The following is a 72089-nucleotide window of genomic DNA, read 5'->3' as shown; positions in this document are numbered from 1 at the left end:
AGGGTTCAATAGGAATGTCTACAATGCATTAATCATGGTCAACCAAATTGAAAGGGTGGTGGGTGGTAATAGGGGGAATAGAGATATAAAATCAGACAGAAGAAATGGAGTCTATCGAAGCTAAGGCATACCTTAGAAAAAGTGAATTGACCAATGCATAGCTCTTGGTTTAAGTAGGCATTTTGTCTAAAAGGTAGGGTCTGGGGAGGGGACTACGAAAACTGCTAAGGGAATTATGACTGGTAAACAAAGCATAAAACAGTGAAGGCGCGAAACAGTATTTTATCTGCATATCTATGCAGAAGAAGCAAGGATTTAGCCATATCAAAGTGAAGTGCATATCAGGCATGATGAAGTCTTATGGCATAGATGCCTTTGATGCAACAGTACCTATTATCTTGGGAGAGGTATTGGACAGTAAAAAATACTTTGAGCATGTCTGGAAAAAAAGAAGAGGTAGACTTTTTATTTATAAAATAAATCCTCATTAAATGTTATTTACATACACCAATAAGATTATATACACACACATACCCATGCAGGTGTGTGTGTTTGTGAATGTGTGTGTGTTTGTGAATGTGTGTGTGTGTGTGTGTGTGTGTATTTGCATGTGCCAAAATAAGAATCTCTGGCTTTCTTTAAATAATGATCTTAAAGCAGATTCAGAAAATACCACCATATAATCAATATATTTATTGATGCATTTCTAAGATGGTTGTTCAAACGCAGACTGAAATTAAGCCCAGAGTAGAATGAAAAAATGGCCATCATTGCTACCAAGAAAATTATAATACTGAAAAAAATCAAGTGATTATTAAATATCTGCTCTAACATTCCCTCTCTCTCTCTCTCAATCTTTTTTTTTTTTTTTCATAAAAAAGAACTAACAAAAATAAACTATTCAGCTCAGACCAAATCTGATTCATTTGATTCCTGGTGAGTTCAGACCTGGTGGCTGCTATTTCAAGCCTCATTTCTTTTTGACCTCAAATAATAAAGTTGAAATCAGCCCGTTTCCATTCAGCCTTGTTGCATTGTCTGCCAGTTTATAAGGCTTTATGTTTGCATCAAAAATGTTATAGGAGGAAAATTACAAAGAAACCACAAATATGGGCAATTTTCTCTGTTTTAAACAGATTTCAAATTGTTGCAAAAGTTGCCAACCACTGGACTTACTTGATAGCAGAAAAAAACCCAAACACTGAAATTCAATCTGTCATTATTGTGATAACTCCTTATAACAAGAAACTGCTGTCCTGGGCAACTGGTCCCTTCCTCTCTCCCTCCCTCTCCAGCACCTCTTCTAGTTCCTCTTCAGGACTAGGCTCCCGTAAGCTTTTCACAGTCTAACAGGAAAAGAGACAACTAAAGAAACACTAGAATAGAACATAGCCGAGCCTGGGTTTATCCACAGTGTGGCACTAGGCTTACTGGAACTGGCTCCTTACTCAGACAAAATGTGTCCCTCCTAAGCAGCATGGTCACAGGGTGGTACAGAGTCCTGCCTGGCTGTACCTTCCCCAAACTGCCTGTTGTGGAAGCACCTTGCTGTCTGAGGAGGCACAGTACTTCCACCGTCACAGACATTGCCATTTGGACATCAGGGCTCAGTGCAGGGATTACATCACGACGAGGCTGTCTTTGAGTTGCTCTCCCGCCCCATTACCATTCTGGTTTCCTTTGACTTTGTTTCTTCCCCTAGCACCTGTGCTTCCCTCTAACTCGGCACTGTCCTCCACAGAGCTGTGATTGTCTGGAAGGACAGATACCTCCCCGTTAGATGATGAGAGCCTTCAAGGCAGGGGCTTGGCTTTTCATTTGAGTTTCCAACACCTAGAAGAGTACTTGGCACACAGTGAGTGCTCAAGAAATACTTGTTGAAGGAACTCATTAGAAAAGAGACGCCCCAGTTGAGAATCACTGACCTGAAGGATTCAAGCAGTATTTCTTGAGCATGTACTGTGTTCTACGCACTAGACACAAGGATAGAGCAGAAATAAAGATCCATGTCCTCATAGAATTATACTCTAAGAGAGGAAAGAAATAAATCACAACCAAATTGTGATAACAGCAATTTAAGAATAGAGAGAATAAGCTAATAAAGGCTGACTGCTTTAGATTAAGAGGGCATCTCTGAGGAGGTGACATTTGAGGCGAGACCTGAAGGATGAGATGGAGCTGGTCAAATAAGCAGAAAGGAGAAAATGATCTGGCAGAAAAGACCATTAGTATAAAGATGAGTTCAATTTTGGCATAGAAAGGAGGCTACTTTGTCTGGAGCACTGCTAATAAAGGAAGGATACTGAGAGATGAAGTTTGCAGTGTAGGCTGAGCCAGATTATGCAGGGTTTTAACACCAAAGTTAGGAGTTGGGATTTTATTCTATAAGCAATGAGAAAGTTTTATAGGGTTCTAAGCAGGACAGTGACACAAGTCATGTATTTTGATGTTAAATGGTGCAATTATTTATAAGTGCTAACATGTTCAGGTATCTAGTTAACATGAACAAATCTTGGGTTTCTGAGTATAAGTCTATACATGCATCTCCTTTCTAAAAGATACATGGATGGATCTTGAGATTATAATGCCCTGTTTCCCCGAAACTAAGACCTAGCCGGACCATCAGCTCTAATGCATCTTTTGGAGCAAAAATTAATATAAGACCCAGTCTTATAGTAAAATAAGACTGGGTCTTTAACATAACATGACATGACATGACATGACATGACATGACATGACATAACATAACATAACATAACATAACAATACTGGGTCTTATATTAATTTTTGGTCCAAAAGATGTATTAGACCTGATGGTCTGGCAGGTCTTATTTTCGGGGAAACATGGTATTACAAGCAGTGAGATCGATATTTACCAAATGATTTGAATAACTCAGTATAATGAGATGAAAAAGAGTTCAGGCTTCATGTAAACAAAGACTAATTAAACTATCACAGCAGCTACGTGCCTGTGGGTCACACTGCACATATCAGAACAGAGAAGTTTGCAAGGTTCACACCTTAAGAAGAGCAGTATTTTTCACTGTGGTGCGAACATAACTTAAAAATTGTGAATCATAATTTTTTTTAAACGTTAAACGCACTATCATTTCTCTAATTACAAGTGGTATTAAGAAAGTCAAACTAGGTAAATATTTAGAAAGTAGACCATAAAATAGTCTACGTGGGAAATTTCTACATTTATTTAATGTTTCAACGCATGTCCATATCAACCACATTTAGTGATGCTATTATTGCTTTCACAAATAGTCCTAACACAGTTTTATTTAACCATGACTTAAATATTCCATTCTTACAATGTAATTAATTGATTTACCTTGTTCTTTTCTTATTTCCATATTTAATTTCATATTTTTTCTCTTATTTATATATTTAATTCCTTAGTTATCATCTCCTACCCTCACTCCTCCAACAGAACCATCGTAAGTCCCGGTGCTTTTAGTGCCTGAGAGCTGGTATGTCTTTCAATCACTGATAGGATTTTACGATTTTATACGTCACTATGGGTAACCTTCCATCCCCCAAAAAGGTAGCTGTAACACCCTAACAAAGCTAGGAGCTACCATAAACCTAACAAATGCTCTATCTCAAGATCAATTTGTTTGGATTAGATCTTAGCCATAACATTTTCCCTTCTACTATGCAATGTTAACCAAGATCTGTCTGACTACATTTTACATTCACAGCAAGGCTTTGTTTATTTGTCTACTCAGCAAACGTTTATTATAGATTTATTTATACTCACAGCACTATAGCACAGTAGTTCGGAGTTTGGACTCCCTAATTTGGAATATCAGTTTTGCCCCTTGCTAGTTGTTTAAACTCTGGACAAGTTACATCATTTTTCTTCAGTTCATCCATTTGTAAAATTGGTATGATAGCATTTGAGGACTAGTATGATTTAAGATACATTAAGCACTTAAAAGAATGTGTGGCACATAGTAGGATCTTAATGTTATACATTACTGTCATTTTAATTATTATTATTAAGATGTGCTTGTGTATTTTATATTAAGTACTTAGGAATCCATTGCTAAAAAAGACAATCCTGCACTGAAGGTATTTTTAGGTTGGCTGGAAACATGCATGAATGACACAGATAATTTCAAAATAGTGTGTGCTTTGACAGGAGTAAGTCCAAATCTTGGAATATTTACTTTAAATATTATATTACTGTAAATAGAAAACTGGTTTAATGCTGACAGGAAATGATTACTATATAAAAAAAATGAACATTTACTTCTAATTTGTTTATAACAAAAAGTCAAACTTTTCAACAAAAATTAGTTTCTCCAGATAATTTTCACTGAAATTCCAAGAAATATGTGAATAGAATTATTTCAATACTTTAAGAGTTCCATCTTTCTGTTTCAATGTGTTGCTAATTTAATGGTTTGCAATTTCAGCAAAACAGGGGTCATATATTCTTTGGGGGGACAAAGTGTTCTAGTCATTTCCATAAAAATCAATATCTAAGAACTGAAGTACGAATACTGCATACAACAAAATCCTTATGAATTCTCATTCATCTATTTATTGTTCTCTTATTCAGACTTTCCTAAAGTGAGGGAAACTTTTAAAGATTGGATCTCTATTTATGTATATACTATTAGTTGCTTCCACATGTCTTTACTACTGACCACACTGCATTGTGATTGAGTATTTTATATTGAAAACAAGAGAAAGTCAATATTAGGTTGAGTGGGTTTTTGGGTTGCTGAGATATTTAAGTTTACTCATTTTACTGAGTTGTCCTAAAAATAGTGCCAGTTTTATGATGATAAGAGTTATACTCTATGCATCAGGGGTAGGCTTCAAAATTAATCACATATACATCAAATTTCATTGAAAAGTAATTTCTTTCTAATGGACCTTATGATAAATACTTCATTCTATCATCATTTATGTTCGCAAATTTGAATTTCATCACTTGGATTTTTTTTTTAATGAAAGATAAACTGTTTATTTAAAAATAAATCCAGTGGTTTTCTAGTATGGAAGAGAAATCAGAAGAAGAGTAGAAAGAGAGAAGGGAAATGGAAAGTTTGAGGTAAGACATAAAATAAGCTGAAGGGATAAAAACGGATACCTAGGGAAAACACTACATGTACCAGTCTTTTTAATGCCTTCTTCTTTTCTTTTGCATTTCCTGTGTTAATTCCCCTTGGACGCCATATAAATCATATTTCAATTAATCTTTTTTTCTTTCAGATTTCAGTTTTTGTGAAAGAATAAAATGATCTTTTGAAGACAGTATGTTCAGAAACCAAAGATAACCTATAACTAGAAACAATGGTGATTTTATGGCCCACACAAATGTGGACCAATGAATCAGCAAACAGATATGTCAGAAATAATATTTATAAACGAATGAGTTTAAGCAGTAAAATCACATGGAACAGATTGTAGGAGTGGGTCATTACCATCATGAAAATTCCCCATCATGCTATTTATATAACATAATTCTATTTGTAATAGACTCTATGGGGGGAATTGCCCTTTTATTAACAGTTATTAGAATTTGCTTAACTACAAATAATCATGTAGTCTATTTGAAATTGATTGAAGTATCAGTATATGCCTAAAACGTTTCTTTGTAAAAAAAATTCTTTCTAATGTAAATATCACACATGAATAGGCAATTCATATATTAACTGGGGCAGATGACTAATTTAACTATGAGAGTTAGGTATACTTGGGGATGTATGTATATAGTGGTTCATGTAGTAAAATGCATTTCTTATTATGAAATCAACAATTTTAAAAACACAGCTAAGTTACAAGTGAGATAAAGGTTTTGTGAGTTTTGCTTTCATTAATTTGCAGGCCAGCTGCACAGTTTCTCTCATTTGAGCAGGACTTGTTTAGTCTACTGAGGTTAAGTAAGAGCCATTCATTTTGAAGTTGGTGAATTTTTTCAAATCCTTCATGATTTGGGTTAAGTCCATTTGTACCATCTGCAAGTGTGCAAATTGCTACATAAAATACCAGTAACAATAATAATTTGTATAACATTTCAGGCTTTAAAAGTCTTTGTTCTGAAATATTGAACGGGATAAGATATGGGACAAATTCAAGCTTACAAACAATGCAGCTGGATAGAAGTATCTTTATTTCACAGAAATTATGATACCTTCTTTGGAGACATAGTATTCTTATTAATAAAAACAAACAACATCTAAGACAAAGTCAGTCTCTTTTCCACTTTAATTAAAGAGATGTTTGGTTTCAATGCTTCACTGAATTTACTTTGCCACTAACCAAATACGCAATCATAATTAAATTGACTGTAGGCGATGTTGCAGATTCCAAATCCTCTCCTCCCATGCATGCTTCAGGGAAAGAATGTAGTACTGAACATTCATATTTGTGTGCAAACATATAGAGCTAAATAGTCATTTTGTTTTTTTTAACCAAGAAGATGATTAAAAAATACCATTCCCCAAAATGAGAATTCATTGATAGTGAAAATAAATTGCATATAAATATAAATTGAGTTATACTGATTTCTCATATCTAATAAAGTCTGTAATATGAAACAAGACATTTGATTTTTAAAGCTAATCTAAGAGCAGTAATTTCAACAGAAGGTATTTTACTAATTATTTTTACTCATGATCTATTTTATATCATGCCATCAGGGTTATATTTAGGGGTATTTAAAGGGGTTCTTTGTCTAGTGGTTCCTATATTTGGCTGATCAGAACAAGTGGGAGAGTGTAAGTGAAGTACAGACTCCAGAGTCCATCCTAGAACCACTGACAGACAATTTCACGGAAGTATAGCTGGGCACGGTTACCGCAAGAAAAAACAAAGGGAGTTTTGCAAAAGATTTCATAAGTGAAAAAGAAAATGTGTGTGTGTAAGCTTTTTTAAGTCAAGAGAACTATAAGAAACTAATTTGAAGACATAGATACGTAGGAATTTAGATGTAAGTACTGTTTTGGATCACTACTGGGCACACTAGGTATTTCAGAGAATCATTGTTGTGTTACTCGACAGTGGCCATCATATGTGGTCAGTGAGTCTGTAATATGTAGCACACAGTGTTTCCAGGTGTTTACTAGTAGTAGAAATACAGTGCAGGGCGTTAAGCCACAGGTGTGAGCTGCCCATGCACCTTAGGAGAGGTCCCACTCTCTCGTGAGAACATTGCAACAGTTCTATTCCATCTAAGTCAACATTTCTGGAAAGGGAACTGGATAAGGCTCTGTATAGCTGGGCCCAGAAGGAGATTTTCACATTCCAATAGGACTCTCAAACAATGAGTGCAAGGCCCTGCTTCTGATCTCCATGCCCAAATACTGCCACTGCTACAGTCTCAATGGCAACTGCAACATTCAAGAGTCCACATAGAATCATTTTTGACTCCTCCCTCTATTCATTCCATTGATTTAATTTATTGGTAATTCTATTGCCTTTACCTTCAAAATATTTCCACTACCTCTCACACCTCTACTGTTACAACCTTGGTTCATGCTATCCATTATTGCTCATCTGGAATATTGCACAGCCTCCAAACAGGTCTGTGATGATGACCTAGCCAAAAGGACAGTTTTAAAACTGTACTATGCATCCTTTGCATACAAACCCAGTGATTTCCTAATTATTGGGTGTAAAAGCTTAGGTATTTGAAATGGCTCATAAGACCCTACAGAGACACCACCTCTCCTTTCCCCATAGTGTCCCCGGTCTCCCTCTGGATACTTTGTTTTTATTCATAGTATTTTTTGTCATTTGACTTGCTATATGTGTTTTACTTACTTATTTGTTTAATTCCTCTCAGCAGACTACATGCTCCATGAAATAGGGATATTTGTATACAAAGATGTGTGTGTGTGTGTGTGTGTGTGTGTGTGTGTTTATCCCTGGCCCCCAGAACATTGCCTAGTGCCTTGCAGGTGTTTACTAAATAATTTTAATACTAAATTATGCATATACACCACAGATTGTTATCTAAAAAATTGAGGTAAGGAAGGAACACATTCACATTATAGCCAACTATGAGGCCCCTCCTAGGCAATGACATAGTTATGCATTGTCTTCAATTCATTAATTTGAGATCACATGTCTTTGTTAATCAGATTGTAAATTCCTTGAGGATAGGAACAGTTGTATCTAGAAATTAAATCTTAACTAAGCTTAAAGAAATGCAGTGTTTTGCCCACATTCTCAGCAAAGCTGAGCTAGGGGATTCATGTCTGTCCACTCTGCTTTTATACTTTGAACTTGACAGATTTTATACTTCACATCATTCCTCCAGCACCTAGTACAAGCCTTTGCACATAGTAGAAAAAATACATTAAAAACGTCCTGATTTATTGCTTCCTATGTAATCCTTTAGGTTCAGAGAAACATATGACTTCCTTAGTTCTGGATTGGATTGTTTGAGTAAAACAGCCAAAATCAATGTGCGTATATACAGTGTCTAAAGACATTCAAGATGATGGAGTCATTTTTCCTGCTATGGCTGCCACCATGAGATCTTACCGTGGCTGTCCACTAATTGTTACTGCAAGAGACAGTGCTAGAGAGAAAGAAAAAGGCTTCCAATGCTTTATTTCTCTGCTACAAACACCAAAGGATACTCAGCATAAAAAGACACTAAAGAGGGAAATAATTATGTTTGAATCTAATTACCAAGGAATGCTGACATTAATCCAACACTGAACACATTTTATGTAGAATTATTTGGGTCAAAACATTGTAAAAATATGACATACATTAGAAATTTGGCTATTAGTGACAAATTATATTATAACAAATTATTTTATTAAGTACTTTTTAGCAGTTTAAAGATAGAATATTAGCTGTACTTGGTCATAATTAGAAATATTCATATTGAAAATAATATTTTTCTGCCTTCCCTCTTATTCTCTACTGGTTGAGTCGGCATTTTGGATTAAGTTCATTAGCTTATCACAGACTTTTAGTTATAATGGAGAAAATTACAAAATTCAATTTTTAATATGAAATGGCTTATATACAGCCTTTGTGTATGTGCACCCATGTACCTACAGACACCCAAAGATAGCAATTTGAGAGAACAAGTTATTTATTTTGTTAATGAAACATCTCTATCAACTTTGTAAGGTAGTTTTGATATCTGAAGGTGAATTTTCAGTTTTCACTACCTTATCAAATGTTGAAAAGAGAGTAAACTCACAGTGACAAGCAGTTTATGTTCATATTAAGGAGAAAAAATGGCAAGTGCTAGTTAGTATCTCAAGTATTTTAGTTTCACTTTAAATTTTTAAGTCTCTAACATCTATTTTTAGTCATGGTAGTTTTTAGATTAAAGTGTAATATAAGGTGGTGCATTCTATATGACATGTTCCTCTTGATTATTTACTTATACAATTAATTAAGTAAAATTATAAGTTCTTATAGAAGGAAGTACAAACAATTTTAAATCGTCATCCGAAATCTTTTGAGTACATAATGGATATCGGCAATGAAAATTCAATTAATGGAACACCCCAAATATAACTAATTGGATTCTAGGAAGGAAAGATGGAAGGAGAAAAACTAACAAGTCTAATAATAATGAATATATGAAATCAAAAGTGATTAACTTTTTATAAAATAATTCTTTGGTAAAGCAAATATTCTAAGTGTTAAGATTTTGCAATTTTAGTAAACCATTTACATTGCCTCCATTTACCTGTTTAAGGTTTCCAAAGATGAGTCAGTAGGTTAACTATGCATTTGCCCCTACAGATAACTTCCTTGAAAAAAACGACCCCAAATCAATCCTTGTGGCCCTTGCCTATATGATGAGTTTAATATAAGTGTAAAAAAAGAATGGAACTGTGGAGTGATTTTGGAAGTAAAATAAACAACAGATCAGCATTGGAATTGTACATTTCCAATTTCTGAAATGCCCATCCAGAGTTGCTTTTGTTTGTCATTTGGTAAAGGATTTATTCTTGCTAAGACTCACTTAGGGATAAACTAGATCTCCAACGGCAGTGCAGGGAGAAGACGGTGATATTTTCTTATTTATTGTTTGAGCCTTAAATATAAAACATCAGCTTTTTAAAGAAACAATCTCAAATGCCCAATTACATGATTTCACTTGCTCAAAATGTAATTTATTGCTAATGGAATCACAGAAAAATGTTTCCACAGTTTATGAAAGTAAGTAAGGCAAATTGCTATTGAAGAGGAATTATTGATTCTCTTGTTACAATAAGTACATTTCAGTTTTGATGTATGGAATTGTATTTCTATTGTAGCAATAATTTATATTTAACTCTCAAGTTTAATGTGTCACCTTCCTTGGCCTCTTGTTTTAAACCAGATGGGACAACTGTGCCTAAACTTCCTATTCTCTGGCTCTCTTTTGAAAACCTTAATTGACTAGATGTTACCTAATCTGGTCTTGAGAAGTTATAGAGCTACCAATAACTGCTTGACAAATTCTTACAAAAACCTTTATGTATAGAGTCCTCATATTTATTATCTAAACAATAGGAGACAGAACAAATAGATACATAATTCTCTCTTAGCTCTAAGGTCTCTGAGAGTATGGAATTATTAATTTATAACTCTCTATAGAATAACCATAGGTGCCTGTTGAAATCCATAGATGATTTTCTTCATAATATTATGACCATGGACTGGAATTATTTTTCAACTAGTTAATTTACCATAACAAAAATATTAAACAAAAATATTAAGCACGCCAGAATTAATCTTTCTTTTACTGTGCTCTCATAATGCACTATGCTTTTGTTCAAAGTATTTCTTTCTTAGTTGTGTATTAATTATAGCTGAATCCTTGGGGCATGAGTCTATCTCACATGATTGGAAAATTTATGATAAGCAAGGAAATAAGGAGTTCTTTATCTCGATTCTATCTGGCTTCAACTTGGGTTTAAATAACACCATATTCCATTCCTTGAGTATTACTCTTTGTATATAATATCTTGACTCCCCCTAAAAAGAATTCATAAAATAGATCTTCTTATGCATTTGAGAGAGGCTCAGAGATATTTGTTCACTTGCCAAAAATGACACAGCTCGTAAGGGGTGGAGCTGGGCTATTACTTAGATCTGTCTGATGCTACAGATCACGACCCTTCTACTATGATGGACTTTGAAATTTCAAGACAGATGAATAACACCTGTTGAATCAAATGCATTTTTTTTCCTCCTGAAAACACTGTGCATCTAAAAACTTCCCTAAATGTGACTGAATTCCCTAAATTTGATCTGAGCACTATAAAATAAATAGGCAAGAGCAATTAAATTACCTACTTGAAGCCTCAGCTTTATGTCTCCCAAATGGGGCTCTCACATTGAGACGCGGTAAGATTTAATTCAGTGCAATTGTGTGACGTAAAATCACTTAGTGCCTGGCACAGAGACGTGCTCAGTGACTGTTAGATCATCATCATCACCATTATTCTTGTCCTGTTTGTAAGTAATAGTTAAACATACCTAGAAGCAGGTATGAGCATACCTTATTTTTTAAAAATGAGTATCATGAGTAACAAATGAGTTTATGATATTTTAATATATTATTTTAATATATTTTAATATATTTTAATACAGATATTTTAATATAGAACTAGAATTTTAACTTAGAACTATATTTTAACGAGCATTTGTAAATATTTGTTGGAAAAAAATGAACACATTAGGCCCTTTCATGTTTAATCTAATGCTACCATTCTGGGCTGCAGTTACTTATAGTTCTTATATATTCAATGTTATATTTGATTATTCTTATTTTTCAGTTCTTATTTTTAAAACGGCTCTATCAGAAATTCATAAATATCAAAAGAATATTTCTGTGTAGTTGTTTTAAAAGTGACTTGTGACAGTTTTCCATATTTTTTACTTTTAAATAAATGCCTTATTTTTTAAAAACTATAGTGCATTCGTTGTGCTAAAGGAAGATAGCATCTTTGTGTGGAGGGAAAGGCTAAGATCCCAAGTTTTAAAAGTATATACCTTAGCTTGCTTTTTACCAGCTAAGTATCATGAGTAACAAATGAGTGTATGCTAGATATTTTAATATAGAACTAGAATTTTAACTTAGAACTATATTTTAATGAGTTCTATATTTTAATGAGCATTTGTAAATATTTGTTGAAAAAAATGAACACATTAGGCACTTTCATGTTTAATCTAATGCTACCATTCTGGGCTGAAGTTACTTATAGTTCTTATATATTCAATGTTATATTTGGTTATTATAACTAGAGGAGGAATTAAGTAGTAGCATAAAAACAGTAATGATACTTAGCTTTATTAAGTTATTTTTCTTAGTTATTTGTTCAACATATAGCTAGTAAATATGAGAGCCAGATAGGCACCCACGGATCTGAAATCCAAATTTTGGTGCTCCTCCATTTTACAATATTATGTAGCAGAGTATGAGGTTTTGATGAATTATCCTAAACCTAGGGAGATGCATATTTGATAATTCAGATGAATTTATGTAAAAAAGATGTAAAAGAATGTAAAAGGATGAAAATGATAAATTTGTTGCATCCTAATACCCTTGCTGTTTTATGATTTTTACTGTTAAAGAAACTGTAGAGGGGTATCTGGTATAACTGTATGCATATCTCCTGCTGTTCTTGATGAACAGGGTAGTTTCTTTTTTTTTTTTTTTTTTTTTGGAAAAAGATTATAGTTGTAAAACCAAAGTCAATGAGCAGTTTGTAATACTGAAGAACATTTTTAGAATGCATTTACTACTAGAAGGTAAAACAAACAAACAAACAAACAAACAAAAACAAACAAACAAAAACCAGTCCTTTAATTGGAGTTGAGTCACTGTGTAATAATTTATCTGAAAAAAAGGTCTCTTTTTTGCTGTTTCCCAACATGCAACTAAACGCAGTGTTTGATTGTGACAGATAATGCCTCGCCTTACACTCTCCTTTCTTGCTAAACGCTCAGTATATGTGTACACAGCCCACATGTATACTCCCATTAAGAACCCGTAGAGCATGTCATCCCAGTTGTCATCCAAATTTTGCTGTTCTTTGGACTATTGAGCTCGTGAATCTAGAAGAACCTCAGGTATTTGTCAAAGGTTGTGTCTGTCAATCTTTAGTACATTCTGGACTCTGTTTCATAGAACATATGCTTCTCAAATAAAGTTCTGAAAGCCACTGTGACAGAGACAGTGCTAAATATTCAACAACCCCCTTTCCTTTCCTTTCTAGGCATGTAGCTGGACTACATTTTTCAACTTTCCTTGTTAGATGGGGTCTTATGACCTAGTGTCAATGAAATGTAAACAAAAATTATACATAGTTCAGACCTGGTGCTTAAATTTTCTGAGTACTGCATTTATTCTCTCCTTTTCCCTCTCTTTCTCCCACTCCTTCCCGCCTTCTCTCTTGCTTTCTTTTCTCCTCCCTTCAGGTATAGTCTATGAGGCTCTAGGCAGGGTAGAACCTAGATTCCTGAATGACTTCATGGAGCACCTTTGAAACTTGCCCTAGACTGTAACATGTATAAGTGAAAAACAAACAAACAAAAAAAAGGAAAAAATGTTTGTTGTGTTAATGCAGTAAATTTGGGGAGTCATTTGTTATAGCTGTTTGCTTACTATGACTTATTTTAGAATAATGGTTTTTCTTTTATATTATAAATAACCTCACCAGCATTGGAAATAATGAGCCACTGAGTTAGTTTATTATTTTTCTACTATATTAAAGTATGGTTCCAAATTTAGGATAAAATTCAGTAGGTTCTACGATTTCCCTCAGCCACCTATGTTTGATTTTTACATAATTTTGGGACCAAATCCACGTTGACCAATGTGGAGCAGTGCACACAATCAAGAATGACTAAGCATTTTCTGATATGTGTGTGCATTATGTAATATATCAATATACATAAATTGAGTTTCATTAATGCAGTTTCTGGGAAAGTACAAATTCTTTAGCCTGAGATACCTGCTTGGGGTTGAAGCAGGGCCATGAGGGTTTATCATTCATAACCATTCTTCTCAGGTCTCCTTTCTCCCAGGGAGCAGTAAGAATTTCTCTTGGTCATACCTGTAAAGCATGTTGTTTGATTGCCACACATACATATCCATCCTTACGGTGATCATCTCAGTGGGAGCTCTATTAGGAAATTAAAATGCGTGCTGATGAGACGGAGTGACTCAATGCTCCAGCCTTTTCCTTGTGATTGTGGGCACCACCTGCGGTTTCACAAAACAAGCGTGTGCTTTTGGGCAGGTGCTATTTGAATGTAAGCTTATTACAATTTAAGCTTCACAGAGGCAAAACTCAAGAAGTCCTGGAAGAGCAGCACAGCAGATGTTCTGGTGCCAAGTCCAGACAACTCTGAGACCCAGTCCTTAGGGACGCAGCCTCAGGACCAGTAAAATGACTGGTATGAGGGATGTGGTTGGTGGGTAGGTGGGTAATGGGTTATAGTTTCTTTAGTTGAGGTGTTATAATGAATGTGAATTACTGTCTTAAAAACAGATTTTTTTGTAACTCCTGAACTCCATAATCTTAATGAAGCAAAGATGGGTATGTTGTCATCAGCAACTTCAAAATGCATTTACCCCTTTTGCTATGAAACCAGTGCTCAAAATTTTGCCTACGTTCGCAGGGAGTTTTCTACACCTGGTCGTCTCTAGACTGACCATTGTATTTCAATATTCTAACAATTTTCATTGTACATTTGAAGCTTCACCAAAAATGCTTTAACTTCTATAGACCACTTGGTTTCAAATGGAACTGTAACATTCCTCTGAGGTTTCACAGCAGCAGAGGAAACGAGAGAATTCAGAATTTTGGACTTCTGTTATTGAATTTTATTTCTCTGGTGATTTATATTTTCAAACTATTTTTGCATAGCTTATTTGTCCCAAGTACTTTCCGTTTGCTCCTTTAACTTTACTCCTCTCCTTCTGTATCCTGGGAGGTTGACTTACAGGGGCCAAATTGTTGGGCTTCCTGGCCTCTGGCTTCCTATTAAGTTCAGCCACTGGAGAGCATGGGAAGAAGCCCAGGGAGGGAGTGCTGGCTGCGATTGGCTGCATCCCTCCAAGGAAGGGGTGAGCTCCTGAGAGTTTGCTCTCTCCATTCAGCTCTTTCTTTCTCTGGGTCCCAGGAGCCACTCCCTCCCCTCATACCTTCAGGTGGTCACACTTCACTATCGCTTGGTCTATATTACTGTCATCTTTGCAAATAGCCTCTTTATTAAATTCCCATAAAATATGACTTGGATCATATCATCTTGTGTGACTCTGAGAGGCTACCAGATGAACCATCTTATTTGATGTTTATGTCAATTTTATACAATATTTGCCCCATTTTATAGTAGAAGGGTTTGATACATAGAATAAGAAAATGGTTTGCCCAAGGTCACAAAGCTAGTCAGTGGTTGGAATTCAGTGTTTTGACTCTTATTACAATGCATCTTCCACATCTCTGCACTGCTTTCACTTACTATAATTATTTAATCATATTAACCACATTATACTGAATAAACGTTGAACTAGTTATCACCTTCTATTACATTTTCCAAGTAAAGATCAGGCATTGAAAAAGAGCCCTTTTAAATGAAAATCATTGATGCAAATATTTTATGGTAATGTGGATGTTAATCACAGTAATTTTTAAAATAGTGAATGTTTTATAATGGCATAATTAACAATCGCAGATCATCACAACATGGATCTTTTCAAATGTCTTTAATATTAGAAATTCAGTATACCAGGCATTCTCAAACATTGTGTGTGATGAAAAAATAATTTGCCCATTAATTTGGTAGCAGATTTTGAATGAACAATTGACCCACCTTTAGAAGACGGAAGGTTTGATACTGCCAATTCTTGTGTGAAAAATCATTAGGGTTTGAACAGTAGCATGTTCAAATATTTAAAAAAAAAAAAAAAAATTCTTGGCTAGTTGTACCAAACAATCTGAAATACACTGAAAAAAGTAATTTCTTCCATGTAACATCAGCTTTTGTGAGGTTTCATCATGTGATCATTCATCAAGAGGTGTTAAGAGTTTTTTGTTGTTTCTTCTAGGAGCAGATGTTCTGTGTATAGAACTAGATAGCGCACTTTTACTAAGGTCAACTCTTCCATTATGATAGCGATACCTTGGCAACACAGCCAAATGTCTAATAAATAAATGTAGGGAGTATTTCCCTTCCTTTATTACAGATTCCTCTAATGTGTCAACATTAAAATACATGTTAAATAAAGTGAAGTATTAAGAAAGGGAACATCCCACCCTGACAGCTTGTTATTTGCTATTCTGCTCTATGACAGCACTGAGTTGATATGCAATCTTGTGTGATTTACAAAGCCCTGCATTCTACCTTGTAATGGCTTCAGTGGTGTTGAGCTGCCTTGAGATGATTTAGTGTAATTTGTCACTTTTTGGAACTGTTCCAAAATAGTCTGCTGACATGTACTAAAGAGCTTTCAATAAAATCTGAAACGGTTCATTTGTTATGTCAACTGGAAACATTAAGTGATATCTGAAAATCACGTTAAGATTTATTGAAGTGATTTAAAATATCCTTTAACGGCAATTTGGTATATCAAAAAAGCAATATCGTCATGAAAAGCATAAGAAATTCTTTTTATCACATTTTAAAAGTATTCATATCATGTTATGATTATAACTGCATCACTTCAGCACTTGAGAAATCTATCACTTTAAAGATATTATGAAAGTCTAACAGTCAATGTTTTAACAAATATTTGTAAGCGGGAGGAAATTATTGTCATTTGCATGATTTAATATCATTTAAAGTCATAGACCTGATAGCTTAAATTCTAGATACATTACTAACATAGTTTAAAGATAGAGTTCATATTCTGTTTTTCCTTCAGAACCTAAGCATGTGTTGCTATGCAACATATTTATGTTGTCCACTGTGAATCACTTTCCAATTTAGTGAACACACAACTTAAGTAAACCAGCTTATTTATGGGTCCTGTCAAATATGGGTAGAGAGCTCTTAAAGTTCTCTTTGGGACCACTGTCTCTAGAAAAAATAAATATAGTGTAGTGACAAGCTGTGCACAGAGAATTTCCTGATTACTGCTTATGATAATTTTCCTTGGGAAAAAAACAAACAAAGATATACTGAATGTATTTAGGTCTAGATATCGTGTGCATTTTTATTTGGAATATATAATAAGGCTACCTTTGAATCAATGAACAATACCTGGTCATCAAAATGCTTCAATTTCTTATCTAAATATAAGTATAATAAAATATGAATTAATTTCTAACCACTTCACCCAAATTTGAAAAAAATATGCCGGGCCAATAACAGGATTCCAACTTTTTAGAGTAGATCTTAGGAGGAAATAAAGTAAAGAGAGATACATCTTCATGCCTAAGCCAGGCTATGGAGAGTTAGCTGCTTTGGCTTGCGGTAGAAGCCAGGAATGAGTGCATATAACAGAACTGAGTCCTAGTCAACGACCATGTACTTCTTCCTTGTTCAAGGATGCTCTGGTACCTGTGATTTCTGTCACGGAACAGATAGTGGACAATATAGTCCAGCAAAAATCAAATCATATCTAAAGAATGGTAATGAACATAGTCATACATCGCCAACCAGTGCAACCCAAGGAGGATCCCCCTTTCTGAGCATATCCTGCTCTGGGGTCAGCAGGGAGACTAGGGTGACAAGGGTTTGATGACACTTCCATGTAACTTCTTAGCTCACTACACCCTTTAACAGACTCTCTTTAAAAACAAAAACAAACAAAAAACAAAACACTCTTGTGAGTCCTCAATTACGTCGGACCATAAATGTTGCTTAAAGATGGGATTTAATAAGTAATTTCCACCAATCAGAATTCCTCACATGCTAAACAAAAGTGATCCAGAACACCACACCTGTTGAATTCTATGACTGAAATTGTTTATTCTGTGGTAGCTGCATTAGGTCACTGCTGTGCATGGCCACAAGCAAATTTATCAATTTTACTTTTATTTAATTTAAGCTCAATTATATGTTTTCTTATAGTAAGTCAGTATGTCTCAGAATGTGTGATTTATGGGCCAGCTAGGTGAGAGTTACCTTGGGTTTTGTTTTAAATGCAATATTTATGACCCTAGACCTCTTGAATTAGAATCTCTAGGTGTGGCTCAGGAGCCTGCATTTTTAATAAGAACCCCCAGGTGATTCTCACGGACGCTGAAATTTGAGCACCACTATAATAAGACATTTTGCTTTGATTAGGGCTTATAGTCACCACAAATAGATCCTCACAACTAATTTATTTTAGAGCTCAAAGGGACCTTGGAGAGTACTTCATTCAGCAGCCAAATGATTAAATGAAGATGTGTTTGAAATTCCAAAAATATTTGATTATTTCGATGAGAAGCCAGTCTTAGAAACTATTTCTGACATAGTAAAAGTAATAACTATCATTTATAAGAAACAGGACATCTGCTTGGTGAATAATATGACATTTTTACTAATAACATTTAGAAAGCATAATTTTAAACTGGTGGACCATTCTATTACTGTGTTCACTAACTCCAAGCAGTTTTTAGAATAATAACAACTAAACATGCATGTGAAGTGGCTATCAAATAATATCGTCATTCAAAAACATTTTGAATTAGAGGGTTTAAAATTGTTTGTCATTGATTCTTAAAAATTGACACACTTTGAAACTCTTGAACCCAATATGTGTGTGTAGATGTATATTTAACTACCATCAAACTGAAATAGTAAGTTAGTGCATGATGAGTAGGAGATTCGATTTTCTTAAGTGCTTTTTATATTTAGCTTGATGCTTTTTAAAACTTCTAGTTGACATACAATATTATTTAGTTTCAGGTGTACAATATAGTAATTCAACATTTATGCACCTTACAAAGTGAACGCCACACTAACCCTAGTAATTGTCACCGTACATAGGGATCACAGTAGCATTGGCTATATTCCATATGCTGTATACTACATCCCTGTGACTTCTTTTCTTTTCTTTATTATTAGTTTCACGTGTACAAAACAACATAGTGGTTAGGCATGTATATACTTCACAAGGTGATTACGCCAATAAAGTCTAGTACCCATCTGACACTGTACATAGTTATTCCACTATTATTGATTATACTCCTTATGCTGTACTTTATATCCCGTGACAATTTTTTTTAAAATTATAGTTGACATTCAATATTATTTTATATTAGGTTCAGGTATACAGTGTAGTGGTTAGACATTCATATAATTTGTGAAGGGATCCCCCAGATGCGTCTAGTACCCATCTGATGCTATACATAGTGTTTACAATATTATTGACTATATTCCCTATACTGTACTTTACATCCCTGAGACTATTTTGTAACTACCAATTCGTACTGCTTAATCCCTTCATCTTTCTCATCCAGGTCCCTAATACCCCTCCCTTCTAGTAACCATCAATTTGTTCTCTGTTTCTATGAGTCTATTTCTGTTTTGTTTTTTCATTTATTTTGTTCTTTAGATGCCACATATAAGTTACATCATATGGTATTTGTCTTTCTCAGTCTGACTTATTTCGTGTAGCATAATGTTCTCTAGGTCCATCCATGTTGTTGTAAATGGTAAGATTTCATTCTTTTTTATGGCAGAGTAATACTCCATTGTATATATGTACTACAATGTGTATATCCTATTGTCTGTTGATGGGCATTTCAGCTGTTTCCATATCTTGACTATTGTAAATATTGCTACAGTAAACTTAAGGGTGCATATATCTTTTTGAATTAGTGTCTTGGATTTCTTTGAATAAATATCCAGGAGCAGAATTGCTAGGTCATAAGGTATTTCTATTTTTAATTTTTTGAGTGTTTTCCATAGTAGCTACAGCAATTTTCAATCCCACCAACAGTGCACAAGGGTTCCATTTTCTCCAATCATTGCCAACACTTGTTTATTGATTTATTGATGATGGCCATTCTGTCAGGTGTGAGGGGATATCTCATTGTGTTTTTTATTTGAATTTTTCTGATGATTAGTGATGCTGAGCATGTTTTTAAATGTCTATTGGCCAAATCAAGAAGAAACAGAAAATCTGAACTGACTGATTACTGCTCATGAAATTGAATCAGTAATCAATGAGCTCCCAAACAAACAAAAGCCCTGGACCAGATGGCTTCACAGGGAAATTTTACCAAACATTCAAAAAAGAGTTAATACCTATTCTTCTCAAACTATTCTAATAATTCCAAGAGGGAGTAATACTCCTAAGCTCATTTTACGAGGTCACTATTAACCTGATTCCAAAACCAAAGACATTACAAAAAAAAAAAAAAAAAAGAAAAGAAAAAAAAGAAGAAAAAATAGAAAAAGAAATCTATAGGCCAATATCCCTGATAGACATAGGTGGGAAAATCCTCAACAATATTAGCAAACCTTGTTCAGGATTTTTACACCTATGTTTACTTATTAATAAACCAAATTCAGGAATACATTACAATGATCATATATCATGATCAAGTGAGATTTATTCCTGGTATGGAAGGTTGGTTCAGTATCTGCAAATCAATTAAGGTGATACACCACATAAACAAAATGAAAAATAGAAAATTATATGGTCATATCAATAGATGCAGGAAAAGTGTTTGACAAAATCCAGCATCTATTTATGATAAAAACTCTCAGCAAACTGGGAATAGAGGGAACATATCTCAACATAATAAAGGTCACATATGACAGACCCACAACTAATATCATACTCAATGGGGAAAAGCTAAAAGCATTCCCCTTAATATTTGGAACAAGACAAGGATGTCCACTTTCACCACTTTTATGCAACATAGAACTGAAGTCCCAGCCACAGATTCAGACAAGAAAAAGAAGTAAAAGGCATCCAAATTGGAAATGAAGAAGTAAAACTGTCATTATTTGCAGATGACATGCTACTATACAGAGAAAACTCCAAAGATTACCCCAAAAAACTATTAGAACTGATATATGAATTTAGTAAAATAGCAGGATAAAAAATTAATATTCAGAAATCGGTTGCATTTTATACACCAATAATGAATATTACAAAGAGAAATTAAGTAAACAACCCCATTGAAAACTGCATCAAAACAAGTAAGTAAATAACATGCCTAGGAATAAATTTAACCAAAGAAGTAAATGACCTGTACTCAAAAAATCATACTACATTAAAGAGAGAAATTAAAGAAGATACAAATAAATGGAAATACACCATGCTCTTTGATAGAAAGAATTAATATATTAAAATGTCTATATTATGTAAAGCAATATATAGATTCAATACAATCCCTATCAAAAAATCAATGGCATTTTTCACAAAACTAGAACAAATAATCGTAAAATTTATGTGGAACCATAAGAAACCCCAAATAGCCACGGCAATCCTGAGAAAGAACAAAGCTGGAGGGATCATACTACCTGATATCAAACTCTACTACAGGCCATAATAATCAAATTATGGTATTGACATAAAAGCAGACACATAGATCAATGGATTAGAATAGAGAGCCCAGAAATATTATAAATCCATGCCTATATGTTTATTTAATCTGTTTCAAAGGAAGCAAGGATTTACAGTGGGAGAAAGCTAGTCTATTCAATAAATGGTACTAGGAAAACTGAATAGGTACATGTGAAAAATGAAATTGGAGCACCTTTCTTACTCTATATACAAGAAAAAAATCAAAATGGATTAAAGACTAATATGTAAGACCTAAAACCATAAAGCTGATAGAAAAAATATAGGAAGTAAAACCTCAGACATTACCCCTAGTAATATTTTTAGTGATATATCTCCTCAGGCAAGGGAAACAAAAGAAAAAATAAACAAACGGGACTAAGTCAAACTAAAATGTTTTTGCACAGCAAAGGAAACCATCCACAAAATGAAAAGACATCCTGCTGAATCGGAGAAGATGTCTGTCAATGATACACCTGATAAGGGGTTAATATCCAAAATTTACTTAATCAAAAAACAAAACAAACAAACAAACAAACAAAAAAAAAACTCATACAACTCAACACCAAAAAAGCAAACCATCCAATTGAAAAATGGGCAGAGGGCCTGAATAAACATTTCTCCAAAGAGGACATGCAGATGGCAAACAGAGATTAGATTTTCTTAGAAGGAATGACCTTTATTTTCTGTTATTTGATTCTATAAATTTCAAACTGGTTTCCCCATCTAAGAATTACTTTCAGATTCTGTTATTTACAGGTATTTGGAAACTTCAATAATGATAAATGATTCAATCTATCAATTGGCAGATTTATTCTTTGGAAAAATTATAGCGACTCTGGAAATTACAACTCATTCCTTTTGTCAAAGAAATTAGCCTCTTGGGGGCATTGATATTTTTATCAATTTCTTTTGAGTATAAGTTCTTTATTTGCCACTTGCCATGAATTTTCATACTGGGTAGCGTCCTCATTTCCTTCTTTTTGGATCAGTATTGAAAACTATAGCCTGAAGATAAAATCTAGCCCAACACTAGATTTCGCACTGTATATAGGCTAAGAGTGTTGCTGTTGTTGTTGTTGTTGTTGTTTTCCATGGTTTAAATGGTTGGAAAAAATTAAAAACAATATGTCATATCATGTAAAAATTATATGAAATTAAAATTTCAGTGCCTATAAATGAAGCGCTGTTGAAACATTGCCGGGTTCATTTGTTAATCTACTGTTTTTGGTGCTTTCACGCTACAACCACAGTGCTGAGGAGTTGCTTGTTACAAAGACCATACACCTCACAAAGTCTAAAATACTATCTTGTTCTTTACAGAAAAAGTTGGTAGACTGCTGTTCTACGGTAAGGGTTTGCAAAATATATCGCTTGGACCAGCAGCATCAGTGTCACAAGGAAATCTGTTATTAGAAAGCCAGGCCCCATCCCAGATATGTTAAATGAGAAATTATGAAAAGGAGGTGGGTATGGGAGGTGGACTCAGCAGTCTGTACATTAATAAGCTTCTCGTTGATTTTGATACATACTACAGTCTGAGAACTACTATCACCCACCCAGGGAGGGGAGAAGCTTGTTTCAAGGGTACGATATTAAAAACTGATTTGAAAAGATCAGTTAATATTCATTTATAAGGGTTATGATTTATTTAGCTTTTATATTGCATTTGCAAGGAAAACACGAACATATAGAAAAAAAATGACAAGCACTCTTTGTGAACACTCTTTGTTGCTAGAGAAATAGCTATTGGTAGAGAAAAAAACAAAAAATAAAAAAACAACGCATGCCTTGCTTCAGGGGTTACTTTAATTTTAGCAGGCTTTATAAAATTACCTCAGAGTAGCTTTGATAAATCAGGAAAATGAGATGACAATCTTTCTAGAAGCTGAATCTCAGCAGTGCTTAAAAGGGCTTACCATTTGGTTTATAAAGAAGAAAATACAATATGCTTCAATTACTTATATATGAAGTTAAAGAATCCAACCTGAAATTATACGTGGAAATCAAATTGATTTCAACAGAAGGGAGAGAAAAAAATACAGCTCCTTTTGTAGAACCTGATCCTGATGTCCTGTCATTTGATGCATACGTGCCATGAACACCAAGTGCTCACACCCATATGGCTGACATTTTTGCATCCACTATTGACAAAGAGACTGCTCAGTCCTAATCTGAACTGAAACTGTGGGGACAGATGAGGATGAAAGACGGCATGAAGACTATCATTTGAAAATAAAATATGAAAAGACTGTGAGTATGTAAGGTATCAGATGGGTACTGAACTTATCAGGGGGATCACTTCTTAAATTATATAAATGCCTAACCACTGCACTCTGTACGCATGAAACTAATACAAAATAATATTGAATATCAACTATAATTAAATACACGCACACACACACACACACACACAAACACACAAAGTACAGCATAGGGAATATAGTCAATGGTATTGCGATAGCTATGTACTGTGTTAGATGGATAGCAGACTTGGGGGAGTTATCACTTTGTAAGGGGTATAAATGTCTAATCATTATGTTGCCTTATACACCTGAAACTAATAAAAAAGATGACATAAAAAAATGTAATAAAATAATCCAGTGTAAGTGATGTTGCTTTAAAACCATGCTAAAGAAAACCCTTGAATGGCACTTAACATTCCACTCTAATGGAATGAATAGTTCATTGTACCATTCCATCCTCATTCAGTGATATTTCTTTCAGGATATTAATGAATATTTAATTTCAGTTCTATTTACTAGTACAGTAAAATCTGAGGTGATAAAAAGAGGAAAATGATGTGGTTACTAAAGCCAGAACGAAATGGTGCAGTTAAAAATGGAGATTGTAACTGAGGCGTATGGACTTAGCAGGCTAGTTAACACTGCCTACGGCAAAGCCAATAAGCAAATTAGACAACAGAGTTTGTTTCCCAAAGAGCATTGGCAACTTTTGTAAGGGGCTTCATTTTCAGTTATAGAAGGAAGTCTCAGGTGGAGGAGTAGTTAAGTGCTCAGTGTTTCCTGTCTGTTTCGGTTCGATTCCTAGTGTTGCATGTTACTATCTGGGCAACCTTTGGCAGGGTACAAAATCAATCCCCCATCTCTGTTTTCTATCCAGTGAAGAGGATGATAACATCATCTATCTCATGGAGTTACCATGAGGATGAATGTGATATGCATATAAAGCCTTTAGCCCCTGTTTGGCCCATAGTGAACACTCAGAAGAGTTAGCAGTTGTTACTGCCCTTGGTGGTTGTTGATCACATAGTTGCAAGGCAGTGATGGTTAGAAGAGCGGAGAGATATGCTGTGAAAGGTTAGTCAGTTTGTCAACAAGGTCAGAGCGCTCTTATAAATCAGGTCAGATTGTTCACTACAGTTTCTTTCTGATCAGCTTTGAAACAACTTAGTGGTTTTCCTTTATAAAGGATGTTTTGGCAACCTGTGCCTGTTGACTCCACAGAGAAAGCTTGCAGCTATACCTGATAATCAGCTCATCAAATACTGAAGTCATCCAGGTAAACACACAAACAAACAAACAAATAAATAATAAAATCCAGGCTCTATTCCAATTCAAGTGGGTGGTAACCACTTTCATATATATTTATGAAGAAAAGTTTTTTTCTTTTAGATTCTTGGCTAAAATTTGCAACTGGAAACACAGTCACTAAAGCACTCTTGCCCTTATACCACGACCTGTAAATTCCAAATCTGTTTCCATCTCGGGGTGAGAGACATCTGGATGCTTCCTCCGCCCTGGTGTGCTGTTCCGTCCTGAGGGCGTGTGGCTGAGGCAGCTGTAGTGCCTGACTTCAGTCCACTCGTATGACAGGGTATTTCCGTCTAAGAGTCTCAGGACACGAGGCTTAGCATAAAGAGGCAACGCTGGAAAACTGTATACAAGTAGGCCGCGATGCAGGCAAAACCATGTTACAGACACAGGTGATAAAAGCTCGGTTGGAACAAATGTGGCTGCCCATCACCAGAGCAATGGCCACGTGACCTCCAATGCATGGCACTGTCGCCTTGCTTTTGGAGAACATAACAGGTTGCTCTCAATTATGTCCAAGCAGAAGAAGTTATTGTGACCGAGCCATGTCCTGTCATCTGCGTCTTACTGTCAGAGGTTACCGCGACTGTCCCAGGGAACATGTGTGAGAAACCACAGCATGAGCGGTCTGCACTGTCCTAGGGTCTCAACATACATGCAGCAAATACTGGCTAGGTTTAGGGCACACAATGATAAGTAAGATAACCTACTCTCTTGTGTCAAGGAGCGTAATCATCTAACTAAAGTATATTTTCATATTAAAACGAACACTGGCACATATGCTATGGCATAGAATGGACATTGTGAATATATGTTTCTGATTTTTTTTTCAAAGAAAGTCCAATTAAACTCTACCTGGTGGACCTGTCCATGCCCTTCTGCCATACGAATACTTTACTGGAAAAAAACCTGAAAAGCATAAGTTTACTGAGATTGCTGAGTTGTAAGTACCTGCTGATACACTTTGAAAACAAGATCGTATGTAAGCGCATTTTAAGTGTTATCACCAGACTAATGCTTTCCCTTGACGTACCATTATCATTAAATATCTCCTCCCAAATCAAAGGCAGTTACCCTCTTTTAGAATAGGAATGACTCTAGTCTCCATTCCCATAATCATCTTCAAATGTTTTTACTCTCTCTCTCTCTCCTGCACTTATGTGGGATCTCAGTGAATTCCAGTCCTTCAGAGCCATGATTGCTTGGCCGAGTCTGGGGCTTCTGTTTGAGCATCTCCTATACTATTGCGTTTCTGCTTTCCCTCCCTCATCCCTGAACTTAGCAGCTCAAAAGCAAATGATAGTTCACACGCACTAGACTCCCAGGCTTCCTAGACCCCAGGACCTCTCCTGGCAGAGTTGTGGAAGTCCACATTCCTGCGTAGGAGTGGCTTCCTACTCAGGCATCTGGGGATGGGCGCAGGATATCTCACCAATCAGGTGGACTTGAACTTCATTCTGAAGAACTTGAGATTAAAGGGTAAAAATAGTGTGTTTTGGTTAAATGAGATAGTCTTCGAAAATTTGAGAGTTGAATATCAACTAACACAATCTCTGAAAATATTTTTTTTGAGGACACCATCTTGGAAGATTAATTTTAGAGGCTATTAGAGAATGTATTTTAATGTAAAATGCTCTGGTTGTTGATGAGACAGGGTTTGTTCTTCAGTTCATCAGCAAGATGGCACTTTGATAAATGACAGATTGCTCAGTGCCTAAAGAGGCATGTTGTGACAGTTTTCATCCCAACGTGATATAAAGAGGCAAATGAACTGCTACTCTAGATCACACCAGGACTGGTTTGGTGATGGTGGCATCGTGTTGGTAAGAACCAGGAGAGGGACTGTCACTTACTCACAATGTTTTCTGATTCGCCTGTGAGAGTACTTTTTCATTAGTCATTTAAAGATTGGATTTGGTTTGGATCACGCTGCTTATAAATCATTGGATACATGGGAGGTAACCTGGCCAAGCCGAGGCCTGTTTAAAAGAAAATGTACTATGGACATTTTCTTTTTTTTTTTTTTTCTCCCCTGCGATGATGACTTAGGCTGAGTCCCTCTGGGTGATACTCCTTCTGTATGAATGAAGAGCTGGTCACTGATTTACTCTCATTCATTTGCATGCACCAGTTAATACTGACTAGCTCCAGGTCGGATCCTTTCACCAAACTTTTCAGAAAATCAGGGCCAGGGCATTGCCCATGGGTGTCTGTTTGAATATACATGTAAAGTTATTGCCTGTGACTTCAAATGTCTCTTTTGATGCTCTGTTTGTCTTCATTTTAACATGCACAACCCAATATTCTGTCCTATTAACATATATCTAGGTAAAATATCTCCCCTTTCATCACAGAAAGGAAATATCTCTCCTTCAGGGTAAAATTATGATGTTCAGATACTGGTTCAGACAGACACTAGGGTCTTAATGGACGTGACTATACACGATTAATGCTAAAGGCAAATATGCAAACATATAATTCAGCGAAAAATAAAAAAGGAGTTATCAACCAACTTTATCACTGGGTGGTGGTGGGAGGGGGTTATATAAATAGTGCCAAATGAATGGCGCAACTATAATTTTCACCTTTCAAATATCTCTGTGGCACTATGGAGACTAGTCCAAAAACTGATCTCATTTGTCTCAATCTGGTTTCTTTTGGGTCTTGGACAAATGGGCCAACACTTATTTTCAAGGCTGATCTCATATTTTCTGGCTGTTGAGTAGACTTTGCACTTCAGTGGATGAGGGCATATGAGAAATGAACCAGATAAATTGCTTGATTAGAATCTTCATGAACCAGAACTGATGAGAGGGGCACACACTTACTTGTGAATTAAGAACCAAATACATCTTTCTGGGGCTTGATGCTGACATACATCTTTATGTTCTCCCCACTGTGTGCCATTCACTAATTATAAACCCTGGATTGTTCCAAATTACAGAATTTTTGCACCACCATATGGTGCTTGGATATTGACCATGCTTCTCTTGCTAGTCTCATGTTAGTCTATAAATGGCATTCTGTTTAGTGGGGGCACAGACCCTACTTCTTCGCTTTCAAAAAATGTGAAGAAGGAAACCAAACCTATAATTCAGCCACTTTTGAAGTCAGCTTGATTATTATTTCTTTAATAGTATGAGTTTCTATTACTATACTCAACAAACAAATAAATATAAATTCTCCTTCACTGATAGATGGGATGAATAAAAACAGATTATCGTTTTTTATAAAGATGAAGTATATTCAGCCAGAATGGAATATGCTTACATTCCTGGCATTATATACAATGTATTGTCCTGGGAAGGACTTTTATTTCTGGCTTACAGATTGCCATCTTCTTGCTGTATTCTAAAATGGTGAGAGAGAGAGAAAACTAGAGAGAGAGTGAGAGAGAGAGAGAGAGAGAGAGAGAGAGAGAGAGAGAGAGAGAGAGAGAGAGGGCTCTCAAGTGTCTCTTCTGATAAGTACAATAACTATTAGATCAGAGCTCTACCTTATGACCTCATTTAACTTTAATTACCACTATAAAGGTCCTATCTCCAAGTACAGTTACATTGGGGGGTTGAGGCTTCAATAATATATGAATTTGGGGGAGACATAATCATTCAGCTCATACTAGTTAACACAGTATTATTATAGCATAATCTTATATTCATATGTTACTATAGATTGTCCCAGCTTTTTGCATCAATTTTCTCCTAAACCAGCACCAAGTAAACCAGAAAAATAAAAGAAGAATTTATTCCGGTGTGGGCATTCAAAACAACAAAACCACTCTTATTTAGGTGGCCATTTTAATTTTTATACCACTTTCTACATTTTATGCCAACATAAACACTTCTAAACAGTAAAATATATTTTATATTAGGTAAAATGATCAAATTCACTACATTTGGATGCATGTAATTTTTTTTTTACTGTTGAAAAAACAAACTTCTCTCATTTTATGTCTTTTGGGTTTGTGTGTATGTATGCATGTGCGTTTGCAACATGAGATTGCATAGACTTTTTTTTTTTTTTTATCGCCCTAGTTCTACCTTAACCTTCCATCCACACTGTGGTCTATTTGAGGCAAACATTTAGTGAGAGAAAAAAAATGTGTGTTGTCAATAGAAAACTATGCATTGTCTAGATACTCCTCCAGGTCAGATTATTCTAGCCTTTCATTGTTGAGCCCTGTCTACATGCAGCACACTCTGCCAGGTTATCTGATTCTAGTCCTGTTCATTGTCTTTACTTTACAACTCTCTATAAATATGTGCATAGACATTTTTTTAAGTCTTCCTCTTCAGTACAGTCTCATGAATACAGAAGTGCAACAGGTTAATATTCAAAATCAAATAATGGGATCAAAAACATACAGACAATATTAATTTATTATATAGTCTGAGATGATTATTGCCTTAGTATATATGCCTACTTTAAGACACACCGAGGGGTCTTTTTCTCTTTTGGTTTTAGGAGTGGGTAATGTATTGGCCTTTTTTTTTTTTTTTAAATGTTAACAGCTAGTAACTAGTATACTATTTTTAAAAATTAAAATTGTGTGTTCCCATCACAGATTGTCTCCATTGTACAGGACTGAGATCTCAATATGATGAAACACATTGTGCAGATATGCCATCAAAATAGGAACAGCAACCCCAGAATACAACAGTTTGGGAAACACACTTGATGAGGAAGCGGTAGGTGAAGGCAAAATATGGGACACTGGAAATTAATGTTCTCAGAAATAATTCTGTGGCCTCTCAAGGTGGCACATATTAGTAGCCACAATCATGAGACTGATTGATTTGACTGAGAAATCAACCTGGAGTCATGGGAAAGGTTGCTTCTTAGGGCAGGACCTCTCAGTATAGTTGTGCATTTCTAGCCCACAAGTCAGTGCTCTTAGGGCAACATTTACCCTAAGAAGAAATCTTTGTGGGTTTTTTTTTGTTTGTTTTTTTGTTTTTGTGGTTTCATAGATAGGTACTGTGCAGGATAGTGGGGGCTCTGAATCCGTGGGTAATCCTGGAGTAGCATCAAATCCTGTTGTAAAGGTAAGAAGTCACGCTGCAGTCCTGGTGACTCCCAGTGAACATAGTTTGCAAACCACTAATGCATTTGAACAAGCATAATTTGACCTGATTCACTCAGAACCCTCTAAAGTGTGGACATTTCCTTGTTGCGAAACAGTGAAGAAGCTCAGTTCCCTGGGCCCTGCTTACATCTTCTCACCTGCTTCAGCTGCCTTGAGTAGAGGCTTTGGGATGAACTTCCACCTGAGACCTTGTGACCATTTTTACTAATCAAAACTCTAAAACAGCTGGCCTACAAATTGATGAGGGATATGCTTCCAGTCTTAGACTTCTGTTGTTGAACTGGACAAAATTTATTCACAGTCTTGTTTATTTACTTGTAAAGTAGATACCCTTTTACCTGAGGCACTATAAGAATCAAATACTTCATTTTGAAAGGGCTCTGAGAAAACCAATCTTTCTGTCAAATATATATATATATATATATATATATATATATATATATATATATATATATATATATATATATGTCTTAAATTACTTTTGACAAACTATTATGGCTATATTCTCAAGCTTTTAGTCTCATTTCCAAATAAAGATACCTTAAAATTCATTTTAGAATGCAGAAAAAGTACTTGTATTATTTTTCTTGCCAAAATTTCCATTCTTTACCTCTTGAAATATATTCATTGTAACATTTATATGTTGAAGGACCCAAAATGGTTTTAAAGTAAGTAGATTTATGTCTGCCATTAAGAAAACACTTTTATATCAGTATTAATTGAGAACCTCCCCCAGAACTTAGAAATGCATTTAGCTTTGTAAATGGGTATAACCAACACACAATGGATTAGACTAAATTGTCTGTAGGAATATCCAAGAGATTATCAGTAAATGTATGACTGAGGAGATTTGGGGGCATCTGTTTTAATGGTTCCCAGTGGCTTGACATTTCCCTTCTCCCATGAAAATCCACTGCAGGTATTCCCCATGGAGTCATCTTTTACTTGGACTCCTTCCATCTTGTGGCACTATCTTGTCAAGAAACTCAGAGCCTTCTCCAGCCAATAGATCAGGAAGGCAACCAGAGGAAAAGCATACCTGGTTCTTAAACATGGTACCTAGAAAGTGTCACTTACCACTTCTGTTCATGTTCAATTGGTGCAAATAATATGGTGTCATCTAGAGGCAAAGGAGTTGGGAAATACATATTCCTTGCCTCAGCAGCTGCTTTTCCAGACCTCCTCCACACTTATGCTCTGCCCCATGGTGGTTAACCGAAGCCTCTCTGCATATTTTCTGATTTTCAGATGAGGGTAAGTAGCAAAGATATTCATCTATTAACCTGTTCTCTGTGAGAGCATGAAGAATTAATAGTCATAAGACATAATTGGAGAGCTAACTCTTCCTTTTCATGTGTAGGGCAGTTTTCCTTCTATTTATATTTAATTTGCTAAAGTGATCGGGACTGGAAGAGAAGAGAATGCGTAGTTCTTATTTGGGCTCCAAGCCAGACAGCTTAGCAGTAGAGATTTAATTTTTAAATTTAATTTTAATTAAAATGAGCGGCTAGAGATGTAACGAAATCCAAGAAATGTAAATTAAAAAATCAAATCAAATCCTGGGGGAGCATACACTTAAAGATTTATGCAGGTTTCTGAATGAGAATAACAGTATTTCATATTATCCTCCTCATGTCTATTGGTGATAAAGACATAGCTGTGCATTGGCATCTGTGGCAAAGTTATAGATACATTTAAAATATGTTTTAGATAAATATGTATACACTTGTGTATCATAGTACACTTTATTTCTAAATGGCAAACTATGTAATGCATTATGTAATGGCAATGGCAACATTATTGCATATGCTACACACATGCATACACGTATATCATAATTAGCTAAATTTTTCAGTTTTTCTATACCTTCATGAAAGGGGACTCAGCTTACTAATTTATAGTAGAGTCTTAAAAGGCATTTCATTTTGAGGTCATTTGTCTTGAATTCTAAAAGAACAGTAGGATAACATAAGAAGGGACTCAGCATTTGCCAAAGGAGGAAATATGAAGGCTAGGCCATTAGAAGACCTTCAACTATTTTCTTGCCAATATCTGAGCATCCAGTGACCTATTGTCCTTGGTCATTTTGTGCAGAAAATTGTCTACAGGGAAATTTTTTCCTATGTATGTACCAAGGCTGCTAAACTCTGCTGAACACTGCTAAAGAATGTCACACAAGGGGCGGATTGGTGCAGACACACACTCACCATTGCTAATTTTACCCCGGCTCTCAGTAGCATCTGGGAATCCTATCAGCTTTCCATTATGCAACCTAATTCCCATTTCTCACGGATATTATGTCAAACCTTCCCAACTCTCCTCAAATCTTCAGCTCATCTATCTCTTCCCTCAAATCCAGAAAATTACTTAATATCACTGAAGGAAAAGTCTTGGACTTTTCACTGTCCAGGCTATGACCGGCATCCATCTTTCCCTTCTTCCTGTTGGGTTGAGGAAAATTTGACTTCCCTTCTGTGTACTTGATCTGCCACCAATCTGCACTTTGGAAGTTTTCCGCTCTAGATTCCTTAGACTATATAGACATATAGTAAATTCTCCACTCTCTATCTGCTTGTGCCTTGAATTTCTCCTTCACTTCTGGATGCATCATGTCAGATTTTCATTATGTATGTATAGTTTTTCAGCAACAAGAAAAGACAAGAAAAAGTTAAAAAAAAATCTTCAATCTAAATTACCTCTGCAAATAGTACTCTCTTGTCTCCCATTCATAGTGAAAATTCTTCAAGATGTTATCTATATTTTCTGTTTCAATTTCATGAACTCACACAATGTTATTTATTTTTTTTTTTTTGCAATATACCACTGAACACTCACACAGTCTTTCGATGCCTATATGCTGCACAATATGGATACTTTTCAGCTATCTTGCTTGACTTCCTGGAAGCATTTGATATTGTTGGGGTCTTTTCTTCATGAACCTCTATTTTCTTGCTTCCCCTGGTACAACTCTCTCTTGGTTTGTTTCCTTCCCTTCCAGCCTCTCCTTATTTTTCTTTGCATGTTTGTTTTGCTACAGTTCCACTTTAAATGTTGGTGACATTCAAGGCACAGTTTTAGTCTTTCTCTCCACCTCACCATTAAGGGGTCATTAAGCGAATCTAGGAACCCCGTGGTAAATTCATCGACTCCCAAACCTTCAAAAAAACATTTTTAAGCTTATGACTCATAAATCTGTCCAGCACAAATCTGTCCAGCACAGATCTCTTCTGTAGGCTCAAGTTGTATATGTTCAACTGCTTGCGAAACATTTCTCCCTACGTATTTCACCGTAAGCCTACCATGTTGAGGAATGCACTTATGATCTCCTTCTTTCTCTTCCACACTTAATTCTCCTTTTGTGTTCTCCATCCCTGAAATGCTACCACCACCACCTACCCGGAACACCTCTCTCTTTCAGTTAATCACCAAATCATTCAGATTTCACTGTCAAATTGCGTTCTGGATGCTTCTCTTTATTCCTATAGCTACTGTGGAGGTCCAAGCAAAAGCTAGCTCCTTTCTGAATGGTTGCCACCTCCTCCTAATTGGCCTTTTTTTTTTCAATGTCTCTCCTCTAATCTACTCTTCACAGTGCACATATGAGAATATGATTATGACAGTCCCCGGCTGAAAATCCTTGAGAGCCTTAGCATTGTTCTTATGATAAACTTCAAATTTCAAAACATGCCATAACTGATCAGACCCCTCATAATCTGACTTTGGCACATGTGGCAGTCTCATCACTCATCCTCTTCCTCAAATTCTGTTGTCCAGACATAATGAACTTCTTCCAATTCTTTGAAGTATTGCTCTTGCCTACCTCTAAGCTATCATGTCTTATTTCCCTAGTCTGGAATATTCTTTAGCACTCCTCTTTTCGGGATGATTTTGTTCATCCTCCTCGTCTTAGGTTATCCATTACTTCCTCAGGCAGTCCTTCTTGGGTTTTTGGATTACTTTAATAAATCTTACTGAAATATGACTTCAACATTTATTTACTTCTCCTGTGATAACTTTATGCTTTATTATTATTGCCTGTTTTATTAGTTTCTTCTTGCTGCTATAACAAATTACCACACACTCTGTGGTTTAAAATGGCACAAATCTATTAGATTACAGTACTGGAGGTCAGAAGTATAAAGTGGGTCAGCAATTCTCTGTTCCTTCTGGAGGCCCAGGGAAATAATTCATTTGCTTACTTTGTTCATCTTCTCAAGGCTGTCTGCGTGCCTTGGCCCATGGCCCCTTCCTCCACCTTCAAGGACAGCAGTGTACCATCTTCAAATCTCCCTCTCTGATCTGTTTCATCATCACATCTCCTTCTCTGACATGGTCTCTTCTGCCCCCCTCTTTCCCTTATAAGGATGCTTATGATTACACTGCGCCCACCTGGATAATACAGGATAATCTCTCTACCTCAATATCTTTAATTTAATCACATCTGCAAACTCGTTTTCGCCACGCCAGCTAACATATGCACAAGTTCCAGGGACTAGGAAGAGAATGTCTTGAAGGGGAGGGAGCATTATTCTGCCTCTTACATCTGTTCAAATGTCTATTTTTCTTACTAGATTTCTGAAATCTCCTTAATTGCCCTCTTTATTCCCAGTGTCTACTACAGTGCCTGACCCATGATAGGTGCTCTGCACATATTTAGTATAAAGAAATAGTCCTAAATATGATTTCAATCCATTGATATATCCCCGAAAATAAGACCTAGCCAGACCATCAGCTCTAATATATCTTTTGGAGCAAAAATTAATATAAACTCAGTCTTATATAAGACCCGGTATTATACTATACTACATTACATCATATCATATCATGTCATATCATATCATATCATACCTGGTCTTATATTACATTATATAAGATTCGGTCTTATATTATATTAAAATAAGACCGGATCGTATATTAATTTTTGCTCCAAAAGACGCATTCGAGCTGATGGTCCAGCTAGGTCTTATTTTCAGGGAAACACAGTAGATGTAGATACGACAAATGAATGTAACATTGAACAAGTACAAATTACAAAATATCACCATAAAACAACCAAGTATAATCACAAAATAGTCTTATTTTTCTCTTTTCTGTTGTCCCTTTAAATGTTTTCACAGGAACTTGTTCTTATCCTGTCCCTGAATAAAAACTCAGGAGGGCACAATTGTTTCTCTGTCCATTTTCAGTTATAAGAACAACCTATGGTGACTTACGATCACCAAGCGCAGATTTCATTCAGTAATTTAAATTCCCCATCGCATGAGCATGTCCAAACTCTGGGTCTGTTTTTATGTTGAATTGCTTCTCGTCCTCCCCACCCATCTTGTTTACCATGGTTTCTGTCCCTTTCAGGGTTGGACTGGGAGTGGGGCAGAGTTCAGGAGAACAAGAGGCATTACTTGGCTGCGTCTGTGGAGGTGATGTGGTCTCAGCACTCTCTGGACTCTGCAGATGTTGAGAGCTGACACTTCTGTGTTCATTCATGGAATATTGGAGGATGTCCATCCTCCTTTATCCCCCAGGGAGCTCTCTACTCCAGCCCCTAGGCTGTTAGAAGTTAGCCCCTACCTGTTGTAGGAGTCCCTTCACCTCTCCAGCTGAACTGCTTGGGAAGGTTAAGAGTACCCCACTGCAGCTTCCTCTCCTGTGTGTTTCAATATTCGTCCTAGGGAAATGCTCATGAATCCACTGTCCCTACAAAGTCTGTTAATTGCCACTAACAATCTCAAAGCAGCCCTCTCCTCTGCTGCAGCAGACCACTTTGGCCAGCTTGCTGCTCACAGACTTCTTCGGCTGGTCAGATACTCATCCACTGTGTCCTCTAAATTGAAGGAATACATATTAAGCTCCCTAAGTGGTCTTTTTAAAGAACTCTTGTGTGTGTGTGTATGTGTGTGTGTGTGTGTGTGCGTGTGTGTGGTGTGTGGTGCGGTGTGTGTGTATCTGTGTGTGTGTTGGGGGAAGACATTCACAAAACAACTTTCTCCAAAGTAAATCTCTTCGAAATCCCTCCTTCCAAAGTGGGAAAATAAGGTTTACCGATGGATGTTAGAGATTTAAAGTCATATAGCTGAACCACAGACACCTATTTTTGAAACTCCCAATCACAGCCTAGGACCTCACTTTTGAATATTTGTCCTGGCTGAGTTAACTATTGAGTACCATGTGCCTCTGTACTACGCCTTGTCGTAGTCAACACTTTCAACTCACTGAAGAAGGCAATATCATCCTCATTTTAGGGATGAAGAAACCAAGGCTCAGAGAGGTTAAGGAATACTCTAAAAGTCACATTGTTGATAAATAGTGGACCTGAAATTCACCACCAAGGAGTACAAATCAGGAACACATGTCTCCTCATATCACAACGTTCATCATACTCTCTGTTTAAATGCCCATCTTCCCTATTCCATGTAATGTTTTTTTCTTATTCCTTTCACTATTCTCATAGTATTGCTCACCTATGTTTTAACAGTGATGTGGTACTCAGTTTTTTTTTAATGCAATGCATTTATATAGCTTCACATGCTATGCAGGGGGAGTGATTTTTCCAGTTAATAACAAAGACAAGCAAACAAAGCACAGCAAAACAAACTTAAGAAAAAAGATCCCAAAACACAAAATGCCTTTACTATAATATCCAATTAAAAAATCAAGAGAACATTTCATTGTTTTTGCCTGCGAAAGGACCAAAAATTAACTTTATGCTGAATTTCATACTCATTTTACAGATGTTCATGGGACTGTGACCAGCTGCTATATGAAAAATGCTACTTTAATTATCGTAGAGATATAACTGGCATTGCCCACTGGCAAGCTTCCCTTAGTGAGCTTCATCCTCACTCACATTTCGGTCTCTCTCTCTCTCTCTCTCTCTCTCTCTCTCTCTCTCTCTCTCGTCTCCCCCTCTCTGTCTCTCTCTGTCTCTCTCTCTCTCTCTCTCTCTCTCTCTGTGTGTTTATCCTTCTTTTGAGCGGACTTTTATCTTAAAATCAAGTAACTGACTCTTCCCATCTTTTCTTTAATGTCCAAAAGAGGATCGGGCAAACTGCAGCCCATGGGTAAATCTTATCCGCTGTCTATTTTTGTGAATAGTTCTATTGTTACATTTTTCATGTGACTGTTTTCATGTAAACATGACAGAGCTGACTAGATGCTGCAGAGTCTGTATGGCCCACAAGATCTAAAATATTATAATATGACCCTTTGTAAAAAGAAAGGATACTGACCTTTGCTCTAGAGCAGAGATTTCAAAACTGTGGCCCTCTGGTCAACTGTGGCCCACAATCCATTGTTAATTGGCCTGCAGCAAATTCCAAAAATATGTTTAGCTTACTTAAATAAACCAGGTGAGGCAATACGTACTTCACCTCGAGTGAGTGGCCCGGCTGTTTGTGTATTTTACCGCATATGGCCCTTGGTAAAAAACGTTGAAAAAAGTTTGGACACCCCTGCTCTAGAGAGATTACATTGGCATTTGCCTTTATATAAGACTCTCTGCAAAATATTGTTGCATACTGCATTGCTGGCCCCAACTGTTTATCAAATGTGCAAAAGTGATTTTTTTAAACTTTTATCCATTATTTTATATCGCCCATATTTTACCTTAGTTTCTTGTCTTTATTATATTTTCTATGTATTACATAGAAAACAACTTTAAATTTATTTTATTTTACTGTATTTCATGACTGCTCAAAAGCTGCCTTAAATTTCTTTTCAAATACATAAAAATAAGATAAAATACCCCATTGTAGTAAATACATTTTTGCAAGTTGGCTTACAGTGATTTTGATTAAAATGAAGTTGAATATAAAGAAATAAATTAATAACTAAACAATAAAAAAACCTGGTCCTTTTGCACTGACTTGAATATTTTATTGTTTTGTTTTCATGAGACACTTCCGTATACATTTTTTTCAACTTTGTATGCTTTAGAAGCAATAGTTGATTTTATTGACAGAAAAAGGCCAACAAACAATAAATATAATAGTGCATTTTGAATTTTAAGCTCTATTTTCTGTGAGGAAGATAGCAATGTATTCACTACAGGGCAAAACTGAATGAGATCCAACATCATTTATCTATTAAAAGTATTAAGTACTGCCTTTTAAAATTAAATTTTATTTTTTATTTCTTCATTGAGTGTTTAGACAAGCAGAATGAAATAAATGCTTTCCTGTCTCTCTCTATAATAAAAAATGATATATGAAATTGGACATGTACTCTATTTTATGAAATGCCACTTACTTAGAATATATGCTTCTATTATGGAAACAACCACTGGGTGCTATAAAGTATAGGTATTTAAATTCATATCTCTGGAAACCAATATGGATAAAATTGCATTGACCTTCTAAGTGAACGTTCACATTTTGTCTAATACACTGTTTCCTTAGCAAATCTAGACTCCCTTTTTTTCTGCAACTGCTCTCATCTACAACTTTCATATTTCTAAAATTTTATTTTACTTTATAAGATCCCAAAAGAGACCACAGATAATATATACAAAGGTCACACTATAGAGAATTTTATCTTGATTTCTAACCAGTTGTAGACCATAAAAGATTCTAAATTCAGTGTTTCTGACTCAGTACTAAGATGACTTTTATATTTTCAATGTCCTTTTGGTTATTAATATATGGAAAGTATCTAGAAAGGAAATATAAATGTCAGGACTATTTTCCAAGTAATTTTCTTTAGATTGCCACAATAAAATTTAGGAGGTTAAAGGGAAATAAATTTATACTGAGTTTCCCAATTAAAAAAACAAACAAAAAACAATGAACTACGCTTACTGTGGTGATCGATTCACAATATATACAAATACTGAATCATTATATTGTATACCATGAAACTAATATCATGTTATATGTCAATATCTCAACAAAAGAAAATAGAGGTCAATCCTTGTTATAGAGTCTCTCCACATGCATGCTGTTATGTTTCTGGTTAAGTCATACCCCTCAGATATACGGTCATATAAAATGTACAGCTCTGTTATTCCTCCTTCCTGTTTTCTGCCAGATTTGCAGGAGATTTTTTACTTTGTAGCTGAAAAACAAACAAGCAAACATTTAACTCCTCTGGGACAGCTTTTGAGATTTCAGGATGGACACATTATAAAAGTTATCTGTAATCTGAGAGCTCAGAGCCTACATATACACGATCCAAAAAAAACTGAAACAACAGCAACCGCAAAGGCATAAACTTCCTGGTTAGGTTAATGATACATCATTACAAATATTAAGCCAATGATTTTGGGGGAATTGTTGTCCTGTCAATAAGATGTGCAAGATTTGATGGCTCTGCCAGAGGGACTGGGAGGAGTTAATATGTGTTGTTATTTTACAGACACCACATATCCTCACGTCCCGTTTGGTTTTATATTTTTATTGATTTATTTTATTGTGTGATTAAAACAGAGTGGACCATAAACTTTTTTTCCTGGAAATTATTTTAAAGTTTTTCAGTTTAAAAGGTGGTTATTGACTCATCCAAATAATAAACATACTAATCTTTTATTTATATGATTAGATCTAGGAATGCCAGATAACATCCGAAAGACAATTTTAGGGCATGTTTTAGATTTCTCCGAAGAGTCTAACACCGAACTGAATTATTTTCCTGAAATCCGTACCTTAAAGGTTTATTAATGTTCTTGTTCAAAATCACTGTAATGGGTAAGATTCTTTGTCCTTCAAATTCTCACTTATATTCAATTCCACTGTGGTGTCATTAAATAAGAAAAAAATAACAAAATAGATCGGGCGGTTTGATTTTAGGGGCAAGCCTTTAAAAGAATCTCTGGTTTGCCTGTTCTTGCTACCTCATTAATCCTAAATGGTGTCAGTCAGTTGAGCCTAATAGCTGTGAGTGTTACTACCATGGTCAGTTCCAAATTACAGTATTGATTAATTGATTGTCTTCTTCCAGTTGTGAATTATATTAGTGCTGGCTCAGGCAGCTTGGCTTAGGGCCAAAGCCTAATTTTCAATGGAAGGCAACATGCAATTTCACTGTTTCATTGCTGTGGTTAAGTGGTTGTTCAGAAACAAAAAGCTTTGGAAAGACGATTTGACAAAAAGGAATGCACTAAATATAATGAATATGCACTTACTAATGGTCTCTCTCCAACCTAGAGAAACAAGTAGGAAGAGAACAAGTCAAAAATCCATCATTTCTCAACCTCAGACTTCCAAAACAATCTTAAAACAATTGACTGGAGGATGAGAGTAGGAGGAAAGAAGATCCAGAATGATAACACGTCAGCATTTGGATCTGGGGAATTAAGTCCATTCAGGACAAGAGTGGTGACTGTGGCACACTCAAATGAAACAGACCCTAAAGGGGATCATGGGCCCCTCTACATCGTAGGCACAGCTCTGCAGGGAGCTTAAAAAGCACCTGCCACTCTGTGGCACCGCTAGGGCAGCAGTGCCATCTTCTTAGAATAATACAAACGTTACCAATTTGAAAGGCAAAAGAAGAGGAACTCATTTTATGTCACCTCTCTGCTTTAACAAGGAACATTGATTAGATGGGTGTGTTTATCATTGATTCTTATGGAACAGGAAAAGCTAAATGGGTCATTAAGAGGTTAATAAGTTTCACAAATCCATAGCTTTGTGTTTGTTTGCTGCCCAATCAATTCCTTTCCTTTACAAAATTTGAAGGGAAAACTGGTGTGAGATGGAGTAACTCTAATTATAAAATTATATTTACATTAAAATGCATTTACAATCATTATTGGTCTTTTTAAAAAAACATGAACAAAATGCAACTTAATTTCACAGAGAATTGGAAAGAACATTTTTTCCCTCAAGTTAAGGGAATGATCATGAAAATAATTGAAATAAATTATTCCAGGGGTCCTAATTTGAAACCTTTGAAATCAATGTTTATACAAGAGTGATGAATGGAGTTTATAAATGGGAGAACAATTGTGAATATGTGAAAAGCATGTATCACAAAATCAAATATGCTGATGAAAATTAGAATTTTGTAAAAGTATTTGATATAAGAAAGGGGAGAGAGATTGCAAGTAGACATGTCAATGAGGCGAACATTACTTTTATATAAGCGGTACCAAGTCCAAGACTATTTAAGATTAATTATATATATATATATGAAAAACACATAATAGACGCAATGATGTAAGAGCATCATGCCATAGATCCTATAAGGACGGTTCAAAGACTAAATTTCTATACCATACAAAGGTATATTAATTTTTCATGGCTGTCTCAATAATCTGTTGTGAAAATAAGGTTAGAATTGGAAATGCCACACAATCCTTACTTAAAAAAAAATATTATTATAGACTATGCCATTTAAGCAGCCTGCCTTTAGGGTGATCTGTTGAGTAGTTAACAACTTAGTTACTAACTCAGGTAACTCACACCAGGTATGATATTACAAACCTAGTATACTAGCAACTTGGAAAAAAATGTAATTCATCATGGTACACTCCTCACGCTCAGCACAGAGTCTCCAGCACAAAATGGGTGCTCCAAGAATATTTTTTAAAAGAAAAAGTGCATAGAATATAGCCTTTGAACCAACTTCCAGCTAATGGCAATAGTTTGGTAAGAACACACTACCGTTAAAGGGACATAGCAAAATATTATTAATATGACATTAGTAAATGTAAAGTGCTTAGGATCATAACCATCAAAGTATAGCTAGTTACCCCTCTCCCCTATCCCCTCTTCTCACCAGAACACTTGATTCACCCTTAGACTCAAACATCATTGTCGTCCCTGCAAAAGTGGTTTCTCACCTATTTGGACTAGGTTAAGCAAGCTTATTATGAACTCCTGTGCGTCCCATATTTGGGAATATTTGCATCCTCCTGTAATTGTTTATTTAATTGGTTATCCATCTGAGATGGACTGTGTCTGTCTTATTTCACTTTATGCTGCCTAGGCATTAGCAAAGGGTTTGACATATAGACAGCTACTTGGTTCTTCCCGCCAGTCAGTCGGGACCCCTCGTTCCCACACCTCACTTGTGGTTTGTCTGAAAATCCAGGTAGCTCTACTTTCAAAGCAATCAATTCCTGTCCAGAATTCAACCACTTCTCCCACTTCCACAGCTATAACTTAGTCCACCTTTGCCTGCATTAATGAAGAATACTCTGGCATTCCTACGGTTTTAAATTGCAGTAGTATGAAGATCTCAAGCAAACTGTAGACAGCTGTTTGCAACAGAAGATATTACATAAGAGATTTCATACTTTCATTCAATAACTGTAGGTGTTTTCTGAGCTTTTAGAATATAATTTAAAACTACGATTCTGCATAGACAAATCTGGGATTAGATTCATAAGTCTTTCTTTTGTTCTTTTTTTTTTTCAAGTTTGGAACCATGTCATATGCTCAACATTAAAAAAAAAACAAACACAAAATAAAACATGAGACTTTTATAAAATATTACCTTTAGGTCTATACTGTCTACCACAAGAACAATTCACTTCTAAAATCTTTGTTAGTAAACTGTATGAGATCACACAAAGCATGTTTATAAAATGTACGTAGGATAGTCTTAATGATTCTTATAAATTTAAGACTCAAAAAGATATTCACTGACTCTTTTAAGGAATGCTGTCCTTTTTGTGTGATCCTGTTTTGTTTCTTCCCTTCTCATATGTCACCCTTGACCCAGCAATTCCATGTTCAGCACAGACCATCCAGGCACCTCTGACTTCATACCATTGAATATTTAAGAAATAGGTATGATAGGAGCAAAATCCAAACTTATTAGAAATACAGAGCCCAATGCAATCGATATATAGTTCAGTTCCCAAATTCTGAAGAAATCAAAACAAAGCAAAAAAGAGAAGGGGAAAAAAAAAAAAAAAAACCACAACTTTTAAAGTCTTATTCTTGAACTCAACGTCTGGGTGATCATTTATAGCTGAGTCTCCAAGCCACTCCCTTTGGGCAACAGATGTGATGTGCCGCTACCAAGTACCAAAATATAATGTTTCAGGCAATCTTGGATTGCTACTCTGGCATTTCCTCCATTTTTCTACAGACCATAAAGAGAAAAATAGGGAAGAGAATGAGGCAGAGGCAGATAATGTGGACATTTAAGGATCTGATGTCCAAGAAGGTTCTCAATTTCCAATCTAACTGTACTGGTTCTACACTCCACTACTTATAATTGAATTTGCTTGAAATCATTCGGTTTATTTATTTAGTCATTTATTTCTACTGAGAAACATTCACCTTTGCATAAACATAATCTTGGATGATTTGACTATCAAGGTCACACATAGGAAGAGCCAGAAGTCAACCTCTATTCAGTCATTAAGAATCACTCAGTTTCTCATAACCTTCTATACTTAGGGCCTGTTCTCCCTTTCTGTCCATTTCTTAGGCAATTTGGATGTAACCAGTGATTTCCAACTTGATCACTAAACTAAGGCTGGACAGATTTAAAAATATACCCATGTTAATGAACTTCAAGTCTAGACAGTTAGATGGTCAACATGTATTCTTAGTTGTGTGTGTGTGTGTGTGTGTGTGTGTGTACTAATGTCCAGCCTAATTTTTCAAAACAATTTTGTAAGGCAGGACTTTTTAAAATTACGACTATTTTTAAGAGCAGTTTAAAGTTCACAACAAAGTTGAGAGGACCTAATTATTTTTTAGCTTTTATTTATTGAAGTGAATTGATGAGTACAACCAAAACGAGAAGAGAAGATTTATAATATATATTGATTAACATATAGCATTTTATAGGAAGACAGATGTTATGATATATATGATATAAGAACCTTATTTATTTTATACTACTAGCTTTATTTTTGTGTTATTATGAACTCAAATTAGACTTAAATTCTTTTGTTTTATCATCATGACTTTCTTAAGCAAGTAAAATAATTCAAACTGATAGTCTTTTTGATGATTATGGTGATTATGATAGCAAACAGTTATATTTAATCCTGTCAATCTTGACTTAAAAATGATAAAAAATAAACAAACCAATTTAAAACTCCATATATCAGGCCCTATTTATAGTACTCTATGTGAAAAATACCTTTAGGCTTTAGTTGATTCATAGGCAACTACACAAAAGGCACAATTAATTTCAAAAGCTGAAAGTACAGGGGTCGGATCAGGAGACAGTAGCTTTTCCACGTACTTATGGTAGTATACAGATAACACTATCTGTCACATTGTATTTCCTATAGTCATCAACCTGAAACCTTTTATTGATATGCTAGGTGAAGGCATCAGAGGAGGAACTATCTGAAACTCACGTCACAAAAGGAGTTGTTGGAGGAGGTGTGGCTATTTTGCATAGAAAACAGAAGGAATAAAGGCAAGTAGATTTTACATCAATGTAAGGAAAACCTTTCATGCAATTATAACTATCCAATAATGAAAATGAGGTTTGTGTACAGTTTTAATCAGACTGGCTGACTGTGTGTCATGGGGAAGTTTCTTATAAAGGAGGAGATTAAACTATGTGATCTTCCCTACTCTTATGTCTTAATTTTTCTTTCTATTTTTTTTCCATCAAAGGATAATATGTCTTAAATGCAGAGTACAAAATTACTTGCGTCACTGATACACTACCACATATCTATTTGATCTTAGGCAGGTTATTTATCTTCCCTGGATCTAATTTTGTCAGGTATAATACATGGCCTACAGGCTTGAAGATCTCTATTAATTCTAAAGTTCTCTGACCATACAAATGTAGACATAGTGAATCAAACTGTAAATCAACTCATGGTGAAGAATCATTACAATCATGGGCTTTTGGAACTAGAAAGCATTCTGTCAACTCCCACATATGTCATTAGATCATACATATTACGAATCCTATACTGACATGCTACTAAATTATTTTAATAAGCATTTCTTTTAAATGCTATGTGTATAATATGGAAGGTTTGGTTACTACTCCTGAGTGACAAAGTGTAACTCTCAAACAGAAATATTCGGAGAACAGTTTTCTTCTGGCCATGCAGTCTGCATGCACAATTAACCTTCCCTTAATTAGATTAACTTGCTATTTATCTAGGATTGTTAAATTAACACTATAATCAAAAATCTCTAGTAGAGACCTGAATATGTCCCTGCTATGTGTAATGTTAATTACTTTTTTTACTAAAAATAAATAAAAACAGGCTCACTTAATAGAGGGCCTTAGCAGATCTGTTTTGTTTCTCTACTCAGAAATTTATAAACGGTTATGAAAATCAGCTAAAGAAACCTTAGTATTTCTGACTTTCTTAATTAATGAAACTTCAAGCATTAATTAAAATTTCAGCAGTTTACTCTTAATGTGAAATATTTATCAGTAGTGGCATTGGCCCTTATATTAAAGCATAATACTGCATAGCATACAATCCAATGTTACAATTCACAAGAAACTAAATTGCACTTGCCAAAATAAGCAAAGCACTTGGCCATTGAACCCACAGTAATATTACGCTCACCCCACATATTCATGAATTTCCAGATTCAGACATTTTAACAGTTTCTGGCTAGCAATATCGTGATCCAATTATAAAAAGTGACACTAACAATATGTGAAAAAGACAGCTCATTTAACCAAATTAACTAAACTTGGTCAATAGCCCTAAGGCAAAATGTTTAAGCCCTTAATTATAGTTAGTATATCATAATTAACAGCATCTTAGATATCCCATAATTGTCTTCATCACTCATTTATTAAGTGTCCATGGTGTCAAGGCACTCATTAGGAATTGTGAGGAACACAAAGATGAGTAAGAATAAATAATACAGAGAGACCTTCCCTTCGAAAAGTTTACAATCTAGACAAAGAGGAACTGGCAGGAGAGTGAAAGCCTCATGCTTTTGCCATCTTGTTAGATGGTTTTGGTTCTCAACTCAAAGCAATCAGGGATCATCTCACAATAATAGTGGCAACTGTTGTATCTGACATTTCACCTGGGTTTAAATCCTGGTATTACTACTACTTGTGTGAATTTGGGCAAGATATTTAGTTTCTCTAGTTCTCAGGTCCCTTATCCTAACATGGAGATAATTAAAGTATAGGCCTCCAAGAGTTACTGTGAAGAGCGAATGAGATATGTGTGCATGTTCTTTGCACATAGTATGTATATAAAAAATAAAGGGTAAGTGTATTAAAGGGACAAAGGATACATTAAACAAGAAAGCTGTCTTTTCTTTGGCAAGATTAAAAATTCTACATTTTGTCGTATGCTAGAGTTAGATGCCTGAATTTGTGACCGACAATAGATACATTCACGGACCACAAAGGAAAAGAAGAATTTTTAATGCACTTCCCCAAAGCAACGTCACTAGTGAGCTGGTGATCTTAGACAAACGGAGGAGAAGACATTTTAGGAAATACCGATCAAATGTAACGCACCAAATAAAGTGTACTTGGCTTTACCCAATTGTTTGACACAATGTCTTACGAAGATTTTGTAGATGATATGAAGAAGACAGGATTAGAAAGAACTAGGTAGATTTGTGAAGTGGCAGAACAGCCCCTAAGAAGACACTGGAATGAGTAAATATTAGTCTGAAAAATACTTTTGTACCTGTATTGTAAGAGACTGTTAGCATGTAAGAGACTGTTAGCATGAGAACTGCTATCTTCAGGTCAGGGTTAACAGCCCCTAGCCTGAAACAACATAATTATAAAATTCCAGGATGTGGGCAGTTGCAGCATGGCGACTAGAAGTCCTGTAGCTTATCTTATACTCCTGGTCTCCTTGTCCTGTAGTAAATCTTATACTCTTTGAAACTATGTAAGTCCTGTAAGTTTATCTTGTACTCTCAGAAGCTATGGAAGGCCTTGAAAATGCTATATAACCCCTTGGCTTTAAGTGTTTGGGGTCCTTGTTAAAAACCCGCTGCGTCGGGCAGAGACGGGGACCCCAGCCGGCTGGTAATAAACCTCGCTGTGTGACTTGCATTATTGTGCGGGTTCTCTGTCTGTCTGAGGGGGACAATTCCGGATCTTAACAGTATCAGAGTGCTATCTTTAGTAGAAATACAGAAAGATTTAAAAGTCAGTGAATTGGAATTTGGGATTCCTGCTCTAACTCTCATTAGCTGTGAGAGAGCTTTGCCTCCTGTACCATCTGTTTCTTCATTTGTAATGGGAGGATATGAGGATTGCATGTAGAACACTTCATTTTATCCATATCATAAAGGCTCAATAAATAATACCAATAATAATCATTGTTATTTTTATTTTTATTTCATTTTTGTGATGAGATGAAATGGTTACTGTATTTTGTTTCCATTTTTACTTATCTTGAAAACACAGGTAGACAGAAAAAAAAAGCATTTGATCTGTATTTTATAGAAGGGGTAATTATTTATGTTCTTTCTGACCTGAGAGACCATGTTCTATAAGTCAAGTACCTATCCTTTCTCTAGAAGGTGAACTTCTAAAACATTGAATATTTCCACTTATAAACATGCTTATACATGGGCAGATAAGTCCCTGATACTCCGAGTTTCAGTGAAAATAATAATGATAACATCTATAGATAACCTATATATTCTCTACTATATCTCAGATACTGCTCTAACGTATTTTCATATATGAACACATTCAGTCTTCATTACCCACATAAGAAGTAGGTATTATTATTACCTCTATTTTACAGATAAGAAATCTCAGATAAGCATATTTGAATAATTTGCCTAAGATCAAACAGCTAGTAAGTAGTAAAGAATCTAGACAAATCTAGGTCTAGAATCTATATATTTTACCCCTTATAATAGAATTAATTTGTTTTGAAAAAGCAATGCCATAAATAGAGGTATACTTGAAGTATTTCTATTGGCACTAGATCAGACAGCAATAGAACTTAAAAGGAAATAGGAACATCATTTGTATTATTTGTTCTATGGAAATAAGTACTTTGGATTAAAAAACAAAACAAAAAACTGTTTTTTAAATTAACTCTGGAACATAATGAGCTCAGAAAGTGGGAACTGATTCTATACAAAGTGAACCATCAAGCAGAATGATTAGAATCATAAGAGAGTATGAACAAAGACACATAGGAGTTTAGAAGAAGACATCATTTTGACTAGGGGCATCCAAGAAAGCTTTATAGTGATTGTGAGCTGAATTGTAATACATAAAATAGAAACAATGAGAAACCAAATGGGAAACAGTCTAAGAGCCCAAAACAAATTTACTACAATCCCATATCTCTCGTGTTTAATTCTTAACGTAATTTGACTTCAAAAGCATCTTGGTTTCTGAGGAACCTTTGTGTACCTTTTCTATATAAAGATATTCCCTTTTTTCTTAGAGTCATAAGAAGCATCAACCCAAAATTAAGGTTCACAGGGAATATGAGAGTGGTATTCTTTCCTTTAAGCTGGGAATACAACATTTTTAGCAGATATGAGTATTTGAGCATGCTAGGAACTTTTAAACTTTGTAAACTTTATAAAATTTGTATTTAGAAACATCAATTAAAAATAATTTGAGTTTATTTTATAATTCATCACAGGTTTTTACCAGATAATCTTTTAAAATGAGCCAGTAGATCAAATGTCTTAGAGAGCATAGGAGTTGTTTCAAAGAATTACCATTTTAAGATTAGAAGCACACTATTAAGCTGTAATAGGCAATAAAAAATGTACTTGGTAAATGATTTTATCAAAAAGTATTATTATGATAGATGAAGTGTTTATATTAGAGAAAGGATACATAAGGTAACAGCTCTGTATTAACGGGAAAAAAATCTGTTTCAAAGTAGTGAGAACTGAATGTATAACATAACTGTTATTGTTGAACAGAGATTAGACATTTAAAAATTTGCTAATCTATTTGCTAATCTGTTTTCTCACTTTATTCCCTCATTAACAATAAATGGCTTTGTAGCTTCCAAAAGAACCAAAATAAAGTATGTAAGCGAGACCACTGCCGAGGGCTAATAGTTTCATAGCAGCAGCAGCTAAATTCAATCAACATTTAAATCTATAGGCATCTGTTACTCCAGTTCAAAACTTTAACTCATTGTTAGATGTCCCACACATTCACGACTAACGTCATCTATGATTCGGAACTGAAAAATAAATCCCTCAATGACAGATCATTTCCTAGTCATTCCATTGGATGTAAGTCCATTTATTAAAAAAAAAAAAAAAAAAAAAAAAAAAATGGTTACCCATAGTTAAGAAGTATTTAACCTTATATTTTTATAAGGAATACCAGGAGAATAGAATATAATGTTTGAATATTCTTTCCAACCAACCATACATCCTAACTGATATTTGTTGACCATCAATTATATATCAGGCACTATATTAGGTGCTGGGACTCAAAGAAAGGATGGGGTTAAGATGTGTTGTAGACTTACCTTACCCAAAGAAGAGAGGGGTTAAGATGTGTTGTAGACTTACCTTGTGTGTTATCCACTGTAGGTGTATTCAGACACAGTCCCTGGCCTCAGGAAGTTCAAAACCTAATTAGAAAGAAATAAAATTTATTAAAAAAAATATTTCGAACCCTAAATTGTCTTCAAGATATCATACTTCGATCATCCCCTGTTTTAAGAGGGATTGAGACAGAGGAGAAAAAACACGATGATTAATCAGAAGCTGGTATCAATTTTATGTAATACAATCTTTCATTGAAATGATGAAATTTCAAAAATCAACATGAACATTTCTTTCGTCCATATGCTATGAAGCAGTGGATATTGACTATTCACTAAAATTTTGAATTCAGACTATCGTGTCTAATATAAATTGGCTAAATTATCTTCTTACAACATCTATTTCATCAAGTCTGCTGAATGTCTTAATTTGTTGCTTCCTGAAATTACATAATACATTTCGAAATCCCCTTCCTTTGACATTTATGGAACTGGATGCCCCCTAAGGTGTTCAGGGAATCACTTAAGCCCTGGCAGCCAAGCTAAAGCAAATCCTTGTCTGTCCTACTGCTCCTGGGACTAGCTTGCAGAGAAGAATTGTAAATCTTATAAGCACTACATTTATGTAAAAAGATATTATTATTATTATTATTATTATTATTTAAATCCACACCTCTTGAACATATAAAAAATACGCTACATCTTAATTATTTCATAGAATCATTTTACAAACTTTAAACTCCATCTTAATGATTCCTGTTCATCTTCAGAATTGTTTCCTGCTGTCTAGACCACTTTTTTTTTTTTTTTTATCAACTCCTCTTCACATGTTCAACTCTTTTCTTCTTCAGTTCCCTGGGAAGTTGTCATCTCATGTAGCAAGCCTTCCGTGGCCTCCTGTCCCCTCCAGGTCTCACTTAGATGTATCTTCTAGATGCTCAACAGCTCTGTGCATTTCTTTATCATATCTTATCACATTACCCAGTGTCACAGAAACTGGCTAGTTGTTCACCAAACTGTTTCCTTTATCCTCCTGCTACCAAGCCACACTATATTTTGCAGATAGATGTGATCATGTGACTGAATTCAGTATAGCTAGATACAAATCATGCCACTATCAGGCCTGGCCTTAAAATCATCTCATACATGATCCTTCCTTAGAGGTTCCCTAGCCACACGTCGAATCCCTGAGGATGTAGAGGAGGAAAGACCCATAAGACAGAAACTGCCTGGTCCTTCAGCTACAGTTTTCAGGTTGACCCCTCCACTCATTAATAAAGTCTATTCACACTAGAGTGTTACAAAGATGACCCCGAGCGCCCCTTCCTGATTAGGAACATCTATTGGCACTGGAGTTTTATGTAAATGAGAAATAAATTTCAGTTATGTCATTAAAAATGCTGGGTGTTTTTCACAACACTTAACCTGCCCAGATTGTGACTGTTCAATTTGTTTGCTCTCCCACTAGACTGCAAACTATAGTATTCTACAACAACTGATTTTGTCTCCTTCCAGGTTTTAGCTGAGCCCCGACAAAGTCTATGACTCATAATGACCGTCTCTATATTTTTTAATAACATGAATTGTATAGGATAAAATGCACCATGTGATTTTCATAGGAAATACTATTCTAAATACAGTTATTCCTTTGGGGTGCAATGCAAGGCTTCCTATATTAACAGAACAGGCTTCCAAATTCCTTTTGAATACCTTAAAGGTAGAAACTGAATTTGCTTAGGAGTTCAAAGCAAGAGGAAATATTGAACCATTTTTGTAAAACTGTTTTTTAGACTTCTACGTGAAGTTTTTTTGGTAAGATGGTGAGAACATTGTAAAACCTTCATCAGAAGTAGCAGACTTAAAAGCTCCTTGATGCAGTTGCCATGATTTGAAATGTCCTTTGGACCTCCATTGGGGACTTAATGCCAAGGAGAGAAAATAAAGGTAATTTTCTTTCCTTTTCAAAACAATAACCAATCACAGATCCCAAGACCTTTTGCTCTTCTCATAGTAAAATGAAATAGTTTTTGAAGTTTCGAGAAGAATAGAGACATCTGACAAGCAGTATCAGGTCTCAGTCAGCATGCCCCATGTATTTATTTCAGACATACTGAGACTTCTCCTCTTTCTTCTATAGCCCAAAACACACTATGCACCGACTCCTTTTGGGTAACCACTTGTTTGAGGCCACTTCTGAAAGGTCTCTTCATAAATCTCACCCATCTGTCTCATCACTATTATCCATTTGTTGGTTAAATTTAATCCTGTTTGGCAGAACCTAATTTTCAAACACATACTTCTTTTACTTTGAGCCCTACTTAAGTAAGGAAAATATCGAAGAGATGATCAGATCTTTTTGCTTCCTCTTAATTAGAGGAACATTCTTCTGTCAGGCAAGCAGCTGCCTTTTAACCTGAATTTAAAATCCTCAAACTCTGATCCATGACTCATTTAGATTACTGCTGAATGGTACATTTAGGCTAGATTTTATTGGAGCTTTAATAAATTTGCAGTTCACTGACATCAGTGTTAACATATAATGTACCTTGGAAAATTGCTCGTCTCTTTATTGTCACACAAATGCAAAGTGGATTTGCCACTTGAAGACATTTTTAAAAAATTTCATGGATATTCAGACAACCATTCTGCTTCTCAGACCATCGCAATGCTACCTTTCATTTCTGAGTACAAATATCAATCTATGAACTGCTGATCTAATAGAGGAAACAACAGTATTAACATCAGCTGGAGATATTAAAAAAAAATAATAATTTTTTCTCACTCATGCTTAATGTTTAGGTCAACTGAGCTTCCTGTTGTGGTCAAAGTACAAATTATTAGGACGCCTCAATTTTGTTTTCTGAAGACTAAGGATGAAAAAATGGATCATAAATTCTCATAAGCAGGAGAAAATGGAAATTGGTTTAGCCAAGTGAGCACATTCCAACTCACAGGACGTGCCTGATGTGGGTGAGAGAATAAAACAAATGATAAGGAAAGTTTTATAACAGTATGGGCTCTTTCATTTCCATTTCTGCTAAAGTGTTAACTAATTGTTATGTTAAGAAAACAGTAAGAGCTACAGTCAATAACTTTAGAGAGCAGAACTGTCCGTGGTGAAGTATAATCTGGTCTGATACCGTTTATAATACAGGCATACACTGGAGATATTGCGTGTTTGCTTCCAAACTACTACAATAAAGCAAATATCACAATAAAGCAAATCACAGGCATTCTTTGGCTCCCCAGCACTTATAAAAGTTATTTTTACCCTATACTATAGTCTATTAAGTGTGCAAAGACATTATATCTATAAAAAACATGTACGTATCTTAATAAAAATTACTTTATTGCTAAAAAATGTTATCATTTGAACCTTCAGCGAGTTGTAATCTTTTTGCTGGGGGAGGCTCTTGCCTCGATGTTGATGGCTGCTGTCTGATCAGGGTGGTGGTTGCTGAAGGTTAGGGGTGGCTCTGACAATTTTTTAATCTAAGATACCAGTGAAGTTTGCTGTATAGATTGATTCTTCCTTTCACAAATGATTTCTCTGCAGTATATGATGCTGCTTGATAGCTTTTTATCCACAGGAGATCTTCATTCAAAGTTGAAGTCAATTTTAGCAATTGCTGCTTTACCAACTAAGGTTATGTAACTTTCCAAATCCTTTACTGTCATTTCAACAGTCTTCACAGCTTCCTCACCAGGAGTAGATTCCACAGTCAAGAAACCACTATATTTACTCATCCATAGACGCATATCCTCATCTGTGTCAGTTTTATCAGGAGATTGCAGCAATCCAGTCACATCTTCAGGATCCATTTCTAATTTCAGTTCTCTTGCTGTTTCCACAACGTCTGTAGTTACTTCCTTCACTGGAGTCTTGAACCCCTCATGAGGGTTGGAATCAACTTCTTCCAAACTCCTCTTAATGCTGATATTTTGACCTTTTCCCATGAATCATGTATGTTCTTAATGACATCTAAAATGGTAAATCTTTCCCAGAAGGTTTTCAATTTATTTTGACCAGATCCATCAAAGGAATCACTATCTGTAGCAGCCATAGCCTGACAAAATGTATTTCTTAAATAACAAGTCTTGAAAGTTGAAATTACTCTTTGGTCCATAGACTGCAGAATGGATGTTGTATTGGTAGGCATGGAAACAACATTAATCTCATTATATTTCTCCATCAGAGCTCTTGGGTGACCAAGAACATTGTCAATGAGCTGTGATATTTTGAAAGGATTTTTTTTTTTTTTTTCCTGAGCAGCAGGTCTCAACCATGGATGTAAAATATTCAGTAAACCATGTTGTAACAGATGTGTTGTCATTCAGGCTTTGTTGTTCCATATATAGAGCACAGGCAGAGTAGATTAAGCATAATTCTTAAGAGCCCTAGGACTTTTAGAATGGTAAATAAGCATTGGCTTCAACTTAGAGTAACCAGGTGCATTAGCCCCTAACAAGAGAATTAGCCTGTCCTCTGAAGCTTTGAAATCAGGCATTGGTTTCTCCTCTCTATGAAGGTCCTAGATGGCACCTTCTTCCAATATACGTAAGGCTGTTCCATCTACAATGAAAATCTGCTGTTTAGTGAAGCCAACTTCATTAATTATTTTCACTCGATCTACTGGATAACTTGCTATAGTTTGTATGTCAGCACTTACTCCTTACTTCTACTTTTATGTTACAGAGACAGCTTCTTAACTTAAATCTCATGTACCAATCTCTGCTAGCTTCCAACTTTTTGTCCACAACTTCCTCACCTCTCTCAGCTTTTATAAAATTGAAAAGAATTAGGGCCTTGCTTTAGATTAGGCTTTCACTTAAGGGAATGTTGTGGCTGGTTTGATCTTCTATCTGGACCATTAGAACTTTCTCTATATCAGCAATAAGGCCATTTTGCTTTCTTATCATGTGTGTGTTCACTGGAATAGCACTTAAAATTTCCTTCAAGATTTTTTTCCTTTTAGTTCACAGCTTGGCTAAATGTTTTGTGCAAGAGGCCTAGCTTTCAGCCTACCTTGGTTTTTGCCATGCCTTCCTCACTAAGCTTAATCATTTCTAGCTTCTCTTTAAAATGTGAGATATGACTCTTCCTTTCACTGGAGCACTTAGAGGCCATTGTGGGATTATGAATTGGCCTAATTTCAACATTGTTGTGTCTCAGGGAGCAGAGAGGCAAGAGGAGAGGGACAGCAGTGGGGGAACGGCTGGTCGGTAGAGCAGTCAGAATACGAATATCTATCGATCATGTTCCCCATGTTATACGGGCACTGTTCATGGCACCCCAAGATAATTACAATAATAACATCAAAGATCATGGATGTCAAGTCACCAAAACAAACAAAATAATGATGAAAAAGTTTGAAATTTTGTGACAATTGCCAAAGTATGACAGAAACACAGAGTGAACAAATGATATTAGAAAAGTGGTGCCAACAAGCTTGCACAATGCAGGGTTGCCCAAATCTTTGATCTGAACAACAAAAAAAGCAGTATCTGTTAAAAACAATAAAATGAGGTATGTCTATATTTATAGATGTGCACAGAAAACAGTTCTAAGAAGTTTTGAAGGTTTCCATTTACTTTGATCATAAATCTAGGTTCCCCCCCCAACAGAAATAATAATATCTCATATGTACCTTTCATTTAGTGTGTTTTATGTCAGAAAAATATCTTTTTATTTTTATTTTTTTTAAATTAAGTTAGCGAGAGTCAAATCATGTATATTTTACATTCTGACTCATCAAAAATACTTTGGATTTCGTCACTATAATTTTTATCTATGCTATGTGGCATCCCTTCTGTTACTATATGAAAATTCCAAATTTTAGTAATGACTCATTATTCTATTACATGTAATAGGCATATTTTAATTAAAATGCTTGACCCCCCCCCCCAAAAAAAAGGTATTTCAATAGAAATGCTGGGGTTTAATGTACATGCTATAATGTTTTTTTATAATGCTGTTTCAATTAGAAAAAAAGTTTACTTCGCATTACATTTCTTTCTGTTGCTAATCCTATTCTAAAGCGCCAAAAAAAAAAAAAAATCCTGATTATCAAAATAGTATGTAATTGTAAAACAGATTCTATGTTAGCAAAAGGAATCATGATCTTTTAAAGTAGTTTAAAATTACATATTAAAGAGATTTCATTAGGAGGATTTCATTTTCCTTTATTTTGATTTTTTTGCATGTTTTTCTTTAGTTATTGTTCTTACATTTTCATAGGTACAAATTTATACTAGATAATCAAAACCAGGTAAGCAAACATTTAGGAAAAGAAAAAATTTGAAGTAAGTAAAGTTATTTATCTTGCAAAATTGTCAAATCCTTATTTCACATGTAGACTGTACAGTAGAAGGCCGGAATAGATGAGGAAGAGAATATGTTTTTAAGCTTTGTTTTGTCAAACATGTTCGACTCCCTAAGTGATATATCATTCATATCTCTGCTTCTGCTTCTTTTTTTTCTTTTCTTTTCTTTCATTCTTTTCCACCCCCAACTCTCTCCTTTTGTTCTTTTTCTAATGTCACTATATAGATAGATAGATAGATAGATAGATAGATAGATAGATAGATTGATAGAGGTTCGGAGCTTTGTTAACTAAACAACAACAAATCCTATCTTAATTCATATTGCAACTAACATAGAAACTTAAGAAAAATATTCTACAATGGTGAAGGCTCCTGGAATACAAGTTTTTCTCATAACACATATGGCAGGATATAAAAAAATGAGAAATCAATTGTGCCTCTCATCACTAAAGAATGAGAGGTTTTTTGTTTTGTTTTATTTTATTTTTTGTAGGTTTGTATGTGTTTCCACATGGTTTCTTTAAAAAATGAGCAGGATTTCCTGGATGCCCAACTCCTTTAAAATTTGTTTTTTAAATCAAAATACAGTGCACTTATAGAAAAGTGCATAAACAATGAATCATATAAAAGCAAACACCAGGGTAACCACCAGCCAGCTCAAAATATAACACATTTACAGTACTACACAATCTCCATGCTCCCTTCCAATCCAAATTCTCCCCTTCCCCAATAGTAAACAAACATTATCTTGATTTCTAACCCTATAGGTTAGAGCTGCCTGAAACATTATATACATATAATCATGTAGTGCATATTACTTTGTGTCTGACTTCTTTGCTTAACATTACACTCATTGATTTTTATTCATGTTGCCGTATTTCAAATATCATTTGAGTATATCACACTTTATATAGCCATTCTGTTTCTGATGGACATTGGGTCATATCCAGTTTAGAGCAATTACAATTAATGCTGCAATAAACATCCTTGTAGACATTTCTTGGTACAAAAATGTTGTATATAATGAGAAGTGAAATTGCTGGATCATCTGGTAGACATATGTTCAACTTCAGTAGAGAATGCCAAACTGTTTTCCAAAGTGGCTGTAGCAATTATACTCCCTGAAATATATAAGCATTCCTGTTGTATCACATCTTTGCCCGTGCTTGATAGGGAGATTTGCTTTGAACGTCTAAGTTAGACCAGTAAAAAAGGAGAGTGGGAATGAAGACTTAAAGTGGAAAAAGGAAGACTCCTGATCCAGGACTCAACTGACTGGTAGAAGAATGATGGTTGTGTTGTGAATGGTGAAGACTTGAATGCTAACGCCAACGAATTTCCCTGGCACTAGGAAGATCCATGGAGAGTTGAGGATCTAACAAAGAGCATGGAATTCAGTGAAATATTGTCGGTGCAAATCAAGCTGGTAATACAATTTCAGTGAAAAATAAATTTTGTGTGTGGGTGTGTGTGGGATGGGGTTGGAGTCTTTTCACAAGCAAATAAACAAAACCAACACATAAAATAAAAAGAGTCTCATCATATATGAGAATCATTAGAAATGTCGAGGGTGGTAGACTAAAGATGAAAAATATCACAGGAGCATAAGTTTGCTGTGATGAAGAACTACATTGCATCAGTCTATTTTAAACTATATCATATTCTTTTTATGATTAATTTTGTTTCTCAGCAGGAATGGGAATACAATTCCACTATTTTCAGGTATGGCAATGTCTGGTAGGTGTTTACTGAACTGGTTTAGTAAATTAATACTTTACAAGGTAATTATTTTACAATTATCCTATAGAAGGAGATATTGAAAAAAATATTCTCTAGAGCCAGGAATAATCACAGAGTTTTATACCTGCAAGGAATCTTGGACAACATCTAATTAAATCTTCTCATCTTACAGATAAGAAAGTCTGGGTGCACAGTTGTCCAATTACTTGATCAGGTAAGGCAGTAGTTAACTGTAGATGATGAAGCATTAGGCTTTTTCTCCTAATAATCACCATTAATAATCACCATTAATGCATTTTATTTAAAAAAAAAAAGGAAAATTTCTGTCTTGACTTTCTTTAACTGGACTATTTCTACACATCTATCAGAACTCATCATAGTTCATCTACTCCAAGATGTTCTCTCTGATCTCCTCTTTCTCCAAGTTTATGTTAGATGTCTCTAGAACGTCTTAAACAATTTTATAATGATTTCTACTTTGCAATTATCTATATACTTATCTCTTTGCTCACTATACTGAGAAACCATATGGTAGGGACTGCTTATTTCTCTGTTCTTAGTCCTTGGTAATTTGCATAAGCCTCATATACAATAATACATGATAAATATTTATGGAATTAGTTAAATATCAAAATTTAGCCCCAAATCATTTTGGTATGTACTTAGTTAGATAGAGGTGAAATATACAAGGTCAGACAATTAAGTTTGCGAACTCATCCTAGAAAAAGTGCTACATATCTCATTGCTGAATATCACTACGCCACCTTCAAAGTACTCCCCTTGGGAAGCTATGCATTGATGCCAGTGCCTAGTCCACCCTTCAAAGCAATTTTGGAAGTTTTCTGGAATGGCCATCAGAGCTGTTGTAGTATTACCCTTGATGTCCTCAATGTTATCAAAATGTTTTCCTTTCAATATTTCCTTTATCTTTGGGTAAAGAAAGAAGTCATCGGGGGCCAGATCCGATGAGTAAGGAGCGTGTTCCAATATAGTTATTTGTTTACTGGCTAAAAACTCCCTCACAGACAGTGCCGTGTGAGCCGATGCATTGTCGTGATGCAAGAGCCATGAATCTCTGGCAAAAAGTTCAGGTCATCTAACTTTTTCACGCAGCCTTTTCAGCACTTCCAAATAGTAAACTTGGTTAATTGTTTGTTCAGTTGGTACAAATTCATAATGAATAATCCCTCTGATATCAAAAAACGTTAGCAACATTGTTGCTACAAGTTCGTGAACTTAATTGTCCACCTCATATAACTTTACCTATTTTGCTAGTGTTTTGGGCTGTTCATTTAAATTTCTGTTCCTGTTGTTTTCAGGCACATGGTACAGAGTACTTCCTTGTTCCCTTGAAAATAGTGTGGCCTTGCTATTTGCACATAAGTGACGCATGTCACTTCCATGGAAAAGGTTTTGACAGCCAGTATTCAATATGCTCTTCCCTCTATCCAGCGCCAGTGATTTTGGTGACTTCCTGAGTGAGCACAACACGAGAAGAATTCTTAGCCAACTTACGATGGCATGTATTTTATTAAAATGCATGTATGATTGAGAAATAAAATTGTGTTGTTTTAAGTCATCAAAATTTTAGAGTTGTTAGTGCAACATAACCTAGCATGTCCTGATTTATTACAATGGAATGAGACTTTGGGGACTCGGGGAGAGAGTAAGTTTTTAAATATTTATTTATTTATTTATTTATTTATTTATTTATTTATTTATTTATTTATTTATATGTGGGAGGGACATGAACCACTTGGGGGCCAAAGGGTGGTCTATAGTAGAGAGCTTCTAAAATGGATCTCAAAGATCCCTATCTCCTGGCATGTATGCACTTGGCAATACCCTCTCCTTGAGTGTGGATTAGATTGAGTGACTTGCTTCTCACAAAAAGAATGCTGCAAAAGTGATGGGAGGTTGCTGGTGAAAATGGATTTCAAAAAGACTGGCTTCCTTCTTTCTCATCCTCTCTCAGTCTTTCTTTTTAAGAGCCTTTGGTCTGGGGAAAGTGAGCTGCTATGTGGTAAGCAGACCTATAAAAAGACTTACTTGTGTGTGGCAAGGAATAACATCTCTGGCTTACAACAGAGAATACTTGAGGTTTGTCAACTGTCAGTGAATGAGCTTGAAAATGAATCTCTCAGCCCTGCCCAAAGTCATGTTAGTACTTGGACATGCATTCTCTTCATTTTAGGCCTTGAAATGACCCCAGTCCTGGCAGACACCCAGATTTCAGTCTTGTGAGAGATTTTGAATCAGAGGTACCCACCTGCAACACCTTGATTCATGACCCACAGAAATTATGAGATAATAAAAATTTGTTGTTTTAGGCTGGCTATGTTTTGGTTATTTGTAACAGAGCAACAGTTTTTTATATCGTATTTTGTATTTCCCTATCTAAGTACACTATATACCATATCTAAAGTTGAAGGCAACATTTCAATTCTCTATTCATCACATACTGTAATATGGTTATAACTTATTATTGGATATATGAACCCAAAGCCATATAAGAATCAAATTCAAACTTCAGTTGTTTGAATCAGTTTATTATGTCAAAGACATACAGATGTGAACAAAGATATATAAATAAGATATAACTAAATATACAATCATGATTAGTATTTAGGATACTACAAAGTTAGGTATTTTGGATCTCTTTGATTTTCATAGATAACAGAAAAGTTGATTTCTGCATTAAGAAGAAACACGGGTTACATTACACCATTTTCATGTTGCCCCAATATAAACTGAATTCTACTTAGTGAACCTAATTCTTGTGCTGCTTTTGAAAAAAAAAAAAAGTATCAAAGTATGATTAGAGCAATGCAAAGACAGTGAGACTAGGGCTTTTAGGTTATTTTGAATCACCTGAATCTAAAAACAAGGGCATGACACCTGTACTTTCGCCATATCTGTTCACAATCAGGAATCTAGGACAGTGTCTGTAAATTCCGTAAATCAGAGTTCATGTTAAATTATATATGGCAATGGTGAAAAAAAACTAAGAAAAAATTAGAAAGTATTTGGGAGAAAGCAAGAGTGCAGTTTTCATATGAAAAAATAAACTTATGTGCTGAAAAATCTTAGGCCAACCAATACAGTAAAGCTTAAGACCAATAAAAGGAACATAATTTAGGTATTAGCCTAATAGAAGACTTGAAAAACAGGTGTGCAAGTCACGAAAAGGATTTTCATAGATGAGTACCATTGTTTTCACACATCTGAAATCTACCCTTCTTCAATCCCACCAGGACTTCCTGATGAATACCGCCTTTTCTCTGAAAGCAGTGATTCATAATTTCCCTTTATTCTTGTTTGTTACTACAAAAGACTCGATCTTAGGGGGCTTTAATTAAGATGACAAGACAAAGAATAAAACAAATAGAGGGTCTGTTAAATGTCTGCCTGAAACCAGAGCTGTACCACTTAATATAAAAGACTCTTCAAACCAATAATGAAATAATCATCCTTTTTGCAAGACTGATTCAGAAAACGAAGGCTAGATGTGGACTTGGGAAAACTAATTTACACTGGAGGAGGGAAGAAGGGAAAGAACCACTACATAAAATCTGTTCATAAATATCAGAGACTACAGAGAAGCACAGGATAAGCTGCAGCACACATTCCTTCATGTAGAATATGGCAATCATGACTCTGAGCAGAGAAGCTGATAAGTCCCCCTTCTTTCCCACAGGCAATCATTTTTGCATTTTATGTTATTTGAAGAGAGCTTGATTATTTTCCTTTGAATGAAACCGGATTGATTCACATTTACCTGTCAACAGAATGTTCTAGTCCTCTATTTTACCTGTCTATTTAAAGGTTTATGACCTGACTGTAAAATTCTACAGGCAAACCTTTCATTAGATATAAATAAATGATCGTGAGTGACCAACTCATGCTCTTTTTTTTTTTCTTTTACTTTTCTATTTATTTTTTTTTGGTGCCAGATTATGCTAAATTAACATCCTTGATATTATAAATATGACTGATATTTGCAGTAATGGATTGAGATCACGGATATTACTTTATTCAAGGTCAGATACAATCTTTAAAAGTCATATCCAGAGGGAAAATCCACACATTAAAATGATAATTACGTTATTTGAAGTCTAGTTTAAAGGTGGGGTAAGATAACATATAATTTCGTCCAGCTTTGTAAACTTGTATAAATATTTAAGTATTGCTCTATCAAATAGGGACAGATAAGAGGATGTGTAAAGACAAACAAGAAGTGAGCTCACAAATTGACTCATATGGGTTTGATTTCACCTATTAAAGTAGGGAGCTGGGTCCCAGAGTGGGACAGTGGGACAATGGTTCTAAAAGCATTTGTATAGTGTTTCCCAATATTATACCTGTATTTCCATATTTTTGAAGGGGGACAGGGAACAAAATGCTTCACTCGGTATCTAAACACTTACAGTTTGGAGGACAGTCCACTGGACCGAAAGTTGGGAAGGCTAAAAGATAAGCCCATGTTTGGCCGTTCACTAGTTACATGATTTTGGGTTGGGACTTAACATACCTGAACTTCCATTTTCTCATGTGAAAACTATGATACAAGTAGTTCCCTACCTTTAAGAATGTATATGTGGAATTTTGTTGTAAAACTCATCTTTTGGAAATCCAAAAGCTGAATGATTGCTATTATTTACATTTTAAAGTTTCTTCCTATGCTCTGGGACACAGAGAAAAATTATATTAAATAGTCATGACCCTGATCAACTGTGAACTTTTGATTCCATCCGTCAGTTCACACATCACCCATGTAACTGATTGCTCCATATTAATTCAGTATCATTATAGGCAAGCCACTAAAAAAATCAGAAATAAAAAATGTAGTATCTCTGCCCTCATGTATCTTACAGTTTAATGGAGACGCTTATCTCTTAACATTATGTCCATACCCCCATAACCACTTTCTTTTATAAGCTAATAATGAAGCACATTGGCTCTGAAGTCAGACAGGCCTAAGTTTCCCATCCCGACATTTTACAGCTTATGCCATCTTAAATGGGATAGTAACTTTTATTTCTCTAAACCTTATTTTCCTCACTAGTAACATGTATACAACAATAGTACTTACTTCATAGGATTATTGTGAATGTTAAATTAAATCACGCACTTAAAGCATGTAGCAAAGTGTCTGGTATGTAATATGTGTTAGATAAATGAATGTTAACTATTTTTGTTTTTCTTACCTGGATCTTAATGTGCTCCTAAGAAAGAGAAAAGCAACACCTGATATCTAGGAGCTGGCCTACTACTGTCACTCAGGCCTTGTTGTTGCTACCGAATGGCCTGGGCCTCACAGCTAAATCTTACTGAATGCAAATCATTTCACAGAATAGCAACATTAGACAAGGTCATTTTTTTGACCATGATGGATCTGGACAAAACAAGACCACTCTACAATCATGTCTGAAAATAGATAAAAACATGAACATTGTCAAAACTGAAAAATGACCAAACATCTCTCATCCTGGCTAATATCAGTGACTGGATAGTTGCTTCTTTACTCGTGATAGCTTCTGCCTCACTCGGTCTTTTCTCTTAGGTAAGGTTAAGATACCCAATTATAGTTACCCCCACTTTCTGGCAGCATCTTATTCAGAGCAAAGCCCCATATTCTTACACTCTCCCCCCAAAATTTAACACAAACACAAATCCTGTAATACATCCTAACACATCCTCTTACTGAAATCCCCCATAATTTCCCATGGTATGTGTGTTACAATGCTGTCAGAAGCAATAAACTCAACTTTTCAACTACAGGTGTGTTCCTGGAGGCCTTTGACTGGAATGTGTTGACCCACTTAACCACACCTCTCATCTCTACATGTTATTATTTTTCTTCTCTTCCTAACTGATGTTACATTCTGCCTTGAATTCCTTTTCCTGTCACCACTCCTTTCTTGTTAAATGGTTATTACGTGAATGAATGTTCCCTTTCTATATGTTTACTTGTTATCTTTTTTTCTTTTTCACAGCCACAGCCCAAAAAAGCTTCAGGGAAAATAATAATAATCACCATCATCATCGTCATCTCACCACTGTATTAGGGAGCGGGGAATTGCATAGCATCACGATTTCTGATACTGGGATTTCTTAAACCCGGTCAAGGACTAATTCAGAAAAAGAATACTTTCAACTAGGTGCTGCACAGTAAAAGAGCACAGGAAGACTACTAGGAGTTTCTGACTTTGTAGGCAGTAAAAATAGACATTTCTGTTTGTTTATATTTTTAGTTATAAATGCTTGTTTTTCATATCTGGTTGAGCTTAGTCAACCAGCTAAGTTGACTTGCTATGTAAAAATTTTAATTTTACATAGACATGTAGCTTTGTATTTCTTCACTCTTTCATAGTTTCCAGTGGGTAATTTTTGGTCATAGATACACACTATGCAATTAAATGGGCTGAAAATATATACTATAAAATCAAAGAAAATTTATCGTGTTTGCCCAAAAGTAAGACCTAGCCAGACCATCAGTTCTAATGCATCTTTTGGAGCAAAAATTAATATAAGACCCGGTATTATATTATATTATATTATATTATATTATATTATAGACCTGGTCTCACATTAAAATAAGACCGGGTCTTATATTAATTTTTGCTCCAAAAGATGCATTAGAGCTGATGGTCCGGCTAGGTCTTACTTTAGGGCAAACATGATAAAACGTAAATTTTGTTAATTCTTCTACCCTACCCTAAGTATACACATAAAATTTCACTGGAAATTAGCTCTCATATGGGGAGTTTTGTAGCCCTTTGTCAAATAAGTTTAAATTGTTATTATTTTTTTTTTAAGTGTGCCTCTCTTTTATTCATTTAATATACATTGAACCACTTAGAAGTTAATTTTTTTTTTAAGGTAGACAAAGTTGCTGGTAGACATGAAAATAGAAAGTATATCATCTTAGTTTTCTTTTACTCTAAATAAAATCAGTCTTGAGAATTTTAGTTAATTTCTTCTCCATAAATATTTTTGGTGACTCAATTTGGAATACCTAAGATTTTGTACTTCAGCAGAATAGAGTTACTGAGGGAAATGAACACAAATGCAAACATCAGGTTTGTTTCAACCTAATCTCGAATCTCTACATGTTCTAAAATAAAAAATGAACTGAATAGAAACCTTATGATACTATTGGGTGGAGGGTGTCCATAATCAATCTTATCTCAATGGACAGTATCCGATTTGCCCACCTGGGTAGATGACTACAGTTTAGCTTTAATGGCAGGAAGTAGATGGACAGAACTTAATTGGTTCCTATCTGCCTTCCGTTATGGGAGGTCTGCCTTTGATTCTAAAGTCAGGTCCCTGGCTTCCAGATTCATTATAGCTTGGGTATATTTTAGAGAACTTCTCAGCCACGGGAAGAGGATGTAACTTATGATTAATTATTTATGTAGCACCAAAAGTATGTGTTGGGTAGCAGGTCAAATGTTATCTAGAAGGCATAGATTGAAAATTGGTTAAATCTGAAGGGCTTTCCTGATGATGAGTACAGACGAAGACATAATATCATCCTTCCAGGTAAGAACAGAAAGAACAGGTGATAATTGGTTGTTGTATCAAGAGTACTTTGCAGTATATATAAAACTGAGTTGATTCCTCAAGGCAGGACTCTGCGTGCTGTGCTGGTATCACTGCTGTGATAGGGATTGATTTTAGAAAAAAATGGAAGACTTTTAAGCACATTCTCTTATTCAGGGATCCAGTATAAAATCCCATTGTGAAAAAATAGCCATTAGTTAACCTTAAGTAAAATCACTAATCGAATTGTCATCTGTATCCTGTTGGCATGCACCTGAATCCCTAACCAGAAAACTTGGAGACTGTAAAATACAATAATGCTTATGGAATTCACCTGCAGTATTTTGCTGCTATAAAGCATTAATGAGAGGAATGAAGACAAGATCAGAACCAAGTACAAATGGTGACAACTGACAAGAGTACTATAAACAAGACCCAGATCAACTTAAACCTCGAGAAATGTTTAGCCATAGATCACTTTGTTGGAAAGGTGAATATAAATGAGTTAAATAGCATTTGAAAAAAAATATTTCAGAAATATGCCAAGACTAAAGAGTTGCAGAACATTTAACTATACAGGTCAACTTCTTGAGAAAAATGTGAAAAAATTAAATGTAACTTAAGGTCTCAAAAATTATTTTTTTAATACTAATTCTAAAGTAGTCTACATATATACATATACATATACATATACTTATAGATATATGCATACATATATGCATGTTTGTTTATTTCTGAGTCTAGGGACAAAACTGAATGGCCCTGCTGTGTTCACTGGACTTGGCATTAGACACTCGCTTTCGGATTCCAGTTCTCCTCCTTTTTAGCAGTGTGGCCTAACAAGTCTTTGAACCTTAGTTTCTGGTTGTAAATTGGCAATACTCATTTACCTACACAAGGTTGTGATTGGTCCAGTGGTGGCCACAAGATCTAATATCCTACTCACATAAAAGGGACAGACTAGTAGGCCATGGTTACGGGATAATTTTGACTCCCACTGTTGTGAGAAAAAAAAAAAATATGAATTGTCCTTGCTCCTGGTAGCATCCATTTTGTGACTATGAGGGTAGTCACTTGGCAAAAAGCCAACATAAGGAGGACAGAAGGAAGGAATCACAGAGAAATTGAGCAGAAATCCTGATATCCTACATTGGGTGTCTTTCTGCTACTCAGGACAAAATATTTTCTTCTCACTTAATCCAGTGTGAATGTGATGCACTTTATTTGTAGCGTCTTCTTACATTTCCAAAATGAGCACTACCCTCTTTAGGATCGAGCAGGTTTTAACTCTCTGAGAATGAAGGCAGTTTATACTTGTTAGTTCCATTTATGGGTAAGGCACTAGTTGGTATTTTATGTATGTAATCTTATTGAATTTTACAGCCCCCTCACTTTATAGGTAAGGGAACCACAGTTTCAGAGAGTGAAGCAATTTGCTTATAGTAACACAGGATTCCATCCAAGACTGTTTGGTCGCAGATTTCATGAGATTTTTTTATTATTCTACTGAGCAAAGCAATTGTACATCTTTATGGAAGATATCTCTAGTTGGTAGAGGTCTGCTAAAAAGAAATTCTTTAAAAGGTATCAAGAAATGCCTTGGATAATTATCAATGCTTTCTCATTAAATGAAATCATGGCTGGATGGTGGTGGCAGTCCCTTTATTTTTCTAACCAAAACCTGCAAACCTTCAGAACAAAGAAATAATTAAAGACTACACAAAACCATCAATGATTACATTTCCCCATGTGGTTTTCTTCTCTATTGTAGAAATTCTTTCCTAATTCAAAAGAAGCTATTATTATAAAGTTAATCTCTTCTTATGTGAAGAACATTTTATGCTGCAAACATCCTGAATTGTGTACTAAACACAGTTTCACTGAAGGGTTAGAATAGAGGGACTATTATCGAGTCTCACGGGAAAAGAATAGAAACCTCTGAATAAATATATGAAAATTCTTATCATAAAAAGTGGCTTATTTAACTACAAACAGTGACATCTTCTGAAAAGCATTCTTCTCTTTTTTGTAAGCAACATATAAAATTGTCAGATTCTACCACACACATGTCAGGCATAAGAAGAAAACTAAAATAAATGTTGAAAATAGGAAGCAGAAAAAGCAATGCCAAGCTGACTGAAAGGAAACAAGAAGGTAGGAACTGGAAATAAACTCTTGTGTCTGCATTTTGGTGTCAAGATTCTTCCTATTTTTTATCATATTGAAGAAAAGCATGAAATATGTTTGTTTAGATGATGTATATTTGGCAAAAGTGAGTGCAGCAAATTTTAAAATCAATAATTTTGTTGATTCCAAGTTAATTTAGATCAGTCTTTTTAGGAGCAATGTAAATATTAACTAGTATGTTTTTTAAGTAATAAGGCAATAGAATAGGAAAAGCAATGGTGAGTAGAGTACAATATATTAGAGACTGTGTGACTAAAACTCAAACAAAAAAACCAATGATTTTATTACAGGATTATGTAATGTTTATTACAGGATTATGATTAGGCCCAAACATCAAATTTCCTAAGATATTTTAACAAATATCTTTCCAATAAAAAAATTAACAAAAGTCTTATGATGTTGGCAATGCTTTTAAAAGGTGAAAATAATGCTCTATTAATGGAAAAATAATATACAAAATAATTCTGATTAATTTACTATAAATAAACTGATTATTTGGGATAAGGGACTAATTTTGAGGCATTACTCATAGCACAATCATTAAGTCATTTTAATGATAGTCACCAAATATTTACTCATCATTGATTGTATAGAAAACACAGAACTGGGAGCTATTTCACACTATTTCACACTATTTCTGGTCTAATAAAAAAGACCAGAGTGAGATAAGGTATTTACCCTCAAGGACTTTTTTGACTATTAAACACTTAGAATTATAAAAAGAAACAGTACATTTTGAATGCACTAAGAGAGATGTACAGAAATTTTTGGTGGATTCTGGCACAAGACGTGTTCATTTTTCATGGGAAGATCAGAAAAGTCTTCATGGAAAAGACGCCATTTGAATGGACTTTGAAGAGTGTGTGGGGTAGAATGTGCAATTGTGGAGAACCTCTTTGCTAAGAGACCAGGGTTAGAAAATCCTAGACAGTTCTCTAGCAATAATAATTAATATTGCTGGAATCTCTTCACTCTACTAAATTTGTACTCTACAACACAAATCTTATTGTTAGATCCAGTAGTGCTCTCTTTCTTTTCTACATATTAGTCAAAAATCCCTACGCAAACTGGTGAGAAGTTAACTATATAATTTCCTTTAACATCCTCATATATTTGTTTTCTGTTTTCTTCTGAACATGTTCCATATTAAGAAGAAAACATTAAAGCTGTCCCTGATGGCTGTTTTCCAGTCTTCTACTCGGTTAGACCACCTCAATCTAGACACAATTATCATACTAATAGCTGTGATTTATTGAGCACATACTATGTGCTAGGTGCTGCCTGGGTACTTCAGATATTTTATCCAGGATATACTTCAAAAAAAAAAAAATTCCAAACATATCAGATATATTTCCCCCATTTATCTGAAACTCAGGTTAGATCATGCACTCAAAGTCACACAGCTGGTATGTGGTAAACCTTGGATTTGATTCAATTCTAAAGCCTGACCCATTGAAAGCCATGCACTTTCCATTATGCTTTACCATATGTCCCACAGAAATCAAATTATTTCTGTTTTTCACATCATTATCTATCAATTCCCTTAAATTAGAAATGATAAAAACATTTCTTTCTCTCTCTGTAAGTAATTCAGTCTCTTAAATATAATCTTAATCTTCCCCTCAGTCTCACTGTTAAAATTCAAATTCTTATCACATCTTCTCTGGGCTTCTATAACAGCCTTCCGAGCATTTTTCCTGTCCCCGAGATTTTTCTCCCTTCAATCCATTCTCTCCATCTCTACCACAGTCATATTGCCCCAAAAATCCAAATGGGATTACAGGTCATTTTAATTTTCTTCTTCACTTATTTTACAATTTCTGATGCATTGAGCAGGTATTTTTTGTGGACTGGGACAAATAATACATGCTTTAAAACAAAGAGGAAGGTCTTTGGAAATATTGAAATTTTTATGTAGAAAAATGACTTTTTCAAAGTAGTGCTTTAGAAATATTAATTTGGCTGTAGAGTGTAAGGATTGGAAGAAGAAGCAAATGAAGACATAGAACCTAAAATTCTCTGCTCATGAAACTCTTGTATTTACATGTAGATAAAGACAGAGACGATATGTCTCTGATTTGGGGATCAGATTAAATTGAGAATGCTGAGACTGTTGCTCTGAGTGATCCAATATTTTTCTGGGTCAACTCAGACAAATACTGGTTACATTATTGCAAAATTAAGGCTGTGCACTGGGGAACAGATGTGAGTTCATCATGTGAGTTCAACAACAGGGACTTTTGATTTCTAATCCAGCCTGATACCCTGTTTAGCTTTGGGGAATTGAATTGGTAAATCTGCTTTGCAGAAATGTGGTTTATAAAGATGCATAGGTCCTGTTTCATTAGTTAATATGTCTGATGCTTCCAGCGACCACATTTTTCACTGCGAACATGTCTCTCTATATACAGTTATTGGATTTTTTTTTCCTACTTCTTTGGAATTCTCTGAATTATCACCACAAGATCAAATCCATAAATATATTGATAATGTTAATATGCTATTAAGAAGACCGAATCAGCTAGTTTAATCCATTTGTATTTGACAAAGCCTAGTTCACTTTCAAATGTTTCCTCCCTTCTAAGTATTACTATGGTCTCAAGTTCCATGGGTAAAACTTACAAGGTTCTTTCTTCCAGCTATAGAGCAGGGAAGTGCTACAGAGTTCTGGCTCAATTTTGATAAGACTCACAGATGAAATTTTATGAGATTATATATATCTATATCTATCTATCTATCTATCTATCTATCTATCTATCTATCTATCTATCTATCTATATATCTATATGTGTATATATATATCTAGATTATATATATATCTAGATATCTAGATAGCTATATCTATATCATCTATCTATCTATCTATCTATCTATCTATCTATCTATCTATCTATCTATATATGTACATCAGAGGTGCCAAAAAAAGGTATACAAGTCGACACTTTGGTCAGCGTTGCTCAAGCAGTAGTTCACAGTAATCGGAAGTGGCTGGATGCTGATGGTAAACACTTTGAGCACCTCTTATAATTTCAGAAGTCAAATGTGACTTGTATTCATCTTTTGTTATAGGTATATATTTGATATTAAAATTTTAATAGTTTTTTTCTTTCTTAAAATGTGTATACATTTTTTTTTTTTGGCACCCTCTGTGTGTATGTATGAGTGTGTGTGTGTGCATGCGTGCATGCATGCATGTGTGTGTGTGTGTGTGTATGTGTGTGTGTGTTATTGCAAACTGGGGGTTGCGGAGTTCATAAGATGACTTATTGTTCTTAGAGGAGGGTGTTAGGATATACACCCTAAAATATCTGTGGCATTTAAGAAAAGGTGATGTGTGTGGCTATTAAAAAATGCAAATTAATTCAGACTAGCTTTGCAGATCTCTAGGGGTGGTAATTTAGTCTAATGGGAACTTAATAACTCATATTAAACACATTACTAATCTGATGCTTTGCTTACAGTAAATTAGAATCAGTGAAATTATAAATCACTTATTAAAAGAAAAAAAAGATTATCTTTTGAACTGAATTTGAATCTTTTCTTAACTAAGAAACAGCAGGTAGGTAGACTTCTTGTTGTTTCCAAATGAATTCCAATCCAAGTTTGCATTCATGCTAGAGCATTAAATAAACATATTTAATTCAGATAACTCAAAACAGTGCCTTTTATGTAATAGCATAATACTGTAAATATGAACTAGGCACTTTACCAGTTTACACTCAACTAACTATACACCGACCTCCATTTCATATTCTTAATGAACAGGGATCATGTATGTTTAATTCTAAATATTCAGAAATGCATTGCTCAGGATTCATGTGCAATTAGTTATTATAACAACAACAACAACAATGATAATACCTATAATGATATTCCAAAATTCAGATTCTGCATAAATTAGTATTCCATACTAACCTTAAAACAAAGCATCATTAAGAGATTTTTCTTTTCTTTGCATTATCCAAAGTGACACAGACCAGAGTTTCCTAATACCAAGTATGCATTTTTAGAACTTTCTTACAGACTTTCGTTTTTTATCATTATGCTGACTCATAGTTATTTCTGTCTGATGTAATTGTAAAGTCAATCAAACATAACTTTATGTTCACCCATTATTTTATTAATCCATTCACTCATTTATCAAAGAAAAAAAATACACAGTGCCTACTTTGTGCCAGGTACTGTTCTAGAAACCTGTATATACAGCAGTGAACTAGGCAAAGTTCACATCCTCATAGCTACTTTCTGATGGGGGAATTAAGCAAACAACACAACAAACCTATCATTATGTCAGTTGGTCCTAAGAGCCTTGAGGGAAGAGCCTGACAAGGGAGGATAGTGAGTGTGGCTGAGAGTGGGCTTATTATTTATCTTGAGCTTTCAGGGAAGGCCTCATAATATGGTACATTATACACATAAATGAGAAAAAAACGAGGGAGAGAGCCATGGAAACATCTGGGGGAAGAATATCCTAGATATACGGGTTGGAAAACTGAAAGTCTCCTGGCTGGAATAAGACAAGTTTGCTCAAAGAACAATGGGAGACCAGTGTCGTTGGAGCTGAGTGAGAGCCAGGGAAGGGAATGGATGCTGAGGTGAGGGGAGTGGTGATGGACAGCGGTAGACCAGATGACATAAAGATTTATAGAGCTTCCAAACACTTTGTCTTTTACAATCGAGAGGTCACTGGAGCCTTGTGAGCAGAGTTATGATATGATGTCGCATATTTGTAAAAGAGCACTCTGGCTATTATGGGAAGACTGTACTAGAGGTGAGGGGTGGGGTAGGCAAGAAAGATCAGCTAGGAGGCTATTGCAGTCATCCAGGTGAGGGAGAGTAGCTTAGGTC

The 72089-nt window shown here is 35.1% G+C and overlaps 1 pseudogene; it reads right to left on the bottom strand.

Annotated features, from left to right (window-relative positions):
• Nucleotides 1–52795: 52795 nt before the first annotated feature.
• LOC117031509 (tigger transposable element-derived protein 1-like) lies at nt 52796–54570 on the bottom strand (annotated as a pseudogene).
• Nucleotides 54571–72089: the final 17519 nt, after the last annotated feature.

Source organism: Rhinolophus ferrumequinum, chromosome 12 (assembly GCF_004115265.2).
Source record: "Rhinolophus ferrumequinum isolate MPI-CBG mRhiFer1 chromosome 12, mRhiFer1_v1.p, whole genome shotgun sequence".
In the NCBI taxonomy this organism is placed as follows: Eukaryota; Metazoa; Chordata; class Mammalia; order Chiroptera; family Rhinolophidae; genus Rhinolophus; species Rhinolophus ferrumequinum.
This window is presented reverse-complemented; position numbering and strand designations above follow the sequence as displayed.